General features: G+C 35.7%; 4 protein-coding genes across 6 annotated transcripts in view; all 4 read right to left on the bottom strand.

Annotated features, from left to right (window-relative positions):
* The window catches only part of grm8a (glutamate receptor, metabotropic 8a), a 317,146-nt gene extending 312,382 nt beyond the window's left edge, over positions 1 to 4,764 (bottom strand). For both annotated transcript variants that reach the window (XM_056456168.1, XM_056456169.1), the window contains exons 1-2: positions 4,686 to 4,764; positions 1,062 to 1,831 (exon numbers count right to left, since the gene is read on the bottom strand). In XM_056456168.1, coding sequence (XP_056312143.1) covers positions 1,062 to 1,568 — 507 coding nt within the window. In that variant the 5' untranslated portion in view covers positions 1,569 to 1,831; positions 4,686 to 4,764. The remainder of the gene's footprint in view (positions 1 to 1,061; positions 1,832 to 4,685) is intronic.
* Positions 4,765 to 8,012: 3,248 nt separating this feature from the next.
* On the bottom strand, positions 8,013 to 32,366 carry znf800b (zinc finger protein 800b). The gene is made up of 6 exons (XM_056455141.1): positions 32,257 to 32,366; positions 28,387 to 28,489; positions 19,809 to 19,904; positions 19,524 to 19,667; positions 17,920 to 19,114; positions 8,013 to 8,832 (listed from the first exon to the last, which is right to left on the bottom strand). Coding segments are annotated over exons 2-6 (1,515 nt in total). The 5' UTR covers positions 28,466 to 28,489; positions 32,257 to 32,366; the 3' UTR covers positions 8,013 to 8,831.
* An 8,953-nt stretch (positions 32,367 to 41,319) lies between these two features.
* On the bottom strand, positions 41,320 to 59,946 carry atxn7l1 (ataxin 7-like 1). Of its 2 annotated transcripts, XM_056456170.1 has the most exons (12): positions 59,867 to 59,946; positions 59,350 to 59,419; positions 57,655 to 57,747; positions 53,380 to 53,441; positions 51,666 to 51,849; positions 51,043 to 51,476; positions 48,779 to 48,861; positions 48,442 to 48,686; positions 45,985 to 46,177; positions 44,339 to 44,460; positions 42,541 to 43,033; positions 41,320 to 42,016 (listed from the first exon to the last, which is right to left on the bottom strand). In XM_056456170.1, the coding sequence occupies exons 4-12, from the start codon at positions 53,393 to 53,395 to the stop codon at positions 41,999 to 42,001; spliced, it is 1,788 nt and encodes a 595-aa protein (XP_056312145.1). In that variant the 5' UTR covers positions 53,396 to 53,441; positions 57,655 to 57,747; positions 59,350 to 59,419; positions 59,867 to 59,946; the 3' UTR covers positions 41,320 to 41,998. The 2 variants fall into 2 exon arrangements, with proteins under 2 accessions (XP_056312145.1, XP_056312146.1); XM_056456171.1 differs by lacking the exon at positions 59,350 to 59,419 and having other exon boundaries at positions 59,867 to 59,943.
* Positions 59,947 to 66,745: 6,799 nt separating this feature from the next.
* Positions 66,746 to 72,089, bottom strand: part of sypl1 (synaptophysin-like 1) — a 9,663-nt gene continuing 4,319 nt past the window's right edge. The window contains exons 2-5 of the mRNA XM_056455142.1: positions 71,813 to 71,928; positions 71,040 to 71,244; positions 69,695 to 69,886; positions 66,746 to 68,410 (exon numbers count right to left, since the gene is read on the bottom strand). Coding sequence (XP_056311117.1) covers positions 68,279 to 68,410; positions 69,695 to 69,886; positions 71,040 to 71,244; positions 71,813 to 71,928 — 645 coding nt within the window. The 3' untranslated portion in view covers positions 66,746 to 68,278. The remainder of the gene's footprint in view (positions 68,411 to 69,694; positions 69,887 to 71,039; positions 71,245 to 71,812; positions 71,929 to 72,089) is intronic.

The raw sequence follows: 72,089 nt of genomic DNA on the forward strand, positions 1-72,089 counted from the left end.
ACTTGACTCTGTCATTCTACAGACGCTCCCCCATTCCCAGGTTCCCAATGCAAGTTTAGACATTGTATGCGCTTAAACTGCATAATAAAATAAACCAACATGATGAAGTTGAATCAGCTATGATAACATCAGCAATTGTGTCAAACTTGGCAAACATGAGAAGGATTCTATTGCAGGAATTCAGTTCACAAAGTGCCCAGCGTAGATTGTCAACTACTACTCTGTGCTTTAACCATCATTAACAACAGGTACAGATGCAGCCTAGTTCCAGGTATCTGAAAATGCAAGGTTACACCTTTTATTTGACCTTTCTTACCTCAAAGAGCATCATTATCATTTTGGCCAACAGGATGTATAAATCTGCCGCGATGACTTGAAATTTTGTTCAGCTTGGCAAATTTAACATGGATTCAGCTGTAGATTTCTTTTCAGCTTGTATAATCTATACTCTAATCATTATTCACAACAGCTACCGATGCTGCCCCATTCCCAGGCCCCAGAAATGCAAGGTTAGACCTTTTATGTGAGATCCTCATAATGTTGACCGACATGACCCCAACAACTGTGTTGAACTTGATCAACATGACATGGATTGAATTCAGCTCACAACTTTTTAGTGCCCAGCCCAGATTGACTACTACATTAACTGTCATTTACAATAAGTAAAGCTGCTGTCCAATTTCCAGGTGATGTAAATGCAAGGCTTTTTACGTGGCCTTCATCAAAACGTTTTACAACTTTGATCAAAATGATGGAGATCTATTACTTGAAATATGAGCTGCACTCAGTTATAGGTTACAGCCCACACCCTGTTAACCTCAATATTGCACTATAACCATCATTCACAGCAGCTATAGGATTCCCTACACCTCCCACACCTTAGACAGTGAAAATTAGATCCCTGGCATGTTTGAGCCAATCTTGAAGTAGGGATTCAACCCACAACCTTCGATTCTCAACTGAGATTGTTATCCACAACACTACGTAACATCAATCACTGACAACAATTAGAAGATGCACTGCTCTACCAATTCCCAGAAGAATAAGTTGAGTCCGCCTACCTTAAAAAGCCTCAAGATGTTGGCGACCATGATGGAGACCGAGCTGGCAGCCGCGCCGATGACGCCAACAATTTTGTCAGGTTTGGCAAATATGGGCTGGTCTCCATTGGCACAGCGTACATCCGAACCGTCACGCTCAATGAGAGCTTGCACAAAGGTAAGAGACTGCTCCAGAGCGTAAGTGTCCCGCGAGCAGGTGTCCAGAATCCGGGCTCCCAATGTCACATTGGGCAACAGATCTGGGTCTTTATTGATGAGGTCAATGGCAAACAGCATTGCCTCTAATCGGTGTATGCCTTTCTCCTTCTTTAACTCTCCGCAGGGAACCCCACGCTCACCCCGAGCATGAACCGGAAACAGGCCACCCAGGATAATATCGCCATCCAGACGGATAGAGTGGGCATACTCAATTGGTGGTGTCTCCAGCTTCTGGAGGGAGACTGGGAACCAGTAGCAGAGAAAGACAAGCAACTGGTATTGAGTCCGGCTTAAGCGCACAAGATCCATATCCACAGAGATGTTGGGGAAAATCTGAAGAAGCAAAGGGATAAAGATTCCAATTGGTGGGACTAATGGTGAAGTAGGTGGACAGGAAAATCCATGCCCATTTCAAAGCTGAAGCCAAGCACCCTAGCCATTTAGGTTGCCACAGTTGTGCGTCATGTGCCTGGCAGCAGGTGATTTAAGGAGACTCTCAAAAGTGTTAGATAGGAAGTAAACAAGTCCCTTTTAACATCCGAGCTCCGACCGTCTCACATCTTCAAACGCATCTAGAGCAGAAGAAAACATTGTATGAGTGGCTGCACAAAGAGAAATCAAACATGAATCAGACACAATGTATGCAAGCAACAAAGCAAACTCATCAAACACATGGACATCTTGACAGGAAGGAAATTACATCACACAGTCATTTGGAGCTCTGTGTGGTCTTTCATTTCTGCCTCATTGAATGCAAAAAAAAAGAAAAGAAAAAAGGAAAAGATGCACCTCACATTTGCATAGCCAACCAAAGACATTTCACAGTGAGAGGAATCTGACTGTTTGCATATAATAGAGCAGTTGGGATGATGACTCTTACAGTTTGGCTTTGTGGACTGGAGTGGGACAGAGAGTAATCAAGGTGATTTTTACAACAGTTTTTTTTTTTTTTGGCCAAGATGCACAGAGATAGAAATTTAGGCAGATGCAGAAAGACAATAATTATTATACAGACAAGGATTAAGCCTAGTCTCAGACTAAAATATAAGTCTGAGCTGTTTCCACTGAAAGAAACTTACACTCGCTGATCTTAAAATATATCAGGGAATTTATTTTGTTTTAAGTACACCAGCAATGAAAACAAATGTACTAATTGAACTATGACCTAATCTTGTCTGTGAAACCAGTCCTTAAAAAGGATAGTTCACCCAAAATTGTAAATTCTGCAATCATTTACTTATTCCAAACCAGTTTGAGCTTTACATTTAGGGAAATCTTGGAAACTGATTACCATTGACTTCCATAGTACTAGTTTTTCCTACTATAGAAGTCAATGATTACGGATGATTTCAAATTATGTTCAATAGAACAAAACAATGGTATAGAACAAGTCAAGGGTGAGTAAATGATGACAGAATTGTCATTTTTGGGTAAACTATCCCTTTAAAGTTTATAGATATTATACATTAAACATAACCACAATATAAATAGTGCTCTTAAAGTTATATAGGATGACAATATGGGGGTGGGGAGGCTCATTAAAATGCTACATCATGCTATTCTAACATGTAAATACAGCTGTCTTTCCTTACTGATAAACTGTAATAAATACTATAGTATACTTTATATACATTTTACTACAGTAAACTGGGGTGTATTATTATAATTAGTTAGAATTATTAATTATTATAATTAACCCTCTAGTAGGGGTGTCCAAACTCGGTCCTGGAGGGCCGGAGGTTTAGCTCCAACTTGCTTCAACACACCTACCAGGAAGTGTCTAGTATACCTAGTAACAGCTTGATTAGCTGGTTCAGGTGTGTTTGATAAGGGTTGGAGCTAAACTCTCCAGGACACCGGCCCTCCAGGACTGAGTTGGACACCCCTGCCATATAGTATACTGTAAAACTACAGTATTGGTTAATACAGATTTGTTTATGTGACTATAGTTGTTACCATATCACTTGTACAATAACCACAACAGAATACTTCAAATACTTTACTATATGGTGGTTCAAAAAAAGGAAATAAAGATGGTAAGATCTCATCCACTGCACTTCATTGCTATCCACCAACTTCTTATACCAAACATCAAACCCGCTTTTCCTTCCTTTTAGCCAAAACATAGCAACCTTTTAAAAAAAGACAGCTCATTTTCAGTGCTGTTGGCACACACCAAGCACCTGAAACATGTCAGAAAGACGAGACAGAGAGCTCCTCTCGTGAAACACCTCCACATGTCCACTTTACAGTGGAGAGCCGTCGTTTCATTACGCGCAACGAGCGCATTTACGCACTGCTTTGCGCTTCCGAAAGACACATGCTGCGCAATCTGCCGCCTCCATGCGCCAAGAGCATCACTCCACAACATAAAGGAAGTCCAATGCACACTTGTGAATGTGTTTCTGCTCTCCTGGTGAGCCACAAATGCCACTGAAATTCCCACACAAACCCAGGCACTACAGATTACGCAGGACAGATCTCATCAGTATCCCTGGCTCCTACTGTGAGCTTTATATTACCATTAAGATAACATTCACCGCACTCTATTCTATTCCAATATCTCCATTCTGCTGTAATGACTCTGTATTGATTCCAAATGACGTCCTGCTCTGCCCTATACGGCTCCATTCATCTTTAAGTGCGCATATGTTTCTCGACTTTGAATTGAAATGCATGTACGTATATGATAGTGTATGTGAATACGCCTAATTAGATTTGCCCCTACTCGTTTGCACGAATTAATCTCTATATGAGAGCTCGGGTCTTCCCTCTCTTCTGTCGTTATTTCGGAGACAGATGGAGTTATTACCCTGGCAGACGCAGTGTGTCCCATTTCTCTTTTTAATTTACACGAATCAGTATGTGTCAAGCAGAACCTTCCTCTACTGGAGATCCCATTATATTTCCTCCAGGAGAACCGCTCTCGTAGGAATCCAGAGCTCTTTTTTATAACTATAGTTGAAAGAAACATCGGCAATTTAGAGTTTCTAATCTGGCAATGCAACTCGTTATTAAGGCATGGGAAATCACGCGTGGACGGCTCTCATTCATAATCTGAACTGTATAGAGCTAACAGACAATGTTGTATTAATCAGCATGCATGCAAGCGTGTGCTTTTACGCGCATTCCTTTGATGCAATGCACTGAGTCTAATCAACACAGCATCTGCATTCTCGTCCATTGCGTTACATGCATCGCCAACGCGTGGGAAAAAATGTTTAATTAAAAGCATAACTACTATATATTAAGTAATAAAGTGATGTTAAGTCACAAATAGACACTGCAAAATTCATTTAATTCAAATATGCATGACATATTTCGTGAGTAAACATAAAAATGGACACTAATATTGTGTACTGCATTATTAAATTGCTAAATTAAAGTAGCCTACGAGCAATGGGAGGGCAGAAGATGAGATCTTACCTTCTTTCTGCTCTCTGATGGTGGTTTGTGGTGCTGAAATGAACAGCGCATCACCAAAATCCTCCCTGTGAATGTGATTGCTCTCTCACTCACACGCTCTCTCTCTCTTTCCTCTTCCGTGCATCACATGCAGTCTGAAAAGAAACATGCTCTCGTTTCAGAAGGGAAATGCACAGGAACGTTTGCTCAAGATGATTAAGGGAACACCCACTTTTTGTGCGCAAAAAACGCACGCGGGAGTGCGGCAATATTTAACGTGAAGACATTTATTTTGGATTCTGCATTGCCTTTTTGGACAAATATAATAGAAATAGAATAACAAAAGCTAAATGAAAGCTCATTTCTGTTTTGAGGTTTCAACATTTCAATCTAGTATAATCGAACAGAATAAATAATGAAATAAATATTAAACACAATACAGTTCAATTTATTGATTCTGAATGCATCTAAATGCATGCAACTACATTTTACGCATGCAATTATACATATAATTTACTGATTGAATCCTTATTTAGGCCCTTTTCATTGGACGCAACAAACTAATGCCACTTCTGAATAATGAACTTGCATTTAGACACACTGAATGCTTGGGAATGTCACATTTTACTTTAAATGATGGTGTGTAAATAGTGCACTACTGCCCTCTTGTGTTAAACAACCGCTCACTGGGTTCCAAGCTACTGCGGGCCCTAAATTATTCACCACAGCACTCTTTATAACACGTCTTTATATATATATATGATTAATAATGCATTCAATGACTCGTTTTATGTATGGAATCAGAGTGTTGGGTTTCAATCGGAAAGATAAACAAACTTACCGTCATTTCGGAAAAAAGGAAACGACCACGACACACACATGAAATAAGATACTACAGGAATTCATCGTGACTACTGTAGTTGCTTCTCAAACTCGGTCCTGGATGTCTGGTGTCCTGCAGATTTTAGATCCAACTTGCGTCAACACACCTGTAGGGATGTTTCTAAAACGCCTAGTAAGAGCTTGATTAGCTAGCCCAGGTGTGTCTAATTGGAGTTGGAGCTAACATCTGCTGGACACCAGACCCCCAGGACGGAGATTGAGCAGCCCTGCGTGTTTTTGAACAGCAATGAAGTATTTGGTTTAATACTACACACATGTAATATGACACTACAGTAATTTACAGACCATTTCAATGTGTTGATGTCACTGGCCCATGAACATTCCCTGCTTGTTGTCAAACTAGTTCATATCTGTAACAAGAGGTGATTCAAGCATAACTCAATGTTATCTGTGGACATTTCTGGACTCTCAGAAGCTATGGAAAATGTCAGGACCACTGTTATTGTTTACATCTCTTAAAATGGTCTATAGTAAATACTGTGTTTTTTAACCATACTATAGTAAAGTACTTGAATTAATACTACAGTTCTCATCATAACAACTATAGTAATACAAACAAATTACGCAATAGTGTAGTTTTACTATACACACTGTAAAAAACGCAGGGTTTCACACAAGTCCTTCATGTTGTCACAACAAAAATCAATTAAGCTAACTTAATTTTTACAATTTCAAGTGGATTGAACTAAGTTGTCCCAAAAACGAGCAGCAAAAGTGATTTTTTGGAGTGTACTAGGGTATATAATAGGCTCAATTATACTGCAATACACAACAGTTTACTGTAGTAAAAACATGGAGAATAATATTGTATTCACCAGTATAAAAATCGCAATTTAAAGTAATATACGAGCAATAGAACTTACCTTCTTTTTAAGCCATACTATAGTAAAGCAAATCTACATAAGCCCAGTAATCTTACTATATACTATAAGGTAAATTACACTACAATATACTACAGTTTACTATAGTAAAAGTAATAACGGAGAGTAATATTGTATTCTCCAGTATAAAATACCCAAATTAAAGTAATATATGAGCAATGGAGATGCAGTAGATCAGAGCTTACCTTCTTTTTGAACAACACCATAGTAAAGCATTTGAATTATTCTGCTGTGGTAATTGTACATGTACTATGGTAACAAAAACAATTATAGTAACAAGTCTACATAAACCCAGTACTTTTACTATGTACTATCGGGTAAATTATACTACGATACACCACAGTTTACTATAGTAAAAAATAATGGAGAGTAATATTGTATTGTCCAGATAACAATACCCAAAATTAAAGTAATATACGAGCAATGGAAGTGCAGTAGATCAGATTTTACCTTCTTTTTGAACCACACTATAGTAAAGCATTTGAATTCATCTGCTGTGGTAATTGTATACGTACTATAGTAACAACAACTATAGAAATATAAGCAAGCCTTTATAAAATCAGTAGTTTTATTATATACTATAGGGTAACTTATACTACGATACAACACAGTTTACTATAGTAAAGAAATGGAGAGTAATATTGTTTTCTCCAGTATAAAAAAATCCCAATTTAAAGCCCTATACGAGCAATGGAGATGCAGTAGATCACCTTCTTTTTGAACCACACTAAAGTAAAGCATTTAAATTCATCTGTTGTGGTAATTGTACATGCACTACAGTAATATAAACAAATCTATACAAACCCAGTAGTTTTACTATTCACTATAGGGTAAATTAAGCTACAATACACCACAGTTTACTATAGTAAAGAAATGGAGAATAATATTGTATTCTCCAGTATAATATACCCAAAATTAAAGTAATATACAAGCAATGGAAGTGCAGTAGATCAGATCTTACCTTATTTTTGAACCATACTTTAGTAAAGCATTTGAGTTAATCTGGTGTGGTAATTGTACATGAACTATAGTAACAATAACATCTATAGTAATATAAGCAAATTTATATAAACCCAGTAGTTATACTATGTATTATAGGGTAAATTATACTACAATACACCACATTTTACTATAGCAAAAAATGAAGAAGAATATTGTAATTTACAAGCAATGGAAGTGCAGTAGATCAGATCCTACCTTCTTTTTTCGTTTTTGAACCATACTATAGTAAAGCATTTGAATTAATCTGCTGTGGTAATTTTTCATGTACTATGTTAACAACAACAGCTATAATACTACAAGCAAATCTATATAAACCCAGTAGTTGTACTATATACTATAGGGTCACGTATACTACAAGACACCATTAACTATAGTAAAAATGAATATAACTGCAGTATTTATTACAGTTTATCAGTTCACTGTAGTTAATTCTACAGTATGCACAGCATTCATTAACATGTTGTAAACAGTACTATAATATACACAGTATACTACACTTTACTATAGCATAGTTCAAAAACACAACAGTATTTACTATATACTACTAAATTACACAGTCCATTTTTCCTCTGTTTATTGTTAGTGAATACAACCAGATTACAATGAGAAATCATTTACTGAATCCTCCGAGTGAAAGCCTGTAAGGACCTGGATTTTGGGATGAAGAAATAATAAAACAACCGAGTCTCAAACTGAAAACAGGGTATTTAAAGCACTGCAGTTGATGCAACTAAAGAAGAACGATAATAAACCATCGGACAGAAAGTGTTTCACCTCCCGTTCAAACAAGGACAGTCTGTCTTCTTCCCCAGATCACGTTTTCTCCAAACATAAAAAATCCAGTTTTTTTTTGTATTATAACAGAAGTAGACTGTTCCAGTGGTCTTCAGTGTCCAGCACTTTCCCAGAAATGGACAGGAAAAGATTGTAGCCTATACAACTGCACTGAATGCCGATGTGTGCAATGGATGTCAATAGCCAGTCTTCAGCAGGAGTTTGTGGATCATTTGTGTCTTGAAGCTTCGCCTGAGGCCAAACTCACTGCGATGAAGTCCTGGAACAATCGTCTGGCCATTTTTGGACAGAAACGTCAAGTCTTATTGATGGCGGTGGAGGAAAAAATAAAGTAAATAATAGCTATTTCTCTTACTGCATATACCAGAGTGTCCCTTAATCATAGGATAATAGACAGAATATTCATAATATATTCTCTGATATGAGTGTTTAGGACAAAGGGAAAGCTCTCAGATACATTCCCAGGGTTTTTTACACTCTATTTGTGACCGAGAGCCTTTTTTGTGAATTGATTGTGAGTTAATTAATGGGTCTTGTCTTTCTTTTTTCCGCTGTTGCTGCGAGTCCAGTTTGTGGTCAGAAGACATCTAATAAATAAAGACAGGAAAAAGAGAATAAAAATGGTATTTTAGGGTTTTATAGACAGTCATCAAGTTGTTTGAAACATGCACAATGGTATCACAGTAATACCATTGTAAGTCCAGTGTATATGTATGTATATATACATTTGAAGTGGGTCAAAACCCAAAATTGTCAAGAATGGGTGTTGTTCAATAGTTTTAGCACAACTTTGGGTTCTGACCCAATTCAAATCTTGACTACTGTATATATATATATATATATATATATATATATATATATACACTACTACACTATTTATACTACAAAATGGCGTAGAATAGTGCATAAGTATGCGATTTGGGATGCAACTATTGTCATTCTCGCCATCATAAGGATTTATTTTAATTGACTAGACACCGGCCTCACAGCTCCGTGAGCCTGCAATCGGTAAATGTAGCTTGTGTGGACGCTACTGCGCTACTTGCTTCGCTACTGAAAAGCTATTTGATTTATAACGTAGCGACGCAACCGACACGCTACTGAGAAATGTAGTTAAGCTAGCAGCTACTGCCCAACACTGCAGAAATGCATGTTTTTTTTGCCCAAGAAGGTACAGTCAATGTCATAATTAATAATAATATTAATAATAATATATGACATATTAAAACTTCAACTTTACATCAGGAAATGTCACCAGTTTAAAAAAAGACATTTTCCTTGAATACATAATTATAAATCGTAATTTGAGAGATTTCAAGTGGTCTCTTAATATATAATCTATGCTGTGCACAGAAGCTGTATGTCTTGCACAGACTCCAGTGTTTACTCTTAAGCAACTCTGCCACACGTCGACAGAGAGCAGGCAGTAATCCAGCCTTCATGTGTTTTCGTGTAACTTACAGCAACCCAGGGATGAACACAAGGACTAAGGCCCAGAGGAACAAGTCAAATGCTAACTGTCAGCCTGACATATGGACTTCTACCGCAGGGACAATATGAGGTATTAATGTGAAGGAGAAAAAAGCAAGTCTAAAATGGACATGGAAACCCAAAGGCAACCTTATTTGAAGATCAGAGAGCTTGTCTTGTCTCTGCTGTCCTGTGACAGAGCGAAACCATTTTTAAATATATAATGGAAAGGTATGATGGTATAATTTAGCAGACTTTTCCAAACTGCAGTAAACCCTGAAATTGTCCCATGCGTAATCATTAGCTCAACTTTGCATCAAGAACGAGCCTTAGGGAAGGTAGTATTGTACTAGTAAAACTGAAAGCAGAATTGCATGCTTTTGTTAGCCATAGGATAAGTGCAGATCTACTCTATGAAGTATTGCATACATTTCCGCCAAACAGAGAATTGCATGACGAATTGTGATTGCATGATCTGCCTCCTGATGTTTTGGCAGTATTGCATGCAGTTTTGGTACAATATGATGCATTAACGTAAAGAAGAAAAAAGCAAGCCAAAAAGGGACAAGGAAACCCAAGGCAACCATATTTGAAGATCTTAGAGCTTGTCTTGTCTCCACTGTCCTGTGACGGAGCATTAAAAACACTTACATTCTGTATGAACAGTATTCAGAAAAGATTTGCGGTTTTAAAACCATGACTATTCTAAACTGCGGTAAACCTTGAAATCGCCCCATGCATAATCATTATCTCAACTTTGCATCAAGAACGAGCCTAAGGGAACGAGTATTGTACTAGTAAAACTGAAGGCAGAATTGCACGCTTTTTGGCCTTAAAGGTAAGTGCAGATCTGCTCTCTGAAGTATTGCATGCATTTCTGTCAAGTAGGGATTTGCAGAAAAAATTGTGATTGCATGATCTGCCTTCTGATGTCTTGGCGGTATTGCATGCATTTTTGGGACAATATGAGGCATTAATGTGAACGGGGAAAAAAGCAAGTCAAAAATGGCCATGGAAACCCAAGGCAACCTAAGATTAGAGATTTTGTCTGGTCTCCGTGGTCCTGTGACGGAGCATTGTGATTAATACCAAAAAAAATGTAAACGCATTAAATAAAAACTTACCTACTGTATGAACAGTATAACAGAAACGTTTAGCCTTGGATTTTCCAAACTGCAGTAAACCTTGAAATTGTCCCATGCATAATCATTAGCTCAACTTTGCATCAATAACAAGCCTTAGGGAACGTAGTATTGTAATAGTAAAACTGAAGGCAGAATTGCATGCTTTTTGGCCTTGAAGATAAGTGCTCACACTGAAATATTGCAAGCATTTCTGCCAAACAGGGAACTGCAGGAACAACTGTGATTGCATGATCTGCCTTCTGATGTTTTGGCAGCATTGCATGCATTTTTGACACAAGATTAATGTGAAGAAGAAGAAAAAGCAAGTGACACATGTCAATGGAAACCCAAGGCAACCTTATTTAAAGATCAGAGCGCTTGTCTGGTCTCTGCAGTTGTGTAAAGGAGCGGTGTGATTAATACCAAGAAAAACGTTTGAAACCCCTTAACATACTGTATAAACAGTATAGCAGAAAAGTTTAGCTTTTCTAAAACCTTTACTTTTCAAAACTGCGGTAAGCCTTGTAACCAGTTATTGTCCCATGCCTAATTCTTAGCTCAATTTTGCATCAAGAACGAGCTTTAGGGAAGGTAGTATTGCACTAATAAAACTGAAGGGAGAACTGCATGCCTTGAAGATAAGTGCTCTCTGAAGTATTGCATGCATATCTGCAGGAAGATTTGTGATTGCATGATCTGCCTTCTGATGTTTTGGCAGTATTGCATGCATTTTTGGGACAATATGAAGCATCAATGTCAATAAGAAAAAAAAGCAAGTGATAAATGGCCATGGAAACCCAAGGCAACCTTATTTGAAGATCAGAGCGCTTGTCTGGTCTCCGCGGTCCTGTGACGGAGCGGCATGATTAATACCAAACTGGCGCTGTTTCCAAGGCCACGGGTGACTTATCTTAATTGCTTCTTAAAGAAGTGCCCCTCTCGGCTCAACGGGGACCCCGAGGGCTCTTTAAACCTTGAGGTGAGACCTAATTTCCAGGGCCTTGCTGTGGCATCCATGCTTCATTCTTCCGTGCAGGAAGTCCACCCTGGGATTCCTCCTATTCATTAGCAGCAAGGCTGTGGTTGCAATCCGCCAATCAACCAACTCCCGCTTCAACACACACCGGCTGCTGTGCCAGCCAAATCCAGGAGGCAGAACGAACACAAGCACAAAAACTAGTGACTTGCCAACCTGCCTGGTCTTTTAAGTCATCATTAGCTCAATTTTGCATCAAAAACAAGCCTTAGGAAAGGTGGTATAGTACTAGCAAAATTGAAGGCAGAATTGCATGCTTTTTTTGCCCATGAAGATACAGTCATTATTAGCCATAATTATTAATTGCCCAACAGAAAGCATTGTGATTGCATGATCTGCCTACTGAAATGTTTTGGCAGTATTGCATGCATTTTTGCCAAACTGGCAAATGATACCAGATAAATGTGTGCAGTTAATGCCAAAAAGGCAATTGCACATTGAGGTAGCCTACTGTACCATTTAAAGTGGAGCTATTATGCACCTTTATACAAGATGTAAAATAAGTCTCTGAGTCCCTAGAGTGTGTAGTGGTTTCAGCGCAAAATACACCACAGATAATGTGTTATCCTAGGCTTTGATCCTAATTGTGCCATTTTAATAACTGTCGGTTTAAATTCAATTGAGGCTGCGCTCTTTTCAGAAGAGGGCGGAGCTACAAATGTCTGTGTGTCAGCATAGTGGCAGATTCAAAAACAAGACTGATGTTCTATGCTAATGAGGAAGAGAAGGTCACTAATGGGCGGGGCTTTCCTACTCTGATGACACGTACAAAGGAAGAATGTCAATCAAAGTGTTTCTACAGACTGTTTTCATCAAGTGCGATTATAAAAAATAAATTAATACTTTTTTCCTATTAGAAACGGGTTATATTCACACACCGCTGCCACACATCTGTGTTTAAACCCCTTACAAAAGTCATATTTTGTATAATAGGGATGTTTAAGTCCAACTTGAGGAGAATTTTAAGCATTTTCAACAAAAGCCAATTGTAGGATTCATAATGATGAAGTGCTCTGCCTTCTGACATGTTCTGAGTAAACTCACAAGCAGAACTACATCCAGCTTTCTGCCTAAAAAGCAACCGCAGGACACATTATGATGAAAGTGATATGCCTTTTGAGATGTTTTGGCCAAATTCAAAGCAGACTGCTGAATGCACTGCAGTGAAATGATCTGTCTTCTGAGATGCTCTGGCCAAATCAGGGCAGAATGGGATGCATTTTAGCAGAATGCATTACAATAAAATAATTTATACAGAGTTTTGAGATGTTTTGGACAAAATATGATGAGCAGATTCCACCCAAAATGTGTAAAGCACTTTGAGTACCCAAAAAAGCGCTATTTAAATGTAAAAAAAATATTATTAATTAAAATTTAAAGCAGAACTGTGTGCTTTTTTTGTCAAATTTTGCATAATGAAGGTGATCTGATCTGTGATTCTAAAATGTGCTGGTGAATCTGAAGTCAGGATTCGACGCATTTTTTTCCTAAGATGACAATATAAAATGCATTACATTGAGTAAGCAAATAAATATAAAGTTTGTGGATAATAATGCAAGATTTAATGTCTTGTCTTGCATGTCTTGTAAATACTTGTATTTAATTAAACACCCTGATGTAAAAAGAAAAATACTTGAATGTTTAAGCAATGTTCATGTGTGCAATGTATTGCTCCAAATTGTAGTATCGATGCATTAACTTTTGCACCATGCTCTTGTCTAACTCCACCTAATTCAACTGAATGTTGAATGAGTGTTACCAGTGTAGAGTTCTGGATATCAGTTCATTTCAGTTAGATTTCTGCCTTCTGGGAAACTCACTCACTGTAAAAAGCAATTAGTTGACTTTATTTTTTTAAAGTTAGTAAACCTGTGGCCTTAATGAAGTTTGGCTTTTAAGGCATCAGGTTTAGTCACTTTCTTTAAGTAAAACAACTTATTGCTTTATTTACAGTGTTTGTAGGCAGTAGACCAGAGATGAGCAAACTTGGCCCTAGAGGGCCGGTGTCCAGCTGAGTTTAGCTGCAATCCTAATCAAACACAACTGTTTGTAGCTTTTTAGTTATCTTGAAGACACTGATTAGCCCATTCATAATTAATAATAATAATTCCTTACATGTATATAGCACTTTTCTGGACACTCAAAGCACTTTACACATTTTTGGGGCGAATCTCCTCATCCACCACCAGTGTGCAGCATCCACCCGGATAATGCAACGGCAGCCATATTGCACCAGACTGCACACCACACACCAGCTGATTGGTGGAGAGGAGACAAAGTGATGAAGCCAATTATGATATGGGGATGGTTAGGAGGCCATGATGGACAGAGGCCAGAGGGCAAATTTGGCCAGGGGTTAAACCGCTACTCTTTTTCCAAGGGCATCCTGGGATTTTTAACGACCACAGAGAGTCAGGACCTCGGTTTAACATCTCATCCGAAAGACAGAGGTTCAGGTGTGTTTAATTAGTGTTTGAGCAAAACTCTGCAGGACCGAGTTTGGCCAGCACAATTAACTGAAATTAAATCAAGATCACAATTCAGCAAAACGTGGGACTCTCATGCACATCTTATCTGGTGCTGAAGATTTACTGCTGATTTCAGAGCTGGTTTTACTGTCAAAAGGCCCATAAGTAAATATATATATATATATATTAATAATTAATTAATTAATTAAAAAAAGAATTAAAGATTTGCATTTGTGCAGTCCTAGTAGACAGCTAGTCATCTCACTAGGGTTTGAAGGGCAGATTGTGTGATGTATTGACGGTGACCTAATGGTTGGTGAGTTGGACTTGTAACTTGAAGGTTACTTGTTCAATTGCCGGTCCCAGCAGGATTTGAAGGTTGCGCTCTCGCTCTTCAATAACCACTCGCTTTCTTTAAGTAAAATAACTAATTGTTTTACTGTTTATGCTGTTTTACTTTGATACCCATCAGCGAGGCACCTAAAACTGTTTCCCAGATGCTGAAAGCAATAGCAGCCCACTGCTCCATGTGTTTGCTCACTGTGTATACTTGTGTGCGTGCTCTCTTTCAAAATGTGTGTGCGCACTTGCATGGGTTAAAAGCAGAGGACTAATTTCATGTGTGGGTAAAACCATTCTTGACAAAGACTCACTTCTCTATGGACCCTTTTTACAAGACTGTTACGATTTATTGAATGCTCATCAGCATCTTAAATCCTTGTTTTTAATATTTAGATTTTTTAAACATGAACATTGATATGTATTTATGGATGTATTACATCATTATTGTATCACATTACCAAAACAAATTACAGCTTATGTGAGGTGTTTCTAATGCATCGTCTACAGGTGCAGGACAGTAAATATGACCTTATTCTCTCTTCTGGCTGCCGTTATCAGTCTCACACTATTGTCTTTTCTTTTCTGGAAGTCTTGATATTACCATTATCACTCTTTTCTTGTATCAGTTCAACAAATCGGACTGTTAAAACATTGTTTGTTGTACTCTCTCATTCACTGCACTCTAAGTTTACTAACTATCACGCAACTGAGAAACCTGGAAATGTGAAAAGGGACTCTTTTAGGACACGTGGCACCTGCAAGTTTGAACACATTACTCCGCTCCTGTGCTCCCCAAATTGGTTGCCGATATGTTTAAGAATTGAGTTTAAAATTTTAATGCATGTTTTAATGCACTCTTTTCAGTTTTCTGCTGCTGATGCTTGGAATCATCTGCAGCAGACCTTAAAGCTCAGCACTTTCATTTCAATACAAATTCAATACAGTCAATAGTACAAGATCACTGAGCTTGTTTTTAGTTTTTCCCTGGTTTTATATGTTATTATTTGCATTTGTGAAATTGTTATTGTATTTGTCCCTGCTGTTTTGTACTGTATCTGCCATTTATGTTGCCTCTTGGCCAGGTCGTCATTGTAAATGAGAACTGGTTCTCAATTGACTTACCTGTTTAAATAAAGGTTATAATTGTTATTGTTTTTAAGATATTAAATGGCCAGGCTCTGACTTATCTCTCTAATCTTATTACTGTTAAAATATCTGGCAGATGTTTAAGGTCAACAAACCAGAAAACGCTAGTTGTTCCCAGATCCAAATTGAAGAAAAAAGGAGATCAAGCTTTCTCTGTAGTAGCCCCTAAAACGTGGAACGGGCTACCTATGTCCATTAGTACAATTTCCAATGAATCTTTGTTCAGAGGGAAACTTAGGCTGCATATATACTGCACGGTTCAAGTGACTCAATTCAGACTTTTTTTCTTCCATGTGGCACAGATCGGATACGGCCCATGTACGTGTAAGCAGGAACAAATCACATGGATTCCGATTTACTCAAATCAGATTCAGGCATTGTTCATATGTGGAAATTTATCCGATATGAATCGGATCTGTGCCATCGTGTCTGCAGTGTAAACAGGTAGACCTACTTTTCACCTGTCAATGAGAGTCGCGCATCAATAAAAACAAATGACGTCAAGTCTGACGCTTTCGTTTCAGAGAAGACTTCAGCAGAGTCCCAAACCCTAAATCTCATACACGAGGACTAAAAAGGCTTTTATACTGTCATGTAGCTAGGCACGGGCCGGTATAAGTTTCTGACGGTATGAGAACCTTGTATAAAAATATCACCGCTTCACAGTATTACGGTATTGTGATTACTGCTATATAATATATTCTTTCTAAATGTCTGGGTAAAAAACAAACTTTTTTCCTTTTGAACGCAATATTTATTTTTATTTTGAGAAACATTTTAAATATTTTGGAGCAGTAAACATGTCATGCTAAATAATTCAAAATAATTGTTGATTTTTGCTGTCTTCATTTGTTACAAAAACACTGATTTCTTTACAATTTAAAACATCTTAAGAGATCTTTTCTGTTGGCGATACTGCTGTCCTAAAAACAAACAAAAAAGTGAATAAAAAAATACCTTAGGAATGGTATAACAGGGGCGACGCAGTGGCGCGGTAGGTAGTGCTGTCGCCTCACAGCAAGAAGGTTGCTGGTTCGAGCCTTAGCTAGGTCAGTTGGCGTTTCTGTGTGGAGTTTGCATGTTCTCCCTGCGTTCGCGTGGGTTTCCTCCGGGTGCTCCGGTTTCCCCCACAATCCAAAGACATGCGGTACAGGTGAATTGGGTAGGCTAAATTGTCTGTAGTGTATGAGTGTGAGTGAGTGTGTATGGATGTTTCCCAGAGATGGGTTGCAGCTGAAAGGGCATCCGCTGCGTAAAACATATGCTGGATAAGTTGGCGGTTAATTCCGCTGTGGCGACCCCAGATTAATAAAGGGACTAAGCCAAAAAGAAAATGAATGAATGAATGAATGGTATAACAGAAAATTATTACGGTTTAAAACCTTGACTTTTCCAAACCGTGGTATACCTTGAAAACGGTTATCGTCCCATGCCTACATGTAGCACAAGTATTTAGGCATTTTAATGAGAGAGAGAGAGAGAGAGAGAGAGAGAGAGACCAGTATAAACCACTAACCAGTATAAACTAATATAAAACTATTGTATACATCACGTGCATAAATCATGCCATGGACATTACATTAAGACGCCTACTGGTTTATTAAAAAGCCTAGATTAAAAGAAGATGGCCAAATGAGAACTTTTCTGTCATAAAAGATAGTAAAACAGCTTGTCAAAAAGAATTTTAAAAAAATGCAAACAGATTAAATACAGGAAAAGGCCGCTCTTTTAGCTGTCAGTCAGCGCCCGCTCTTTTTTTCCTGTTCATTGCGCCTTTTGCCATCTGCAGTGTAAATGCAGTCAATCGAATAGATACGAGTCACTTTTAAACGATGATGTAAGGAGGTCACCAAAAAAATCAGATAGAGTTACAAAATCGGAATTGACCATCAAGATCTGCAGTGTAAATGCAGCCTCAAACTAGACCTCCTAGAAAGACCTTTTAAATCGGGAGAAAATTGATCCTATTGTACCTATCTGGTGTCTTCTTGTTTATCATTGATGCTGTGGAGTATGTTGGATGTATTCTATGTTGTTTTATATATGTTTTTTATTGCGCTTTATAAATAATCTAACTAATGCACTCACCAAAGCATGGCCTTTGATCTTGTTCTGACTCCTGCGCTCCTGGATGCAGTTTTCAGATGCATTCTCTTGTGCAGCCCCAGATACCTTGTCTTCATGAAGCTCTCCCCACAGACGTCACACACATGCACTGATTTCTTAGTGACACTCCCTTTCGGGCTGTCAGGCTTCACTTTTTTCACCTCCTTTTTGTGGTGCACCTTATTACCAGTCTTTGAGGTCTTGTTGCGGAGTGCTGTTTTCGACAGATTCTTCCGTGTCACATATGGCGAAGCATGCTTGGAGTGGGCTTTTAACTCTTGTTGATCTCGATCTTTGGACAGATCCTTGCTCAACACAACATCCGCTGGCTTCTTGATTGAATAGTCCTCCAGCGACTGCGAGATCTTGCTCAAGTACGAGGATTTCTTCTTGTGGAAGTCTGAGAGATGCCGTAGCACGTCTCTTTTGCGGCGTGTTTTATAGTGGCAGAGCGGACAGCAGTAAAACTTCACGAAAAAGTCAGTACCGTTGTCTGTGTGCAGCTCAATGTGTTTCTCCAGGTTCTGCTCGGAGCTGAATGTCCGTCTGCAGAGCTTGCAGAAGCACGTCTTGTAGTCAAAACCTATAGTGAATTTTGGATCCTTGTTCTCCTTGGGATTCTTGGAGCTCTGTGAGTCAGATGAGGAGCTTGGGCTTGAATTGGGATTGTCTGTAAGTTTACCATTGGTCATCTTCTTAGAGTTGCTTGTCAAACTAGAGGACTTGACCTTGTGAACAACCTGCATGTGTCTTTTAAGGTGGCCTCGAACTCTGTAAGTTCTGTTGCAGAGGATGCATTTGTATGCGAGATCACCTGCTTCTTCTGTTGTCTCCTCAGGTTCTTCACTATCCTGATGCACCTTGCTTTCTTCTGCATCTACCATGTCCAAGTTCTCCCTTTCATCATGTATATAACCGTTTTCTTCTTCTCCCAATGGGATCTCCACTGTATACAGTTCTTGGTTATCAGAGCTGTTGTGTCTCCAGCTGTTAGTGCTGCTATGATTAGGGCTTGAAAATGAAGATGCCAGGCTGTGGTCTTTGGACAGGTATTGATACACAGCATTCTGGTTGCCTGCAATGGGCTCCAATGTTAATATACATTCCTCTTTATTGGAGTAAGGGTAGATGGCTTCAAGAAGTTCTTTCACGCTTTTCTTGCCATCTCCAGAAAGGACTAGAAGCAGAAGTGGATCTTAGTTAACAGGGCTCAAATTACAGTTGCTTTAAATGTTATATTAAAGGGACAGTTAACTAAAACAATGGAAATTCTGTCATCATTTACACACATTTTGGCCATTGCCAAATGGTTAACATTGACAGTCTGGCTTTATTCTGTGAGAACATCCGGCTGGATGTACATTATCCCTTATAATTTTCTTTGAGGTAAATGAAACGCTATAAAAGTGCAAGCGTATGAGTATTAAGTTGGTTTTAAAAGTTTGTACATGCCAAAGATGAAATAAACAAATCCTACAAAACATAATTACAATTTACAGCCATATGGCACTGAAAAATACATCAGGGTACATTCAACAGTGGTCTGTGAAACAGGATAAAAAGCAGAAAAGTGATATTATACTAACCATCATGTTCAGGCATTTGAGTGAAACAAAACATTTCTCTGTGTTTGATCAGATTAGGAAGGCCACGGAAGAGACTGCGGCAGAGTTTACATTCAAAGATGGTGTCCACCTCTTTCAGGAGAATGTGTTTCAGCTGCGCAGTACCTGCAAATGAGCACAAGAGGGCGATCAGTGATGAGACTCGAGGAGATTATGTACTGGTGGCTTGAATTTCGACATACTTTACATATTATTTAAATGTTTGGGGAAAAATGTAAAGGAACACATCATGAAGGGACAGTGTACCTGTGCGGAAACACTCAATGATCTGCTGGATGCCAGATTTGGAGGTGAGCATCGGGGTTTGGAGCAAGGGAGGATCTCCTGGTTCTGTTGAGTAAACTGCAAGAGAAATAAAGCTTTTCTCAGTTACATCAATGCATTATTTACAATATGCAATATATGCACACTACATAAGATGCATAGCTGTGTTTACATTAATATTGTGACAAAAGCCACACTCTTTCTTGTGAGCATTTGAGTGTACTGTTAAAACGAGCATAAAGTACAGTCATCTGCTGTGAAAATCTAGCCTGGAGCACCACCTGCTGTTACAAATTAGCCTAGATCGACACCCGCTGTTAAAAACTAGCAAAGCACCACCTAGAGTGCCATCTACTGATAAAACAAGCGTAGAGCGTCGTCTGCTGTTAAAAACTAGCCTAGAGCACCACCTGCTGTTAAAAACTAGCATAGAGTCACATCCACTGTTTAAAAACTAGACTAGAGCGCCATCTGCTGTTAAAAACTTGCATAAAACACCGCCTAGAGCGCCGTCTGCTGTTAAAAACTACCCTAGAGCGCCATCTACAGTTAAAAACTAGTCTAGAGCGCCATATGCATTTAAAAAGTAGCCTAGAGCACCATCTCTTGTTAAAAACTAGCCTAGAGCGCCGTCTGCTGTTAAAAACTTGCATAGAGCACCGTCTAGAGCGCTGTCTGCTGTTAAAAACTAGCCTAGAGTGCAGTCTACTGTTTAAAACTAGCCTAGAGCGCCGTCTGCTGTTAAAAACTAGCCTAGAGCACCATCTCTTGTTAAAAACTAGCCTAGAGCGCCGTCTGCTGTTAAAAACTTGCATAAAACACCGCCTAGAGCGCCGTCTGCTGTTAAAAATGTGCATAGAGCACCGTCTAGAGCGCTGTCTGCTGTTAAAAACTAGCCTAGAGTGCAGTCTACTGTTTAAAACTAGCCTAGAGTGCCGTCTGCTGTTAAAAACTAGCCTAGAGCTCCATCCACTGTTATAAAATAGCCTAGAGTTCCATCTGCTGTTAAAAACTTGCATAGAACACCACCTAGAGCGCAGTCTGGAGTTAAAAACTAACCTAGAGCGCCGACGGCTGATAAAAACTAGCTAAGAGCACCATCTGCTATTAAAAACTAGCCTAGAGCACCATCTGCAGGTTAAAAACTAGCCTAGAGCACCGTCCGCGGTGAAAAACTAGTCTAGAGCACCATCTCTTGTTAAAAAATAGCCTAGAGCACCATCTCTTGCAAAAAACTAGCCTAGAGCGCCATCTGCTGTTAAAAACTAGCCTAGAGCACAATCTCTTGTTAAAAACTAGCCTAGAGTGCAGTCTGCTGTTAAAAACTAGCCTAGAGCGCCGTCTGCAGTTAAAAACTAGTCTAGAGCACCGTCTGCAGTTAAAAACTAGCCTAGAGCACCGTCTCTTGTTAAAACTAGCCTAGAGCGCCGTCTGCTGTTAAACACAAGCCTTGAGCGCCGTCTGCAGTTTAAAAACTAGTCTAGAGTGCCGTCTGCGTTTAAAAACTAGCCTAGAGCACCATCTCTTGTTAAAAACTAGCCTAGAGCGCTGTCTGCGGTTAAAAACTAGTCTAGAGCGCCGTCTGCGGTTAAAAACTAGCCTAGAGCACAATCTCTTGTTAAAGACTAGCCTAGAGTGCCGTCTGCTGTTAAAAACTAGCCTAGAGCCCCGTCTGCTGTTAAAAACTAGCCTAGAGCACCATCTGCTGTTAAAAACTACCCTAGAGCGCCGTCTGCTGTTAAAAACTAGCCTAGTGTGCCATCGGCTGTTAAAATCTAGCCTAGACCAACACCCGCTGTTAAAAACTACTCTAGAGCGCCGTCTCCAGTTAAAAACTTGCATAGAGCACCACCTAGAGCGCAGCCTGGTGTTAAAAACTAACCTAGAGCGCCGTCTGGTGTTAAAAACTAACCTAGAGGGGCATCTGCTATTAAAAACTAGCCAAGAGCGCCATCTGCTATTAAAAATTCATATTTCTCCTACCTAAAATTACAGATTTAAGTTTGTTTTAATGTTTTATGACATTCTACATACATCTGAAGCTTTTAAATGCAGTTTTATAAATAATGTATAACTTATCTATAACAGCATATGTCTATATAAATTTAATATGCCATTACCATAAAATTATGATGCATTAAATAACATGCAAATTAAATTAAAATGCATTAAATAACATGCAAAATGTTGCAGTCCTACATTTTTTATAACATATTATGATGCAATATATAGTCACAACAGCTTATTTAATCCTCCAGTATATTACCACCACAGAAAACAATCACATTTGTAAACGTTCACTCTAAAGCTCTTTCCATTGCATCCCCGAAAGCACACGCAGTTAATAATATTCAGTTATAACGCTGCTTATCTGTGTTATTAACACTTATGTCAGCGTGTCAGGCTGAATAATCCAGCGCAGACAAACTCATTATGCAGAAATGATGATCTGAAGTCTCGTTGGCTGAGTTCATGCCAGCGTGTTTTGGATGGCAGATCTGGCTGATATGACTCATATGCATTCAGAGCTTCAGCTCGTGCTTTTGTAAATGAGACTTTATTAAAGTTTGCATTATTGATGGCCGCCGCCTGACACTGTCTCGATGAGTATTTGCGAAAACGTCTGGCTCTGAAACAAAAGCGTTGATTTAATACACGTCTCCATTTTTCCACTGGATAAATTGGATGATATCTCTTCTGTTTGGGTTACGGATGCCAATATTTCACAGCTGTGATTAATGGAGCTCTGCATCGCGGGGACTATTAGAGAAAAAGGGTTTATTAGTGGAGTTGGAAATACAGCTAGTGTTAATATTGTTTATATGCTTAAGGCAAGATATTACAGGCAAAAACCCAGCTTTTTCATGCACCTGTGACGATACTATTTTTGGCTAATTCCTAAAGTGTTTGATTTTTCAGTCTAATGTAAAGAAAACTTCTAAAATAAATATTTTAAATGTTTTTTTCCTACACTTTAGCAATGTTGTATCATCAAACTGTATGCTTTTTTACTTTTCTTTTTAGTAAAGGGTTTAATTCTTCATTTAATTACTGTCCGTTTATTATTCAGTCATTCCTTCATTCATTTTCTTTTCAGTTTGTTCCCTTTATTAATCAGAAGTCGCCACAGCGGAATGAACCGCCAACTTATCCAGCATATGTTTTATGCAATGGATGCCCTTCCAGCAGCAACCCAGCACTGGGAAACACCCACACACTCTTGCGTTCACACACATACACTACCTGTGCCGCATGTGTTTAGACTGTGGGGGAAACCGGAGGAAACCCACGCCAAGAAGGGGAGAACATGCAAACTCCACACAGAAATGACAACTGACCCAGCCGGGCGAGCCAGTGACCTCCTTGCTGTGAGGCGACCATGCTAACCACAGCACCATTGCAGAAAGTGATACTATGGCAAGTTATGTAAATAACTCTGGCTTTGGTTGATATTTTATTTTGTATATTGTAGCACTTTGAGTTTAAGAAAAGTGCATCCATCATAAATAAATGCAAATATTGTTGTTGTTGTACATTTTTATTCATTATATTTATCTATTTATATTATATAACAATTATTTGTAATTAATTGATTATTATTAATTACAAGGCAGCATGGTGGCTCAGTGGTTAGCACTGTCGCTTCACAGCATTAAGGTCGCTGGTTCAAGCCCCGGCTGGGTCAGTTGGCATTTCTGTGTGGAGTTTGCATTTTCTCCCCGTGTTGGAATGTGTTTCCTGTGGGTGCTCTGGTTTCCCCCACAGTACAAACATATGTGCTACAGATGAATTGAATAAACGAAATTAGCTGTAGTGTATGAGTGTGAATGTGAGAGTGTATGGGTGTTTCCCAGTACTGGGTTGCAGCTGGAAGGGCATCAGAGCGACCTCTTATGAATAAAGGGACTAAGCAGATGGAAAATGAATTAATTAATGAACGAATGAATGAATAAAGGAATGATTACAACACATTTTACTCATTTCAAAAGTTATTGATAAATTCATATGTTGTCAATATTCTGAAGGATTTTACCTGATTACTTTTAATATAATCATATTTTATGGTCACTATTATTAGCCCCCTTGAGATTTTTTTTTCAATTATCTAAGCTGAATATTAGTTTCTTGAAAAATAACTAGTAATATATTAAAATATTAGGCATCATCATGGTAAAGACAAAAGAAATTACAATGTTATTAAATGTGTTTTAAATAAATCTCTCCATTAAACAGCACTTTAAAAGTAGTTTAGCAGTAGTTTAGTACTTTATTAAGTAGTTTAACAATGGTGAGTTTAAACAAAACCAAAAACTACATTTACTTTAAAGTCTATACTAATGTTACTGTTACAAGCACCAGCGATCCAGTGACTGCGGATCGCCAAAGAACTAATTTAAAGAACTACCATTCCCAGCATGCACCTCGCACACACCAGCTTTCCTGTTTCATTTTGATTGCACTCACACAGCCGGATGATCATTATGCACTGATTGCATGGACTTTAAATCCACCCAACACACACACATCTTGGCTGAGTCTTGTTAGCTGTCAAGTGAACTTTACGATGCGTTCTGCCTAGCCCTGTCTTATCGTTGTCGACTTTTGCATTGTTTGTTTTGTTTATGTTGTTAGCCACTCGAATTGACCACTCGCCTGTTTATTTACCATTCTTTGGTTTTGTCTATATGCACATATTTTGTGCCTGTGTCGACTTCTGCCTACATGATGATTCTTGTTAATAAAGCCTGCATTTGGATTCGCAACTCTGTTGTCAGCATCCCCTTCCATGACAAAAAATAAGCTTAAAAAATGTAAGTACTTATTTATAAAAAGTGCTGAAAAAAAAAAAATCACAAATCTTGCAATGTTTTTAGGAGGACAGCTTAATTGCTTCATGTTCAATCCACTTTAATTTGTAAAAACGATCAAGTTAACTTAATCTATTTGTGTTTGGACTACATGAATAAATTGTGTGGAACCCTGCATTACTTTTACAGTGCATAAGCAATTATCTAAATAAATCTCTGATGTTCCTAGAGTGTGTGTGTGTGTGTGAAGTTTCACCTCAAACTACCACATAAATAATGTTTTATAACTCTCTGAAACTGCCCCTTTTAGGTTTTGATCCTAATTGTGGCATTATGGTGACTGTCGCTTTAAATGCAAATGAGATTGTGCTCTTTTCAGAAGAGGGCGGAGCTACAATGCCTGTGTGTCAGCATAGTGGCAGATTCAAATACAATACTAACGTCATATGCTAATGAGGGAGAGATGGTCACTAGTGGGTGGGGCTTTCCCCCTCTGATGACAAGTACAAAGAGAGAATGTCAATCAAAGTGTTTCTGCAGACTGTTTTTATCAAGTGTGATTATAAAAAAAATGAATTAACACATATTTACCATTAGAAGCTGCTCATATTCTCACACTGTTGCCTCACAACTGTATTTAAACCCCTTATAAAAGTGATTTTTTCATAACAGGTCCCCTTTAAACCAGCATTTTCATCACTAGAGCTGATGTATACGCAGCAAGACAATAACTCTTCACTACGTGAGGAGGTGAAAAATCAATGGAGTGTGAAGCTACGGAGCAGGAACACAGCTGAGGATAAAGCGACCAAATCAGCTGGAGATTGATGATGGAGATGCTGGAGAATTTATGACCGGACCAGCAGTGTGTTTAAAGCAAGACTCGCTGTATATTGAAGGTGTTTTATGACTGTGTGAGGGAATTTCCTCCAGAAACAGCCTGAAGTTTGGCAGCGAGGTAAGGAGGTGGACGTTTATACACACACAGACTCTCACACACACTCACAATCAATCCCGTGCTGTGAAGTTGAACGCAGATGATGGATGTTTCTGTGGGAGTGAAGGATTGGTGTGTTTCTGCTAGAGCGGGTCTCATCTGTACATTAGAGACCAGGGTTTGAATATTTAAGTAAAGGTTTTGGGTTTTAAATATAACAGGAGAATTTGCTGGAGAATTTATGACTGTGTCTGGATAATGGTATATGCACATGATGGTGTTGTTATTGCTGTAACTAAAATAGATATTTTTATTATTTTTAGTAAGCAAAAGTATGTATGTATGCATTAAATAAATAAACTAATAAATAAAGCTTTTAAATAATACTTAAAACTTAATGATAATAATAATAAATATATTTATAGTTAGCAAATATAGTTATAGTTAGATTATCATCATTATTATTATTATTTTCAATATTACTTTTATTGTTTTAAAATGTATTGGAATGGCTACCTTAAACTAATAAATAATAATAATAATAATAATAATAATAATAATAATAATAAATACATTTAAATTAAGCACAATATTATTACTATTATTATTATTATTATTATCATCATTATTATTACTATTATTATTATATTAAAATGTATTGGAATTGCTAGCTTAAAGTAATAAATAATAATAATAATGACATTTATATTAAACAAAAAAATATTATTATCATTATTATTATTATTATTATTACTTTTATTATTTTACAATGTATTGCAATGGCTACCTTAAACTAATAAATAATAATAATAATAATAATAATAATAATAATAATAATAATAATAAATACATTTATATTAAGCAAAAAATATGGTTATTATTATTATTATTAGTATTATTATTAGTATTATTATTGTTATTATTATTATTTTATTATATATATTCTATTATATTACAATATTTGTATTATTATTATATTATTATCATCATCATTACTTTTATTATTTTAAAATTTATTGGATTGGCTACCTTAAACTAATAAATAATAATAATAAAATAATAATAATAATAATAATAATAATACTAATTTAAAAAATAAATATATTTAGATTAAGCATAATATTATTATTTTCATTATTATTATTATTTGATGTTATGTATTCTATTCTATTATATTATTATTAGTATTAGTAATATTATTATCATCATTATTATTACTATTATTATTATATTAAAATGTATTGGAATGGCTAGCTTAAAATAATAAATAATAATAATAATAATAATAATAATAATAATTACATTTATATTAAACAAAAAACATTATTATTATTATTATTATTATTACAATTATTATTATTATTACTTTTATTATTTTACAATGTATTGGAATGGCTACCTTAAACTAATAAATAATAATAATAATAATAATAATAATAATAATAATAATAATAATAATAATAATAATAAATACATTTAGATTAAGCACAATATTATTAGTATCATTATTTGATGTTATGTATTCTATTCTATAATATTATAATATTACTGTTATCATCATCATGTATTAGAATGGCTACCTTAAAGCAATAATAATAATAATAATAATAATAATAATAATAATAATAATAATAAATACATTTAGATTAAGCACAATATTATTAGTATCATTATTTGATGTTATGTATTCTATTCTATAAAATTATAATATTACTGTTATCATCATCATGTATTGGAATGGCTAGCTTAAAGTAATAATAATAATAATAATAATAATAATAATAATAATAATAATAATAATAATTACATTTATATTAAACAAAAAACATTATTGTTATTATTATTATTATTATTATTATTACTTTTATTATTTTACAATGTATTGGAATGGCTACCTTAAACTAATAAATAATAATAATAATAATAATAATAATAATAATAATAAATACATCTAGATTAAGCCCCAAAATGACATATTATTACTAAATATTACGGAAACTGGAATAAAAACAAATAAAAAAACTACAGATTACAAAAAATAAACCAATTATTTAATAAAGCAAAACAAAAATATAGGAAAAATCCTATTCAAATGATCAAAAAGTGCAATACAATGACCTGTGCTGTTTGCTTGAGGTCATTTTTTTATTATTATTATTATTTTAAAAAGTGAAAAATACACAACTGAGATTGAAACTTTTTTTAATTTTTTAAAAGGAAATACAAGTTTAATTTCCTTCAGGTCAAATAAAGAACAACATTAATTTATCCATAATACATTCTTACATCCAAAAACCTTTAAGAAATAAACTCTTTATAACGTCTACAGGAGAATATTATAGTATTTTATAACGAATAAATAAGTCATGTAAATTCAAGCCCCTCCCCAATTCATGAGTCATCATCATGGTGGGCGTGGCCTATTTACATGGTAATATATAAGGGATAAAGATTACCACAATCCATGCTCCGAAACACTGAAGTGCATTATGCTACATTAATAAACCTCACAGATTCACTGTTAGTTTCCATTTTACACTCAGTTATGCATGCATTTGTCTTCCATTATAGCCACAGGCTGAGGGGGAGGAGTGTGATCTTTCCTCTGTAAGGGTCACAGACTTCAGTGACCCCTACTGAGTGCACGACAATAGCAAGCCATGAGGAATTTGCACTAATCCTCTAACAGTGGAAGGATCAGAGCGAATGGGTGGCTATTGAAATGCATTTACTTTTGTTCAGTCCAAACTAGTCCAGGTGAAATGAGCATCATGCATTATTCATATAACATTTAATAAACAGTCAGAAAGTTCACCTGGTGTCTTGATGGGATGATCAGATCCAGGAGAGACATCCGTCTGGCAAGATTTTTCATTTGACGGAGCTCCCTCCATGCTAAAAGCACATTAAGTGAGTCTCTGCAGAGATGGGGAGAAAAGTAGATCAATAAATGGCTCCAAACGTTTAACTGTACAGCAGAAATGTGCTGGCACACACCTTTAAAGTACACATGAAATCAAAACTAACCATTTTGATTTGGTTAGCTCAAATTGCTAGTTTTGTGGTGAACAATTCATCTGTGCATGTCATTTAGAAAAATAAAAACACTTGAGCTTTTAATCTTTAATTGAAATCTGAAAATGCACATCCTCTTTGCATTCAGTTTAATTCTGAGGTTAGGTATTCACAGTCTAAGGTATTGGGTGGGGCTAACATTCTTAACCACGCCCCCTCCTGCTGTCAGTTTTGACAACAAACAGAAATGATGAGCAGGAGGAGTCTGTTAGGTTGTAATAACTCTCCCCAAACGCTTTACGCCAATCTTTCTGAATGAAATGCCTACTTTACTACAGCCAATCAGATCACAGATGAAAAACAAGCCACGTGACAAGCTAAATAGCAAAACGGGGCCCTCACTCAATACTTAGTAAAACCTGCATGTAAAGAGAGCCGTCAAACACCACTCACAGAGACAATTTGTGTTAAATGAAGCAGCAATTGACACTTTATTGAAAAAAAAGATGAGTGCTTTTTCATGGCTCAAGGCTTTTCAAAGGGCTTGGCTAAATTGACCTAATTAAAAGCAACAAATAATAATAAAAATAATGTATAAACATATATTAGATATAAATAATAAATATATTAAATATAAAATAATAAACAAAAATAATACAAAATTATATAATAATAAATAAAAATTGAAATAATTTAGAAATAAAATAGAAATAATGTTAAATATTTTTATATTCTTTTTTCTTTACAATATAAACAAAAAATAAAAAAAATAAATAAATAAATACAAAAAACATGAATAATGTGCTTCCTTATAAATGTGAAAAAAGTAAATAAGGACCAAACAATATCATGATTATCTTCAATAAAATTACTTCATTTCTGATCTGTTCTTCATACAAAGCTGTCATGCACATATATATATATATATATATATATATATATATATATATATATATATATATATATATATATATATATATATATATATATATATATATATATATATATATATATATTAATATAAAATGATATGGAAAAGTGATATAAAAAAGTCATGGACTACATTTAAGATGTTCATTGTGTTTTTGGAAAGCAAATCATTCACTTTTACCTACTCAAAATGAACAGCATAGACATTGTACTAAATATCTTCTTTTGTGATCCACACTCATGTGGGTTTGTGCTGATGAGAGGGTGAGAAAATGATGACAGATTATAGATTTTTGTTTTATTAATCTAGTGCTCTCTGCTGACATCTGTTGGAAGTTTGATAAAAATACAATATTTACTTTTCAGATTAAAAACGTAAAGGGATAGCTCATCCAAAATAAATGTACTCTCCCTAAAGTGGTTAAAAAACGTTTCTTTAATTCTGTCGAAAACAAAAGAAGATTTTTTGAAAAATGTTCCATGGTTCCTGTGGAAGTTAATGGTAACCGTTTTCTAACATTCTTCAAAATATCTTCTTTTATGTTCAACAGAAGACAGAAACTTGAGGCAAGTGAAGGGAGGGTAAATGATGGCATAATTTTCAGTTTTGGGTGAACTGTCCATTAAGGAATTCAACATGACAAGTGCACTGAGAAGTAAACAAAAGCCAATTTTACACATCAATTTAAACCCACACTTATTATCTTCCAAAATATTCTAATATATAGTTATTAATCTTAATAGTGCTGCTTGTTTTATTTATATATATTTATATATATATATATATATATATATATATATATATATATATATATATATATATATATATATATATATATATATATATATATATATATATTGCTGTTTTGACATAATTGTGGATAACAAACATATTGTCATTTCAACATATCAAATTGATTACTTTAAGAGTTTTGACATGTGAAAATGTGACATACAGCATTAACTATGCATCTATAACAGATTTACAAAGCTGTATTTCACACTTTTTCTTAGTTACAAAAATGAAAAACTATGTTAATTAAATTGTTTAAAAATGTAATGTATACAGTTGTGTATACAATCAAAAATTGGCCAAAATTATTTATTTTACATGAATTCACAAAGAAATTGCTAAAAATGCTATATTAGTCATGCCAGGCCAGTAGGTGGCAGTGTTACTCAAATACAAAAATGCTATACACCTGTGCAAATACAGTCCTGTAGGTTATCAATATCGTTTTCGGATGTGTGTGTAAGACTACAAACCTTTAATACACAATTTAATTCACAAAAATAAATCTGAATTTTGATGCACTAAAGCACTTTGAATCCTGTTTTCAGCACTTTGTGTATTTAAGCCTCTCAAAATTTATTGTCATTTATATTAAGTTACTTATAACATCTAAAATCATTGGCAGCTATCTTATCAACAAAGCTTAATACCTGCAAAAGTTAATTTACGTAGAAACATTCAGATAATTATTACAATCACATTATGTCTGCATATTCAATTACTCAATTAATATTACTCAATTCAATTAAGCCAATTTTTTCCCAAAAATCTTCTGATTTTACTTTCAGCACACTGTAAAACGCATGCTGGGTTCCACACAATCGATTTGTGTTGGGGCAACATGAAGGAATTAAGTTAGCATATTTATTTTTTACAAATTTAAGTGAATTAAACATAAAACAATTAGGTTGATCTCCCAAAAATATCAAAAATTGTGTTTGTTCAGCTCATTTTAAATAAGTAATTTGAATAATTTTAACAAAGTGTACATACAGTCTGATTTAGCCTAAAAAAATTAATTAATTTCTTCATTTCTGTACTGAAGAACTACTTCTGCATGACATGTACTATTTAAAAAGCATTGTTGAAGAAAATAGTTATATAGTTAAAAAAACAGCTAAGTTTTAAACAACTATATTAGCATTAAAAACAACTGCTGATGAGTTTAATGCTGGTTTCATTTACAATAGTCAGCCTAACGTTTGGATTTATTTAACACTAGCAACAACATCGGCAAACTGGCTCAAACATGCTAGTTTCCCCTTAAACATGCATCTAAAACTTTTTAAACTTCCCTTTAAGTGTGTTTTTCAACTTCACACATTGATCTTTGGTTGAATAACACGTTGTCACACAACACAAACTTCCACTTTGGCATAAATATTGTTTTGTATTGCCTCTTCAAAGAAACGTGTTTGAAAGCAACACAGTTTACGCTAACAAACGACACTCGGGGAGGAAGAACCACTTACGGCGCGCTTTAAAGCAATAAATATCACCTGACGCGTATAAATAATAATAAAACACCTTGGTAAACACCAAAAGATGAACTTTAAAACCTATAAACATCGCGTATTTGAATTTTGAAACCAAAAATCCCCTCGCTTGCAGCTGCGTGCGTCATTGCGCGTAACCGCTGGAGAGCCTCGCACCATTGCGCGCGCTCTCCTCACTCACACGCGATCAAAACGAGCACAAAACACAAATAATATAGTTAACAACAATCTTCTACATCCGAAAACTATGAAAACATTCAATAAAGATGAACGGAATCGAAACCGAGACGCGTCCTCGCAATCCCCAGCCCGAACAACAAAACCATGACGCCATTTTCTGCAAAACAACCGCGTTCGGAGAGGAAACGCGACGCATTTACGCGTCTAAAACACACGCAAGTCGCTTCATCTTATGTTTGAGGGCCTAAAAGAAGCTTGTTGATGTTCTCACCGATAAATTCCCGGAAGATCTTCGACTTTGGCTCTCTTGATGTGCTGCTGGATGTTGCGTGACGCGTCCACGCGCATGAATGTGACTCTTTCCAGCACACGTGCACTATTGAGCAAACACTTGAAATCCATCAGGGTGCCGTGACCTAGTGCGCATACTTAACTTACTTAACTTATACACAAGCAGTTTGGTTTTATATTCGCGCATTAAGACTTTCTCCTTGATAATATAATTTCAGAAAAGTATTATTTGCTAAGAGGGAAATCATATTAGCAGCCAATGACTATCAAAGTACATTGTTCACAGGCAATTAAATAGTCCTAATGTTATTTTGAAGTCTTATACATGTAATTTCAGACAGAATATTAAAAGTAACATGGTAAACAAACAATATAGACAGCATGACTGAATAAATGTGCGAATATAAAACCAACTTTACTTTAATCACAAGAAGGCTTACCTAAAATATCCAGTGTTCGAGTTTCCTGAAGCGTAGATTGATAAATGATCGCCAAACATGACATTTCGACTGAAGTTGATCCAGACGGCTAATATTATTACAGTAAATCACTTTAACTATCATGCAAATGCAAGTAAAGTCGCTTTAAACATTTTAAAAGTTTACAACTAGCTTTAAAATAAAATTCTGACGATGATTAAACTAAAAAAGTGGCATAACAAGTTAAGGTTCAGCTCAATAATTTCTTTAAAATAAACTTTATGTAGCCTATTCAATATTTATTTATTTTTTTAATTGATCACATTTGAACTTCTTTAATAATTATTGTAATTTAATGTGTAGTATATTATCAATAAAGAAAGTCTAATAAAGTGAATTAAAATGCTTTCTACACTAGCTGTTTACATTTACCACTAACAAAATGAGATTGTATAACCAACGTTAATCATAGGCTACCCATAGTCTTAATATTATAAAATATCATTAATACAGTTTTAATCGGATATCTTACCCATAAAACTGATTTATATTTACAGTATATGAAGAATAATAATGTAAAATGTGTGATGCAAAATAAGTGGTCAATGCAAAGTAAACTCCTGACCCGGGTAGAGGCGTTGCTGGGAAACCGCCGAGAGCGCGGGAAAAAAAATCATTTTATTTAGCACGCAAGTATCTGTTGCTTATAAGGTTGTAATTGAGATAGATAGATAGATAGATAGATAGATAGATAGATAGATAGATAGATAGATAGATAGACAGATAGATAGATAGATAGATAGATAGATAGATAGATAGATAGATAGATAGATAGATAGATAGATAGATAGATAGATAGATAGATAGATAGATAGATAGATAGATAGATAGATAGATAGATAGATAGATAGATAGATAGATAGATAGATAGATAGATAGATAGATAGCATTACAGATGGACGGTCAGATAGCGAGATAGATAGATAGGATGGTCAAAACGATGTATGGATGGATGGATGGATAGAACATTATAGATAGAACATTACAGATGGACGGTCATATAGCGAGATCGATAGATAGGATGGTCAAAACAATAGATGGATGGATGGATGGATGGATAGATAGACAGAACATTACAGACGGATGGTCAGAGAGCGAGATAGATAGGACGGTCAAAACGATGGTTGGATGGATGGATGGATAGAATATTATAGATAGAACATTACAGATGGAAGGTCATATAGCGAGATAGATAGATAGGATGGTCAAATTAATGGATAGATAGATAGATAGATAGATAGATAGATAGATAGATAGATAGATAGATAGATAGATAGATAGATAGATAGATAGATAGATAGATAGATAGATAGATAGATAGATAGATAGATAGATAGATAGATAGGATGGTCAAAACGATAGATAGATAGATAGATAGATAGATAGATAGATAGATAGATAGATAGATAGATAGATAGATAGATAGATAGATAGATAGATAGATAGATAGATAGATAGATAGATAGATAGATAGATAGATAGATAGATAGATAGATAGATAGATAGATAGATAGATAGGATGGTCAAAACGATAGATAGATAGATAGATAGATAGATAGATAGATAGATAGATAGATAGATAGATAGATAGATAGATAGATAGATAGATAGATAGATAGATAGAATGGTCAAAACGATAGATAGATAGATAGATAGATAGATAGATAGATAGATAGATAGATAGATAGATAGATAGATAGATAGATAGATAGATAGATAGATAGATAGATAGATAGATAGATAGATAGATAGATAGATAGGATGGTCAAAACGATAGATAGATAGATAGATAGATAGATAGATAGATAGATAGATAGATAGATAGATAGATAGATAGATAGATAGATAGATAGATAGATAGATAGATAGATAGGATGGTCAAAACGATAGATAGATAGATAGATAGATAGATAGATAGATAGATAGATAGATAGATAGATAGATAGATAGATAGATAGATAGGATGGTCAAAACGATAGATAGATAGATAGATAGATAGATAGATAGATAGATAGATAGATAGATAGATAGATAGATAGATAGATAGATAGATAGATAGATAGATAGATAGATAGATAGATAGATAGATAGATAGATAGGATGGTCAAAACGATAGATAGATAGATAGATAGATAGATAGATAGATAGATAGATAGATAGATAGATAGATAGATAGATAGATAGATAGATAGATAGATAGATAGATAGATAGATAGATAGATAGATAGATAGATAGATAGATAGATAGATAGATAGATAGATAGATAGAAAGAACATTACAGGTGGACGGTCTGATAGCGAGATAGATAGATAGGATGGTCAAAACAATGGATGGATGGATCCTCTGCAGGAATAAACACTAATAATACATTCTCAACAGACACTTGAATGTAAATCAAGAACACAAGCAGAGCACGTAAGAAAAAAATGTATTTCTGTAACAGCCGAAATGCAAAATATCATCAAACCTGAAAATACACATCTATATCATTGAGAACACATGGGCCAACAGGACACAAACTGTATAAAGGACACGAGAGAATGAGATAAATGCCTATTAACACCTCCAATGCGACATCTGGAGAGTCAGAATAGTCCAGCAGGTATAAAAATAAGGCCTTCAAAATCTTTACAATTGTTATGGCTGGGTCACACTGAAGCACTGCAGGTATATATATATAATACACATCGATATTTCATATAATCGATCTATGGACTTTTGTGTTTGAGGAGAGGAAGGACACACTGTATGAAGCCGCTTGTGCAGTGTCATGACAAAACCATCTATTTCGCAAATGACATTCAGTAATAATGGCAAAGTAGTAGTAATACGCACACATGCAACAATACATTTATCAGTAGACGGACTGAACAGAAAGAAGAACATTAGAGAACTAATTCATATTGCTTCGGGCAGTTTCCTTTACATGGAAGCAAGCGGTGAGTCTTTCACAGGGATTTTAAGCTTGTAATGATACAATTATTCCATTAAAACCAATGACAGTTTAAACCTTACACAGTTCCTAGAAGGGAAAAAAGATAAGATGACTGAAAACAAAAATCAAACAGCCAAAAAAAGCAAGATTACGTTTATAAATAAAGCCATATTTGCATATGACTAGTATTGGAATGATTTACAAATTACAATTAACCCCCCACCCACCCCTGGACATACAGCTGTGGCGAAAAACCGTTCAAGAAAAATAGATCCTGCATTGATTTTTAATCAATTTTTTCAATCAACTCTTTTGAATCAATTCTGATCTAGTTTTTAACCACATGTGGTAATCTAGGCTAGGTTTTAACAGCGGGTGTTGCTCTAGGCTAGTTTTTCACAGCAGATGGCGCTCTAGGCTGGTTTTTAACAGCAGACGTTGCTTTTGGCTAGTTTTTAACAGATGATGGCGCTCAGAGGCTAGCTTTTAACAGCCGACGTCACTCTAGGCTAGTTTTTAACAGCAGATGGCGCTCGAAGACTAGCTTTTAACAGGGTACGGCGCTCTAGGCTAGTTTTTAACAACAGATGGCGCTCTAAGGCTAGCTTTTAACAGCAGACGGCGCTCAAAGGCTAGCTTTTAACAGCAGACGGCGCTCAAAGGCTAGCTTTTAACAGCAGACGTCGCTCTAGGCTAGTTTTTAACAGCAGATGGCGCTCAAAGGCTATTTTTTTTACCACACGTGGCGCTCTAGGCTAGTTTTCAACAGCAGATGGCGCTTGAAGGGTAGTTTTTAACAGCGGACATCCCTCTAGGCTAGTTTTTAACAGCAGATGGCGCTTAAAGGGTAGTTTTTTACCACACGTAGCACTCTAGGCTAGTTTTCAACAGCAGATGGGGCTCGAAGGCTAGTTTTTAACAGCGGACATCCCTCTAGGCTAGATTTTAACAGCAGATGGAGCTCAAAGGCTAGCTTTTAACAGCGCACGATGCTCTAGGCTAGTTTTTCTCAGCAGATGGCGCTCTAGGCTGTTTTTTAACAGCAGTTGGCGCTCTAGGCTCTAGATGCTCAAAAGCTAGCTTTTAACAGCGGACGTCACTCTAGGCTAGTTTTTAACTGCAGATTGCTCTCAAAGGTTAGCTTTAAACAGCAGACTTGGCTCTAGGCTAGTTTTTAACAGCAGATGGTGCTCTAGGCTAGTTTTTAACAGCAGATGGCACTCAAAGGCTAGCTTTTAACAGCAGACATCGCTCTAGGCTAGTTTTTAACAGATAATAGGGTTCTAGGCTAGGTTTTAACAACTGACGTTGCTCTAGGCTAGTTTTTAACAGCAGGTGGCGCTCAAAGACTAGCTTTAAACAGCGCTTTAAATGCTCTAGGCTAGCTTTTAACAGCAGACGGCGCTCTAGGCTAGCTTTTAACAGCAAAACTAGCCTCTAGGCTAAGCTAGTTTTTAAACAGCAGACGCACTCAAGGCTAATTTTTAACAGTAGACGGCGCTCTAGGCAAGCTTTTAACAAAAGATGACGCTCTAGGCTAGTTTTTAACAGCAGACGGCGCTCTTGGCTAGTTTTTAACCACCCACAAGGTAGAGCACTTGTGCATTAATGTAAATTGTCTTTTATGTTATGAGATTAATGTAAACACAGCTCGCTATGAACACTTTGCTTAAATCTTTCCTAACTTTTAATGGTTATTTTAGTTTCAAGTGTATTTTAAAGAATTCAATTCAATTCAAGTTTATTTGTATAGTGCTTTTCTTAATATATGCAAGCAGAGTATGGCGGTTTGTAAAGCATACAGCACCGTTTGCTGTCAAAACTACTATAAATGCTGGTATTCTCCATGCCATGCCAGTAGGTGGCGTGGCACCTGTAAAGAAACACTCGGCGCCTCTGCACACACAGTCCTGTAGTCCACTATATTGCTGTTTTGGTTGTTTTTTCCATTTTTAGGCCCCCAAAATGCTGTTGTCGTGTAAATTAATGATGATGATGATGATGATGATTATTATTATTATTATTATTTCGTTAAATGCTCAAATCTGTTTTGTGGAAATGCCCCCTTATAGAAGAAACAAAACAAAGTAAATACACAAAAATAAATTAATTAAAAAAACATGAAAAAAAATGTAATAAAATAATAAAAAATAATAAAAAAAAATAATAAAATAATTTAAAGTCAGAATAGATTCGATTGGCTGAATAAAAAAAGAATTAGTACATATTTGCTTTAGAAAGTTTCCTTTACATGGAAGCAAATGGTTTTGCTCAGTGTTTTCTGCTTAAAGCACAACTGAACATGTAGATTAAAATATTATTATTTAAACCAAATGCAATTTGAATCTCAGTGAATTCCTGGTGAAATCGGCAACTTGATCAGTTTGGAAACCTGTTTGGAAATAAACATTATTAAGAAAATGACTAAATGAACTTAAACTAATCCAATCAAGGTGCGTGTTTTGTGTTTTTTTTTATAATAATGATAACTTCCAAACAGGTTTACAAACAAAGTACACAAAAGCAAAAATAAAAAAAATTGCACTGCTATGCCATGGTAACATTCATTCATTTCTAAAAGAGGGACATTAGAGTAATACTTCATAGCTTTGTTACAGTTCATAAAGTGACGCCGGAGCACAAATCCAGTCTTATGTTGCACGGGTATATTTTTGGCAAAATCCAAAAGTTTTTAGTTGTATTCCTGCAAAATATAGTGCTATCCCAACAAACCATACATCCATGAAAGCATATTTATTCAGCTTTAAAAAAAATTCAAAATAATTTACACTTATGACAGGATTTGTGGTCTAACGTCAAATTTACGAACTGCAGTACAGAGTTTTGTTGCACTAAAACAAGGTCAATAAGAGCTTTCATAATCAGATCAGTGTACAGTTCTGTTTACTTACGCGGTCCTTCACTCTTTTCTGGACAAAAATATATATTATTATGTCAATAATCGTATAGAATAATCTCCAATGATTAACGTGCAATGGGAAAAGGCAAAACATTGTAACTGATCGTCCTCGTCTGGGCAGTTTTCACAACCTCAAAAATATTACAGCGCCAAATCCACATGGAAGCACTTCACCCATAATAGATGGCGTGGAAGGGATCCGGGGTTGGTTTTTTAGCTCTGACAGTTTCGCATTGGCAGCAAGGCAACACGGTTATAATCGTACATCATGTTTGCGAGGGGGGTAAAGGAGAGGCGTCACAGCAAACACAAGCCGGGTTTCACAGAGTGTATATTGTCTCAACTATACATGATTATTCCTACTCCTCAATTCATATAGCAACATTTTTATAAATAATAGAGTATCTCCAATAGATGAAAGTGCAAAAATTGGATCTTTAGAGGAGTTCTGCCTCTGTAAGAAATATTACGCAAAAGACGAAGACCTTCTCAGAGATTAAACAAGAGGAAATTGAGTTTGTTGTGTAAGATTAAGGGAATAGTGAAGATTAGAATTAAGGGAAGATTAAGGTTTAAACCCAAATTATACATTGGTTTTAATATGTATGAATGGAGCGTGCATGATATGAATTTCATTATCGTACAGTATAATTTTTGCTTCCAGTTTTCTGGTTTAGCGTTGACACTGTGTGGATAAAATGCCCAAAAAACACAAAAATAACTCAAAGTTTATCTGCAAACTGTGCATTGCAGGCATGCTTAGAAAAATCAGACATGCACATAAACTTGTAACCATTTTTGCACTACTTATTTTGTCCACAAGGTGTCAACAATGGAAAAAAAAAAAAAAAACGAACTACTGAAGACAGCAAAAACAGCACATTATCAAATGGATTATACTTTGAAAGGATGTTCACTTGACTTTGTGTGTTTGCTAATGTACACATACAAAGTGTATATTCTTTGGGCTTTATTGACCTCATTCTGCGATGCGGAAGCATGCTCGTTTTTGCGATTGTTTTGGAACATCCATTTCAGCCGCCTATGGGAGAAATTACTAAAAATAATAAATGGCTTAAAACGATCAAACTACTTGCTCTACAAACAAGCGTGTTCATGATTATACATAACAATATGTAGAATATAATAAGAAAATGTCAGTTTGCAACGTCAAGCAGCATAACAAGCTGTCTAAAAATGAATGGAAGTGAGTGAGACCGGAAGTCTTGAGCCATATAGATTCCAATGGCTGCGCCTGTTCGTACGTGAAGAATAAAGTCAATAGTCACACATGAATTTGAAGATATTAAGCAATTTCTGAAAAGTCTAACTTTTCGCTCAACCAATAACGTGGGTTTACCATTGTCAAAGAATGGTAGACGATTTCCTGTTTGGAAATAATCATTATGGTGATGTAATGGAGCAAAAATAAAACACTTTACTTGTGACATCAACATAAAATGGCAATTATAATACATATTACAATTGTAGATTCTATGCAAAGCTAGATTTTCTGTCAAATCGAATGGGAGTTTGTACTTTTTTAGGATTTTTTTTTGGAAATGTTTTCTATTGTGACGTGCTATTATTGCATTAGAATGTATTTTAATGCAAAATAGGCATTAAAATCGTACACAATGAGACCAGGAATGTGTACACTACTGTTCAAAATACAAGTTTTAATGATACTAATAAATTAAATATTAAAATATATTAATATAAAAAAAGAGGTATTTTAAGTAATAATGTTATTTAACAATTTGACAGTTTATTGCTGCAGGTTTAATCAAAAAGCTAGAGCATTTGAGAGCATAATATGCTAAGATTGTTGCTTTTTTATGTTTATAGTAGCATATTATGCTCCTAAATTTTGTATTTATTTGATTGGACATGCAGTAACAAACTGTAAAATTGTTAAATAATAATATAACTTAAAATACATTTTTTATATTAATATATTTTAATATTTAAATTATTATTATGAAAACTTGAATCTTCCAGTCTTCAGTGTCACACGATCCTTCAGAAATGATTGTGATTTGCTTTAAAAACAGCAATTATTTAAAATAAAAACCATTTGTAACATTATAAACGCCACTTTTGGCAAATTTAATGCATGCTTACTAAATATAATCAAACATTTTTCTGCTAACTCTTTGAGAAGGTCTTCATTTTTGATGGTTGAACACTTAAAGGTGCACAAATGACCTAAGGACATCTATAAGACATCTTCAAATGCAAATGAGCTGTTGCCTCCACCCCCTTTCCAGAAGAGGGCGGAGGCAACTGCTCATTTGCATTTAAAGTGACACAAAAAAAAATCACTGTTTTATTTTGTTTGCTTTGAGAAGGTCTTCATTTTTGATGGTTGAGCACTTAAAGGTGCACAAATGACCAAAAGACATCTTTAAAAACAAACTAAATTGGCAACAGACTCGACTGACTGCCAATACTGGCTCACAGCAATGTACCTTTCCTCTAGAAGAGGCTGAAATCCTCTGGGTACATCCAAATTTCAGTTACTGTTCCTTTAAAAAAATTAAATAATAATTATAATAATCTGAGAGTATAAATGGACCAAGCGAAAGACGCTCTATAAAGATACACACATGTATGACTACGGAAGATAGAAATCACTAAATCCTTTAACCTCTGAGAGATACTAACAATAAATACAAAATAAAATAAAACAATTATAATAAAAGATATGTACACACATTTCCAACAATAATACTTTTTTTTTAAATGGCATACAAATATACTTCTGCTCAACGTGTGAAGCACTAATCGGGTCTGTTAGAAAAATTAATAAAGAACGATAAATTATTATACAAAATTCATCAGTCGCTTTACAACAGGCGTGCGAGTCCTGACGTCTGAATCCACGCAAGAAATACTCAAAAACCTGAATTCATCCCATTTAGAAAAATACGACTTGCCAAAAAAAAAAGCGTCTGTAAAATATTCCCTTAATTGAAACGTTTAAATTCCCCTCCTATTGTCTAGGCATGAATTTAAGTGCACTTCAGATCGACACGGCTGAGTCTGAAGAAGGGTTTCCCTCCGTATTTACAAAATAAAACTTAATATGTGCATCGCTGAATGTCTGAAACAGGTCGTGTGCTGGTTAAAAATCGGAAACTGAAGGTCTTGAAACATCGTCATTTCAAAGCAACTCTCAGATGAAGCTTTTTTTTGTGTTTTTATTTTCCTAACAGGAAGGGATAGGAAGAAGCCCTGTAGGGAAAGTGAACGAATATGCGGAGACTCAACCGTAGCGGGACAGAGGCAGCGGTGGATAAAGGCAGGACAGACACAGTGCTGGAGTCCCATCAGGAACCACTGGACATCCAGGAGCTTCCAGCGTCACCACAGATTTGCACTGCATCAGTGAGGGACCCTAGCCTGCAAAAGAGATGTTTAGAGCACTTGCATGAATTTGTCTTAAATGCATTTCATTTTCATACCGTATAAGTTTTGCTTACGGTTTCCTGGTTTAGTGTTGACACTATGTGAATAAAATGACAAAAAAAGTGAATAAACAATTCCAAGTTGACCTGCAAACTGTGCATTGCAGGCATGCTTAGAAATTGCAGGCATGCGCAGTAACTTGTGATTGTTTTTGCACTACTTATTTTGTCCACAAGGTGTCAACACTAAAGGAGAAGGAAGAAACGAACTACTGAAGACAGCAAAAACAGCCCGTTATCAAATAGATTATACTTCGAAAGGATGTTCCCTAGACTTTAATAACTATTATTGGTTAATTAACTAATCTGTGGTCACGTAAAGTAAAATAATTCACAACAAAAAAAATAAATAACTTTTTAAAAATATGATTATATTGATCAGTAGAGTGTTTTCAGTGGATAAAACACAATAATATTTCAAACATGCATGCATTTGTTAATATAAACTCCCATCTGTACCTGTCTGCTCAGGGTGTTTTGTGGCGTTTCTGCGACCGCAGCTAGTAAAACGCTGCTGCTCTTCCTGAATATCCCATCCAGTGCAGATTTGGTGGTTTTGCTGGGTTTGTCGCTGCCGGTGCTCGACCCCGAACTCTTCCTCTTCCTCCCATCAGAGCCTCCAGATGGCATAACACTGAGAGACGGGATGCCTGCGGGATCCTGCACTCGTTTGGCCCTCGAACTCAGAGCTGCCGTCCCGTTACTGATGTGCGCTGGAAAATCATAGCTGTTCCCGTTCTTCCGCTTTTTGGGTGTTTCCGCTGAGGCTTTCTGGTTTTTGGCCGGTTTTTTCCTCTGCTGTCGGGGTCCCGGTTCGGGGTCCCGAATACAGAAAACGCCAGCGCCGTTGTGAGAAAAAGAAAGCATGGAGACGCCGTCCAGAGGAGCTGAGAGAAACGCTGAGCTCAGAGGAGAGACTTCAGACGCACTTTCCACCGCTAGAGGGACTTTCCTGAAACAAAACAGGATTTGACATTATTTCCTAGATTATTTTTTCTTCTGGAGAAAGTCTTTTTTGTTTTATTTTGACTAGAATAAAAGCGGTTTTTATTTTATTTTTATTTTAAGGTCAATATTATTAGCCCCTTTAAGCAATATTTATTTTGGTTTGTCTACAGAACAAACCACTGTTATACAATGACTTGCCTAATTTCACATCAAATTTTTTTGTTGACTCAAATTAAGTTTTCTAGTCATTTCAACTTACATCAATCAAACTGACTGAAGATGTTAAGTATATATGTTTTTTATAATTATAATTTATTTTTTATATTATTTTGAATATTATTGTATTTTTTATATATAATTTTATTTATGTCTTTTATGGCAAATTACAGTAAAAAAGATTTAGATTTAGTATAGATAGTGTCAACTTAAGCACATACAATGTGGGGAAAAAATGTGGAAAAAAAAATACCAACAAATAAAAAGGTAAAATGCGTTGCTTTGGAGAGGTTGAGATATATCAATAATGACAAATTGGAGATATCTGATAAAACATGCGGACAGTCATTAGAACACCTTAATGCGTTGGAACAAATGCAAGCGTAACCAATGACCCGTCAATAACATAGTAATTAAAGATTGAGTGTAATTGATATTCACTATTCATAATCTATAATGTTTTTTATGATATGCCCAAACTATTATTTGACAATAAAACTACAGTCAGGATAAGGTATTTTTCTGGTAATAGAAGAACAGTGTTACTTTATACTTGCTTTTATTTCTGCATTACCTGACCAGCTAAATGATATTTTGCTTTCATGTGCATTTGTCCCTCTGTGTTCTGTTGTTGGGTTGTTCTGTCATAGGTTAGGGTTTTCATGTATTGTATTGTATATGTATTATTACTGTTTTGGATTGTATCTTTTTTCTTTTCTTCTAGATTTTGTTGTAGTTTAATAAAATGCAAAAAGCACACAAATAAACGTTAAGAAATAAAAAGGTAAATAATAATGTGGCTTAACAAAAACTCTACAATACACTCTACTTTGCACTTAGGACAGAAAAAAAAATCAATTTGCTGGAACAAGGACTTGGTATATATTTGACAATAAAACAAGTGGGTCCCAAATTTTCTTAAACTGGTTAGATGAACCTCTAGACAACAGAACACCACCCTTAATTAACCTGGTTAAGCCTTTAAATGTCACTTTAAGCTGAATACTAGTATCTTGAAAAATATCTAGTCAAATATTATGTGCTGTCATCATGGCTAAGCTAAAAGAAATCAGTGTGTGTGTGTGTTCTGCACCTCCACATCAGAGAGTTGACGTGTTTCTCCACCATGCAGTGAAGAGCCAGCCTCACCCGATCCCACCGTCTGTCAAACACGTAATGACCCCGTCCCATCAGCCGACTGCTGAACGCACAGCACTAGAGCAACACAGGACATTAATCAGGACACACTTCATACTCTTCAATGGACTCTTTATCCTAGACTCTTCTTGGTGTTGCCATTAATCATTTGTTCATGCGATACTTCATATTGTACATTAAAAATAGGAGGATGGAAACACAGCTAATGGATTTATTAAGGCATTTTTACAAACACTGTAAGTCAGAGCAGTCTGAAGGGAAATTTCACTTAACCCAAACCATAAGCAACCAACACAAACCATTTTGACTCAGTATATAACGATATACAGGAGCAGTATCACACGAGTAGCAGTGCGATAAGGCTGTATATCGGCTCTGGTGGGAGGTGTGCGTTGCCTTAGTGTCCCACCAGTGCTGATTTACAGCCATATCGCACTGCTAGAAGTGTGATTTTGCATTCATACAACAGTTCGACGGCACAATCGTGTATATAAAAAAGAAAATCAAACACGGAGAGTCTCGAAAACCCTTTTGTATAAGGAACTACTTTCTTCCGCCATTCATTCACATCTGCAGCTGACGTCAGAACAGCAGAAACTATTGCTCATTTACCAACGTCACTTTAGAGCTAGTGTTTGAATGATTCTCTAGCGTAATGTCTAAAGTGATGACAAAACAGGTGATCGTGCTCACATTTTAAGATTATAAGGCTGAACAGCATGAAATGCCATCAGTCTACAGAGATTTCCCAGTATTTCTCTGTAGCAAACGGGAGATCTCAATAATTAACCCTGAAAAAGCCAAGCAAAGCAAACACTAACAGATTACTATGGTATAAATACAGCACTACAAAATACAAAAGACAGAGATCAACTTATGTCATTTACCTGTTCTGAAATGAGTTGTTCAGCTGGAGTTTGAAATGTACGCTAAAAAAATGCTGTTTTCCTCCCCTAAGGGATTATTATGCAGCCTCTGTCGCCATCTTGTGGCAGAACATCAACCGTCTTTGCTCTGCTCAGTATGATAGGCTGACGGCCACCAATGTGGTCAATCTCCGAAATAATAAATATTTAAAATAGGCACTGTGCTTATAAATAAACTGCATTGTTGCAATCTAAACAACTACATTCTCGTCTAATAAGCCTCAAGAGTACACCATGTTGTCCAACAGCTGCAATATTTGTCAAACTGTAGTGAGCTTATTGATCTGCTGTCACTCTATGAGGGCGGAGTAATACACAAGGGTGAAGAGGCTGTAAGAGTGCTGATATTACCTTAATATCTCACGACTATCAGCCAATCAGATTCGAGAAACACACAGAACTGTTGTATAAATACATATATTACATCCTATTTCAATATAAAATAGTCAAAAGCGCTTAAAGTTTAAAAAGCAAACGAATTCTCTTGGCTTATGGTGCATGTTGAAAGCGAGGGTGTGAATATACATGTTGGTAAATAAATACACAAATGCAGAGTCTATTTCTGACTATGACTAGTAGTTTTGAACTCCAGGAGGAGTTGAAGTCAGAAATATTAATGTAGTACAGGGGTGAATAGTGTTTTAGCTTAGCTCACGCTCATAGCTCGAGGGTGGTGTGGTGAATAATGGCACAGCAGCTTCTCAGACTCCTCAAATGGCTCGATTTCTCCTTCATCACTGGACAGACGTGTGTCGACGCTGGGTTTCTGCCAGCTGGGCACTGGTTCTGGAGGAGGAGGAGCAGGTGCTGAGCTCAAAACCATTGCACCGGCACCACCACCACACACTCTGAGGAACAAAACAAAGCATGCAACATTTATTTATTTATGCGCAATCTTACTTTATTTGAAATCTATTCGATATTTAGGCAGAAAAACAGCACTATGGGGCCGATCACACCGAACACGCTTTTCTGCGTGACTCGCATTGTAACCATTGCTGCGCCTCGTATTTTTGCCATTGATAACAAGTCAACTCTGAATGGAAAAGCGTGTTAATTTACTCGCATCAGTTTCATTCTCCAATCAAATGAAAGCAGAGGCGGGGTTTCCGTTGAGGTGACAGCAGTGTTTGTGAGACAACTACGAAGACTTGTGAAGTCAGTGGAGAGACTTGTGGTTGATGTTTTGAGTTATCCAGAGCTGTATGACTCCCGAATCGTGAATATCACAATATTATTAAATATTAAAATTATACCAATGTCAAAAGCAACACTCGCGCACAATACACAGCTGATTCAGTCATTGCTTAGCGACATAAAAAGCACACCGTGCTTCTTTGTGTGGTGCGCCTTGCATTTTTGGAACGGAAAGGCGCGTTCGGTGTGATCATCCCCTAAGTGAAATGAATCCTACGACCCTTTCATAAAACATCTAGGCTTTTCTACTTGTGTTATTTACAGTATAACATCTTAAATCCAGTGTTTAAAACATGCAACATCTCTTTCTTCATTTGCAATCTTTCATTTAGTTTTTTAGGCAGGCTAAGAGAAAACAGGCAATCAAACAAACTACCCACAACCGTCAGACTTGCAAAAGAAAAACCAAAAAACAATGCATATTCAGCACAATTCTTCTGCAAAAGGCTGCCAAGTAATAAAGAATCACTTACACGACCCTTTCATAAAACATCTAGGTTTTTCTAATTGTATGTTATATAGAACATTTTTAATCCAGTGATTAAAACATGAAACATTTCTTTCTTAATTTGCAATATTTCGTTTAGATTTTTTAGGCAGAAAAACAAAACTAAAAGAAAACAGACAATCAAACAAACCCCCATAACATGATAGACTTACTAAAAAAGCAAAGAACAACTGTATGTATTGACCTTATTCTTCGATGCGGAAGTGCGCTCGTTTTTGCGATTGTTTTAGAACTTCCGACTCAGCTGCCAATGGGAGAAATGACTAGGAATAATAAACGGCAGAAAACGGTAGAACTACTGGCTCCACACGCAAGAGTTTTCATGACAATACAGACAAAGTAGAATAATATAATAAGAAAAGATCAGTTTGCAACATCAAGCAGCAAACCGAGCTGTTTTTAACGTCTAAAAATGAATGGACGTGAATGAGAGCGGAAGTCTCGAGCCAAAAAGATTCCAATGGCTGCCCCCGCTCGTACGTGAAGAATAAGGTGAATATTCAAGCACAATTCTTCTGCTAAAGTTGGAAAAGGTTGCCAAGTAGTAAAGAATTAAAGTCTCATATGTACCTTTCATAAAATATCCAAGTTTTTCTAATTGTATGCGTTATACATAACATCTTTAATCAAGTTTAAAACATGCAACATTTGTCTTTTTTATTTTCCATTTAATATTATCATTTCAGTTCAGTTTTAAATTCAGTTATAAAATAAAAATGTTTTAGGCCTTTTCATTCAAATGTTTTCTGATTTTTGTTGTTATAATTATTGATTTTACCATTTATTACACAGCCAATAATATTTATTCATATTTTAAACTAGCTTTTGGCTTACAATTTTCAAAAATGTTTTTTTTTTTTATGTATTTTGTTATTTTATTTATTTTATCTTCCATTTAGCTTTAATTTATTTTTATTTAAGTATTTATATTTACTAACAGGAGTTTACAGTAGTTTTTTGTCAAATTTTTCATTTTTACCATATAGTTTTATTTAAATTGCAAATTTGTATTGTTTGCTAATACTGTATAAACTAATATAGCTAATTTCAGTTTAATTGAAATATTAGCACTTAGTTCTACCAAATTCAACCAAACAATACAAATTTATTATATATATATATATATATATATATATATATATATATATATATATATATATATATATATATATATATATATATATATATAAATAATGGACAAAAATGAACTACAAAATGACTAAAACTTCACTATTAAAATGAAAACATAAAATAGAAAACTATTCCTATTATTTATAAACTTTTTTTACAAAAGTTACACAAAATTTCTCTGATTTTAATGACCATTCATTTGTTCTTCCAATTTAAAAATAAAACTGAATATATTTAAAAATGCACATACTTCTCTTTACAAGTCTCAGTACGTACTTGTGCAAGTGTGAATTGGCCATCCGCAGTTTGAGGGTGGGCGTAGTCTTGCCATTGGTGCAGCTTGCTGATAGGCTGGCTGCTTCGTCATGTGACGGTGTGACCTGCACTGATTGGCTGCCTGCTTGAACATCTTTTTTCGGCCCCGTCTCCTTCTCTTTCGCCCGTCCTTTATGCTCCGCCAAGAGTATGTCGAAATCTTTCCTTCGCCCCAGGACCGCTCTCCGGTGGGTCAGAGAGTGAGTCTGTAACACAATCCATCGAACACATTGTATAATTGCATGTAAAAGTCAATGTATGATGATTAAATGATGCATTAATGAGGGACGATACCAACCTTACAGGTTAAAGATCGAGTGCAAGGCCGCTTTGTCTCTGGGTCCAAAACCCCACAGTGTTTATTAGGATCAAACACTCGCCCTGGGTGACAAAATAAAAAAAATCATACTTCATATTTGGCTGAAAATAAGACATGTATAAAGTAAATACCTCATCAATAAGCTACTCATATATGATAAATAATAAAGGTTGTTATGAATATTTTTTATTATAATTCATATACAACATTGTGAACATGCATCTAATAAAATTCTATAGGTATAAATTAATGAAATTATTCATTCATTTTTCTTCGGCTTCCAATTCATCTTTATTTCTGTAGCGCTTTTACAATGTAGATTGTGTCAAAGCAGCTTAACATAGAAGTTCTAGTAAACTGAAACTGTGTCAGTCCAGTATTCAGAGTTGAAGTTCAGTTCAGTTCAGTTCAGTTCAGTTCAGTTTAGTTTAGTTTAGTTTAGTTTAGTTTAGTTCAGTTCAGTGTGGTTTGATTTTCACTGCTGAAAGTCCAAACACTGAAGAGCAAATCCATCGATGCGCAGCTCCACGAGTCCCAAACCAAGCAAGCCAGTGGTGAGGAACAAACTTCACCAATTGACGAAAGTGAAAGAAAAAAAACCTTGAAAGAAACCAGGCTCAATTGAACACGACCATTTCTCCTCGGGTCAAACTTCTTGTGCAGAGCTGCAGTCTAGGCTAACCACTGAGCCACCATGTCACCCCTAATTTACTATTAATTTAATTATTTATTCTTTTCAATAATAAAAATTTTTATTTATATATCCTTAAACACACATACACACACACACACACACGCATGTATCTATTAATATATAGTTTTAAATATATTATACACACATGAAGTACATGTATATACAATAAAATTTAATACAAAATCATTCGTTCATTCATTTTCCTTTGGCTTAGTCTCTATTTCAGAGGTCGCCACAGAGGAATGGAACACCAACTATTCTAGCATATGCAGCATATATTTTACATAGCGGTTGCCCTTCCAGCCGTAACAGAGCACTGGGAAACACCCATACACACTCATTTACACACACTAAATGCAAAATTAATAAAAATAATAATTTACAGTCTTTTTTAAATTTACTTATTCAATTATTAAATATAAATTAAATTATTAAATGAAGTTTAACAATAATTCTATTAATATTTAAAGTTAAAATTACCCAAAACATATTTCTCATTAACATATTTTTCATTTCCATTTAGTTTACCCTGATGAGCTAAAACTAAATAAATAATAGAAATATTGAAATATTTATTTTCTTCCTATTTTTGTCTTTTTGCTCTATTGCTACTGACTGTACTTCATGCATTTGCTAATCTGTCCTTTTAGTTTTCCTCAATAAAAAGAAAAATAAATAAATATTTATACAACAAAATGACCTAAACATGCACTAAATCAGAAAATATACAAATAAATTTAAAATATGAATATAATTACAATAGTATCTCATGCATCATACAATAACACCAAATGTCAGATGAACCTGTTATTATTATTCGCTGAATATCCCCTAACTGGGTGCTCCGGTTTCCCCCACAGTCCAATCACATGCGCTATAGGGGAACTGAATAAACTAAATTGGCTGTAGTGTATGTGTGTGAATGTGAGAGTGTATGGGAGTTTCCCAGCACTGGGTTGCAGTTGGAAGGGCATCCACTGCGTAAAACATATGCTGGAATAGTTGGCGGTTCATTCCGCTGTGGTGACCCCAGATGAATAAAGGGACTACGCCGAAGGAAGATGAATAAATGAATATCCCCAAGTCATTATTTCTTAAGTTTTTCTTGTCATTTCGTATGCGCCCTATCTAGACAGCAAGGCTAGAAGCAGATTTCAGAGCCGAGCTTTTATCTTTGTGGCATTTTAAACACAATGGCGTCCAGCTCAAAGAAACACTCTGAGTGTCTGTGGTGCTGCTGGACGCAGAGCTGAGGATCTGGCAACCCAAAGCAGCCAATTACACAGCATAAATCAAAGCTCCAGTGGGGGCAAAAACTGAGTAAACAACATACGGAGAGAGACGAGTGACCATCCGCTCAAAACCAGTCCATACTGAACACAAACACCAGCTACAAATGAACATGAACATGTACTGTCATCATGCCAAAGACAAAAGGTTATTATTATTATATAGTTATTATTATTAATTATTATTACTATATATTATTATATAGCATTTATTATTATTAACTTACACCAAGACATAAAACAAAACAATTCCCACTCACCTGACAACCTCCGATGTTTCCCACCTTTGGCTCCATTCTGCTGCTTCTTGTCTGGAGAAGAAGGCGGGACTATTGTTCTGCGGTCCAATAGGGAAGGAGATGTAGAACTCGCAGGTCTTTTATCCAGTGGGGAGGTGGAGGGGGCGGGCCTTTTCTCCAGAGGCGACCGTGATGGGCTGGGCCGCCTATCAATCATGGATGGGGGCGTGACCGAGCGAGGCATCACAGGACCGCGGCCGTTCAGCAGTTTCTCCTGACTTTTCTGAGATGCTGGAGACGTCAAGGAGGATTTAAGAGGAGCGGAAGATGGAGAGGAAGACGTGGAGGAAAGAGAAGAAGCTGGAGACGCAGATGTGGAGTTCACTTTAATATTAGAGCCCTCCGATCTGCTGAAACACGGCATCTTCTCCAGACTCACCACCGGCAAAGACACGCTGGAGAAAAAACAGTCAACAGTAAACATGACAAGTTGTAGCTCTTCCCAACAGGGAAAACCAGCAACAATCAAGAACGCATGATTATATGCTGAAGTTATAATGGAAGTCATTTGGGCAAAAACAGCCCCCAACATAACGAAAGGGTGGTCAATTTTCCCCAAAATCCTGTAGGAGTGTTTCACGCACCAGGCTTTGGCTCGGGCTCCTTTGGGCGGGTAGACGGCCAGCGGGGCCCTGCTAAAGCGAGAGTGAGGGTAATCTCGAGGGACCCTGAAGGCCAGCGGCTCCCCGTCGCTCTGACCCACAGACAGCTTGGCCTTTACAGGAACCAGAGGCGTCCTGGAGCTGCTGGGCGAGCAGTGCCTCCGCTCTGTACATACACAGCAAAACACAATACTCACATGAGAAACATGCAGGACGATGCACTTTAAAACTGTCTGATCTATCATAATATGAAAGATCTGCTGGGGGAAAAAAATTGGATGGTGCAGCATTTATGAATTATTTTAAAATGTACAAAATCATATTATGAATGATTATGAATAAAACTAAAAATAAATTAATATATTATACACAAAAAATATGCAATATTATTTAATATATTTTAAATATTTATTCAAATATAATGATTTATAGATACAGTACGATAAAATAATAAAATATTTTAATATAAAATAATATATTATATAACAAATTATTTAAAAATTTAATTCAAATAAATTAAATAATTAAAATATATTAAATAAAATAATTTATTATATAATAAATTACTTTATTAATTCAATTAAAATGTTAATTCAAATATATTTAATTTATAGATACAGTATAATAAAATTACTTATAGACAGACAGACGGACAGACAGACGGATGGACGGACGGACGGACAGACAGACAGCAAAAAAATATAAAGAGGAGCATTTCAATTTATAGTAAACTGAAATAGCTGTACAGATAGATAGATAGATAGATAGATAGATAGATAGATAGATAGATAGATAGATAGATAGATAGATAGATAGATAGATAGATAGATAGATAGATAGATAGATATAATAAAAATAATAAAAAATAATAATAATTAATAAAACAATAATAAAAAAAATCAGTAGGACATTTTTGCCCTCTAATTCAAATCAGTTCCTGATTCAGTTCACTTAAACTGCAGTGGATTCATAGAAATGCATTAAATCTGCATTCAAAATAAGCATACCATTTTTTGCATTCAGAAAAAAAATCACTTCATAACACACCCATACTGGTTACACCTGGTTAGATCCTAGTTTACTATTTTACTATTTAAATACAGCACTAGTTACCGTGCTTTTACTGTGCTTTTACTGCATTTGCCTGCTTTTTAAACTTCAAAAAAAGGAGAAATTCTCACAAGTATTAAATTACAGAATCACACAAAAACATATGTAAATAAAACAAACTTTGCAGCATTAATGGCCTTCCGTCATTTTCATTCGTTCATTCATTTTCCTCTGGCTCAGTCCCTTTATTAATCAGGGGTCGCCACAGTGGAATGAACCGCCAACTATTCCAGCATATGTTTTACACAGCCGCAACCCAGTACTGTTTTAAAACTAAATCTACAGGGAGAACTTAAAAAAAAAAAATTATTTTAAGGAATTAATTAAACCTTTTAAATTAAAGTTTAAAGTTTTATTGAGATGGATTGTTGATGACTGTATGAGTTTTGGCCAGATTGGGTAGCAATTTATGAACAAAGGAAAATTAAGACCTGTTTAAAAAAAGACTTAAGACCTACAACACAATATTTCAGTAAATTTAAGACTTTTTAAGGCCTAAAATGAGAAGTTTTGAGATTTAAGAGATTTTAGGACTTTTTAAGACCCTGCAGAAACCCTGAATACATATTAATATATTAATTCTTACGATTCTTGCTGTGCATGGCTCTGGATGACTGGAGACGCTCCCGTCTACTCACTGTGAACAACCTGCAAACACACACACACACAAATCAGTGGCCTACAACATGTAATTGATGTGTCAAAACATGACACCAAGCCAGAATACCATACAGAAAAACACAGAAAAACTCCTTGTTTACCTTCAAAGTGAGTAATAATGATAATAAAAATAATAATAATGCAGGATCTGGCAGCTCATGAACCAGTCTTTGGCCTTCACACAGCATCACATCTGCCAAGAGCCACAAAAGCGCTCGCAGACTCCCAAAACAAAGCTGATTTCACTGAGGAGAAACCCCTCACTCGTAGCCGGATTTGACCACCGACCAAAAGACAGAAATAAATGACCCTTAACGCAAACATTCAGCATCAGCCACACGCTCTCCTATAACGTTGTGCATTCCCCCTGGGAAACAGAGAATAATTTCTGGCCATAGACACATAGTATAGCAATAGCCGTCATTTTTCTGGTCACCATGAGGAAAATGGCTCATATACCACACAGGATGAAGTATTTTGACAATGTGAAAATGCAGATTGCTTCCTGTGGGGGTTGGTTTAGGGGTAAGATTGGGGAATATGGAGAGAATATACAGCCTTTAAAGCAGAAACATCATTACTTCTAAGGGAAGTCCTCAAAAAGATAGGTATACAAGTGTGTTTGTGTAAGAGAGTGAGTGCGTGTCTCTCTTTCTCGCTCTTTGTGCGTGTGTGCATGTGTGTGTGGTCTGTCTGACAGGCTGCAGGAAGCTACAAGCAGCAGCTGATCTGCATTTGTTTACATCCGGACTGCGAGTGCAGAAAATGACCACTAGCTGTAGTGCTCACGACACACACACGCACACACACACACACACACATGCAAAACTGAAAACTAAGCAAACACGTGAGGCGTGATCAAAAGAAGCACTTACCCAGCCTGTCTGCTGGAGGGGATGAAAGAGAGAGAAAAAACAGAAAGCGAAAGAGTTTCTGTGCTGCGGCGCTTGAGTTGAATAGCTGCGAGTCTTTGACCCCTGTGCTGAACCTCGCAGCTGCCTGAAGGGAGACCAAAGAGAAAAACGCAGCTCTGGATGTTTTTTTTTTTTTTGGAGAAAACGCCGCCAGCAGGGGGCGAGAGTGAGGGTGATCTGCCAACAGGCCTACCATTAGCATTGCCTACCATTAGCCTTGCCTCCTGCCGCGCGAACACCTCTCCGTTCGTGAACACACATGGTCTGGGCACAAGACCAAAGGCAGATGTGTGCTGCTGAGCTCCAGCAAACTCAGGATAAAACCAAAGCAAACACGGTGAGCTGGAAAACCTCTGATGGAGGAGGACTCTGCCCTGGGGTGTGATGAATATGGTGTTGTTGTTGTTTTAAAGGAAAGCACATTTGTTTTTGTCTTGTTTGCATTTTAAATGCATTTACTTCAGAAGCAAAAGGAAAAAACTGGAAAATCTTGTTGTATTAAAAAAAAAGTATTTAATTCTTTTAAATTAAGCAAAATCTGATTTAATTTTGATGCTTTTTTAAAGAAAAAAACACTTATTTTGCTTAAAAAATATATTTGTACTGGAAAACAAGACAACTGTATGTATGAAAGAAAGGTTATGACTAGGACTTAACATTAACACACACCAACCCGCCAAATGCAGACAGATTTCAGCTGTGGTGGGTTAGACAGACACTCTCACTAGCCACTTTGGCTGGTTGAAAATTATATGTATATTATAGTTTTATTAAAAGCAAGGTTCGATAATAATCATGGCCTAATATTCGTACACATGTGATCTTAGAATCGAGAAGCAGCGCGACTGACAAAAATAATAGTGTTCGCGCCAGCAAAAGAAAGCAGGTGAATCCCGAATGAGAGGATAATCACTCCCGCTAACAGCTGGTGTGATGCGCGTGACTGTCTGAAATGTGCGCGCGCTCCCGTTTCCTTGCGTGAAGCAACCGTGCCTGGAAATGCAACCGATGTGATCGGTTCTCTTTCAAACAGACTAGACAAAAAGTGATGCTCATGCACCCACAGTCTTGCTGCTTTCAAATGCTCCAGTTTTGTCCTTTTAAGCAGCACCAGTTGCTTTTGCATTAACTATTCTTTGAGCAGATTATTCACTGGCCTAACGTTAACATGTGCGTGTGATCATCCTTTCATTATCACACACAGTATGTTTTCTCACTTGCTTTCTTTTGCTTACAGTTATTTTTGTTAATATGGTTTAATTATCATTTTTTTACACTAACATTGCTATAATGAGATTAATTCCCCATTTATGTGTTGTTAACTGGTGGTCTGGGACCTTAAGGCCGGACGGATTACTGTGCATATTTTAGATGCATGACAATAGTTATTTTTTTAAAGTCAATAGTTTTTTAAAGAAATGTTTTGTTAAATAAAAAGTGTAGTATACAGCTATATTTTGCTTGTTTTGACACATTATTTATAATTTGTGGCTAATAAATAATTATTTATTTATGTTGTGGTTACTTATGGTGTGGTTAGAGATAAATTTGGTAAATCCTTAATTTGAGTCATGAAAAGTCATGTGAAATAACCTGCGCTTGATTATTGATGTGCTTTTGAAACCCGATCCTGTCAGACACTGACAAACACAAGAGTGAAGTGCGAAAAAGCAAAGGAGAAGCCGGAAAAAAAGAGCACATTATTTTTCAGCAAACGTGAACAAACTGCCATGTTTTAATTTTTATCCTCACCTTTTGGACTAATATGAACTCTTATGAATATGAAGATTACAGACACAGATAAGAGGTTTTCACTGACCGTAGGCTATATTTTGTGTTGTTTGGAACATAATTAAGGACAAAATGTCTGCTGTGTGTAGTTTTTCAGGATGTAAGGGACTGTATGTGTTTATATATGTTCATTTATTTATTTAATATAATTACAGACGTTACAGTAGGCTGTCATTGATCTGCAGTTATAATCAACTCATGTTCATAGAAAAGTTAGTAATAAACATTTCTACACAAGTATTTATGTGTGTAAAGCATCTGTTTTGTAAGAAGTGCTTCTCATATGATATATGAGCGACCCGTACAGCTTTATTGTAGACATTTCCTCGAGCGAGAATGACGTAGACTGAAACTTTGTCATACACCACGCCCACCAAAAGAGTACCCTTGGTAGTGAAAACGCAAGCCTGATAAAGGTGACCCGTACCGACCCAAACAGTACCGTACTGTACCAGTCAGTGGAAACGAGCCACAAAAGATCCTCAAAAAATTAGACATCATGCAGAGATCCAAAGAAATGTAAAAATAAATGAGATTGCAACATAGCAGTTTGCCAAAGATTATAGAGTATTTCAATGTGGCCCATGAACATTTCCTGCTTGTTATCAAACTATTTCATAACTGTAGCAATTCAATCATAAGTTAATGTTAAAACAGCTATCACAACATTATTTATCAATATGTGGCTCTTTTTGGACTCTTGGAAGCTATAGAAATTAAAAAATGTACAACAGGACATACGTTGGGACCATTGTTTTTGTTTACATCCCTCAAAACGGTCTATAAAGCCTTTTCTAAAGCTTTGGAACTGCAAACCACAACGAAAGCCCTCAGTTACAAATAGTAAAATCATGGAAAAGTGGAGACCCTTCCCATTAGTGGCTGGCCAAACAAAATCACCCCAAATGAGCAGCGACAACTCATACAAGAGGTCACAAAAGACCCCACAACAACATCCAAAGAGTGTTCATGACTCCACCATAGGAAAGAGACTGGGTAATACAGCTACAATAACAAGCTAAACAATCTGGATACTGTTACTTGGATCCAGTCTGTTACTCTCACACACAATTCTGTAATTCTGATGACGTTCCCTACATTAAAACTGCATCTTAACACACTTTAGGTGTGAAACTGAGGTTTAAACGACTGTTCTGTGGGACGCAACACGTAAATAATGACGTAAACAGCAAATGACTGCATGATTTCTTCCTTACAGCAGTGATAACTTCTATTATATCCTCACAGCAGGTTATTTTCGCATATCAGCTGTGTATTTACATGCTTTAGGCATAGAATTAAGGGTTTTATTTAATTAGGAGTCCACTGAGACAAGCATAACTATTATTATTGAAGCTGATACTGTTTGCTTTTATTCGTTTTCATTATTTAATGAGATAAACAATTATGAAGGCAGACTGTACCTTGATGAAATTGTATATAATTGACGGATAACACACACACACACACACACACACATACATACACACACTTACCGTAATGAGTCAGGATGTCCTGAGGCTTATAGACTCTTTCGCAGACATGGCAGAAATCCTCATGGGCTGAGACGTGACCATACATGAGCATTTCTACAAGCCAAAAACCAAGCATTAATATTAGGGCTCCATGATATTGGAAAAATCAGACATTGCAATATTTGTTTAGCTGCAATATGAGTATAATTTCACTCAATTTTTACAGCAGAATCAACTCTTTTATTGATCAGTGTCTAAAACAACTTAACCCCTCCCATTTCACAGTCTACTCTGCTTTGATTGGTTAAATGGCTGTTCTCTGTTCTGCTCTGATTGGTCGGAAGGCTCTACTCTGATTGGTTAGATGGATCTACTCTGCTCTGGTTAGATGGCTCTACTCTGTTTTTCTCTGATTGGTCAGATGGCTCTACTCTGATTAGTTAGATGGATCTACTCTGCTCTGATTGGTTAAATGGCTCTGTTCTGCTCTGATTGGTCAAAAGGCTCTACTCTGATTGGTCAGATGGATCTACTCTACTCTGATTAGTTAGATGACTCTGTTCTGCTCTGATTGGTCATAAGGCTCTACTCTGCTCTGATTGGTTAGATGTCTCTACTCTGTTCTGCTCTGATTGGTTAGATGGCTCTACTTTGTTCTGCTCTGATTGGTTACAAGCCTCAACTTTACTCCACTCTGATAGATCAGAAGGCTCTACTTTACTCTGATTGGTCAGATGGCTCTTCTCTGTTCTGCTCTGATTGGTCAGAAGGCTCTACTCTGGTTGGTCAGAAGGCTCTACTTTACTCTGATTGGTCAGATGGCTCTTTGTTCTGCTCTGATTGGTCAGAAGGCTATACTCTACTCCGCTGTGATTGGTCAGAAGGCTCTATTCTGGTTGGTCAGAAGGGCCTACTTTACTCTGATTGGTCAGATGGCTCTTCTATGTTCTGCTCTGATTGGTCAGAAGGCCCTACTTTACTCTGCTTGGTCAGATGTCTCTTCTAAATTCTGCTCTGATTGGTCAGAAGGCCCTACTTTACTCTGCTTGGTCAGATGTCTCTTCTAAATTCTGCTCTGATTGGCTCAGAAGGCTCTACTATGCTCTAATTGGTTATATGGCTATACTCTGCTCTGATTAGTTAGAAACCTCAATTCTTGATTGATTATTTTTATTATTATTAATAAATAAACATAATTTATGTAAAAAAAAATCCAATTATACAAATATAAAAAATAAAGATTAATAAAGTCTTAAGGTAAATAAAATATTCACAATACTTTGTAATATTATGGAATAAAATAGTAACAATATTATAAATATTTATATTATAAATAAAATGTGATTTTATATATGTAATATAAAATATATACAATTAAATTAAGTACTTGTTTTATAGCTGTAATAGTTTTATTTTACTAAAATAAATAATACAATCTTTAAATGACACCTGACAATATTTCTATTCATCAAACAACATTTATCTGGCTGCATAAAAACAACAACAATAATAATAATAATAATAATAACAACATCTAGCAAATGATCAAGCATGTTAAATCAGCTGCTAAAATGTTGGTATCCTGACATTACCACAAAAAAAACTAGTGTAGGTGTAAACAGTGATTAATCCAGTATGAACACTGACAACAATAATAACATGATGACAGAGAAGAAACGCCCACACACACACACACACACACACACACACACACACCTGCAGGACTGAGTTTGACCACCTCTGTATCACTTCAAGAGCTTCTTCTCACCAGTTTCACAGCAAAAATCTGAAAACATCACACACACACACACACACACACACACACACACACACACACACAACAAAATCAACATTAAAACACACTGTAACCAAACAGTTAACTAGCACTCACAGTTACAGAGACTGGTAGCTAGATGGCTGTCTAGATCCAGCAATGCAACACACACGCACACACTAACACACAAACATACACAAATACACACACACACACGCGCGCACACACAATATGTAAACTTATACACACTCGTCTCCTGGCGCACTAACATTCGCGCGTTCTCGTGTAAACTAGAGAAGTGCATGACAGCTGTCAATCATTCGTGACGTGCGCTGATATGAATGCATGCGTGTTTACGGCGCGTTGTTTATGCAGATGCACGGAGGCACGGATGCGTCTGAAAGCCTGGCGTTTTGGAGTGTCGTACCGGAGCGGAACCGAGTGCTGAACGGGACTTACGGTGTGTGTTTTGGCTCCCGTGTTTTGCTCCGGTGTGAGCGCACGGCGGTACTGCGTCGCCATTGCTCTTCCTTCTTCCTTCACAGACAGCGAGACGAGCGAGCGAGAGAAACATATGACGACATCTTCGGCGGAGCTCGGCTGCGTTCGGCTGCAGGCGACGGAAAGGCGAAAGGTTGAACGTGCACGACGTGTAATATTTATAATTTTTAAATAGCGAACACGTCATGACTATTATTCATTCATTCATTTTCCTTCGGCTTATTCCCCTTATTTATCAGGGGTCGCCACAACGGAATGAACTGCCAACTACACTATGCGTATGTTTTTCGCACCAGATGCCCTTGGGAAATTATTATTTTTATTATTAGTAGTTGTATTATTGTTGTAATAATAATAATAATAATAATAATAATAATAATAATAATTAGTAGTAGTAGTAGTAGCATAATTCTGATTAAATAGTTAATATGTTAATAATAATTGCATATTATGATCATAATTATTATAGGGATAGTTCGCCTACAAATAAAAAAACATTATTGAGTTTTTTTCCAGTTGTAAACAAAAGAAGATATTTTGAAAAATGCTAAAAACCAGTACCTTCCATTGTAGAAAAAAAACAAATACTATCGAAGTCAATGGACACAGGTTTTCAGCATTTTTCAAAGTATCTTCTTTTTGTTTTCAACAGAAGGTAGAAACTCAACCCTCAACTCAATGCATTGTCAATAGAAGAGGTGATGGTAATGTTAATTGCGTGTTATTGTGTCAATACTTACACTATTAAAAACCTTATCATAGATATTAACTTTGACATGGTTATAGGTTAAGTTTCCTTATAATTCAGCCGTAAAATTGTATTATTGTGTGTATATAAATATATATGATTTATGACAGATAATTCTGGTTTCGTTTCTCAAGCAGCCCGTAATACGAAAGTAAAAATTTCATTGTTACCAACAGGTGGCGCTGTAGTGCAATAAATACATTACCGGCGCGGTCAGAATCATGTCAGGAAAAAGGACAGTCTGATTGATAGATCGATAGATAAATAAATAGATCATTTATATATTAATATGTATAATAATAATATTTTACTTCTATAAAGTTATTTTTTTACATTAATTATTCAAAACGTTGGCTATCAAAACAGTTTCTTAGGGCAAAATGAATAAAAAAAACGTCTGAAACAAACATGTGAGATTAAAAGAGTCTAGACTTGATTATTCAGGAGTCAAAACAGCTGTCAGACATTAAACTGTAGCAAAATTCATTTTGAAAACGATACGGAAGTGTGTTAAATGACAATGTACAGTAGCCTGTGTCTGCGTTTCAGTTGTCATTTTTCAAGACGTGTGCAATATTTGATGCATTTTGATATTTTAATCCTTTCTATGTTGCAAAAGTGAAATATATATATATATATATATATATATATATATATATATATATATATATATATATATATATATATATATATATATATATATATATATATACAGTTGAAGTCAGAATTATTAGCCCCCCTTTTTATTTTTTCCCCAATTTCTGTTTAACTTAGATTTTTTCAACACATTTCTAATCATAATAGTTTAAATAACTCATTTCTAATAACTGATTTATTAAATAATATTTGACTAGATATTTTTCAAGACACTTCTATACAGCTTAAAGTGACATTTAAAGGCTTAAGGCTAGGTTGATTAGGTTAACTAGGCAGGTTAGGGTAATTAGGCAAGGTATTGTATACTGATGGTTTGTTCTGTAGACTATCGAAAATAAATATAGCTTAAAGGGGCTAATAATTTTTACCTTAAAATGGTGTTTATAAAATTAAAAACTGCTTTTATTTTAGCCAAAATAAAACAAATAAGACTCTCCAGAAGAAAAAATATTATCAGACATACTGTGAAAATTTCTTTGCTTTGTTAAACATAATTTGGGAAATATTTAAAAAAGAAAAAACAATTCAAAGAGGGGCTAATAATTCTGACTATATATATATATATATAATAACTAATTAAAAATAAACTAATACGCAAACAATTAGACGTGTGTACTGTGCAAGCAGATTTTTTTTTTTTATTTAATTGTAAATTGCACTAAATGCATTTAGACTTACATTTAGACTTTTCCTCATAACACTGTGAGATGTTTGTAGCAACATTTGGAGTGCATTTATAAATGCATTCCAAGCCAATGATACAGCTGTAAAGATGAGAAGGCGAGTTAAATGTCTATTAATTTTTGCATATAAATAAGAATTTTGCTACCATTTCTTCTTGTACGGAATACACACATCAAATTCAGCGTGTGTATTACATTTTCAATTTAATTTTGCAACTTATAAAGCATTAAAACTAGTGTTCGATTTACATATTGAAACTATGGTCGGGGAAAAATGCAAATAATTTCATTTAAATTTTCCACCAAAACTTTGCATGTCTTGGAAAATGCTAATTGAATTACATTATTAATAATTTTCACTAATTCACATTAATTTTTCATCAACTTTCATTTTCATATGCACCAAACTTTGCATTATATTTCCAATTATATTTTGCAAGTCATGACTTTGGCCAGACAGAATCTACGGACATTTTCTGCGGAAAATCTTGTCAAAAATCTGCAGATTTATGCGGAATGATTTTGGGAATATTGTAACTAAAAACTTAATATATGAAATTAAAAAAAATAAGACCTTTTTTAACTTTTATTCAATGTTTACAATGCAAATCCAATTAGATCCAATTATTCGGTAAATAAAACAAGTCATATAATAAATCTACTTAAAGAAATGTACACACATTTACACAAGTAAATAAACAGACTTAATGATGGGCTAAAAATCTGCGGATTTCTGCACGTACAGATTCCTAGTCATGAGGCATTACAATATGAATGCAATTTACATGTTCAAACTGTGTGTGGAAATGGCAAACGTAGTATATATAATTAAACTTTATTTTTGCACTAAACATTGCACATACTACCGAAAGTTTGAGGTTGTTTTATTTATTTATTTTTAATCAGGGCAGCGTTTATTAAATGTAAAAAAAAAGTCAAATATTTATTAAAATGTTAAATAACTGCTTTCTTATTGTATGTAGTTTTAAATGAAATTACTACTCCAGTTATTATTGCTTTTATTACTATTACCAAAAATAATAATCATATTAATAATAACAATAATAAGTAACATTAGAGTGATTTCTGAAGGATCATGTGACTCTGAAGACTGGAGTAATGAAGCTGAAAATGCCTCTTTAAAATCACTGGAATAACTTATGAAATTAAATGATGAACTTCTTTTGAACAGTTATTTTATACTGCAATAACATTTCACAATGTTATAATCTGTACTGTATTTGTGATGGAATAAATGCAGCCTCGGTGAGCAGGAGAAGCTTATTTTAACACCTTAAAATCCCTACCGAGCCCAAATGTTTGACCAGTAGTGAATGTCTTGGAAAATGCTGATTAAAATACAGAAATGCGTTGCTATTTTACATCATCATGTTGCGTGTTACATCTCAAAATGATTTTCTCTACTCATTTGCTTGCATGCAGATAATGTTCTGTTTGTTCTTCTGACAACCGCGGAGTCACAGGATGAGCGAGCAAAACAAAAGCACTATTATAACCGAAGGACACCCAGATTTATTTGAGCGAGAAATCAAGCCCAGAAGCACAAACCAAGACATGCCATGCTTAGATTGCTATTCAAACACAACCGAGTGCGCTTCACAGTCATTTTTATTCATCTAAACATGACATTTTAGAGGCAGCAGAACAAGAGCGGGAAATAAAACACAACAAAAAATGACCAAATCAAAACTCCAGCACCACCACAAACCTGTAGGATGCTTAATACTGCATATAAAAGACAAGATGACAATATAAACGCAAAACAAACGTGAAGACGATATCATTTTCAATGCAATACACATGAAAAAATACTTTATAGTGTAAACAATTCTATTAGGGATTCTCCGATCGATCCGCCGGAGATCGGTATCGGCCGATAATCACATTTTCTGACTCGATCGGTACTCACTTATCCGACCGATCACATGAAATGATCCTAAGTGTTATTTACGGGTTTACAAGCAGAGGAAGATGCATTTTAACTTCTTATGCATCAAAAAATGCACTCCAATTTTTTTCTTCATTGAGGCATGTTGAACTATTCTTCCATCATTTGCAAAGCTTCCACATTGCATTCTCTATGGCAGTGTTTCCCAACCCTGTTCCTGGAGGCACACCAACAGTACATATTTTGGATGTCTCCATTATCTGACACATTCATTTCAGGTTTTGGAGTCTCTTCTGATGTTATGATAAGATGATTCAGGTGTGTTTGATTAGGGAGAGCTTGAAAATGTGGACTGTTGGTGTGCCTTCAGGAACAGGGTTGGAAAACACTGCTCTATGGAGCTAAAAATATGCCAAAACAATCTGAATTTGAATTGTGTTAATTATTTGAATTATTGACAACTGTAATTTAATAAATCAGAATTTTTATATGCTATTACATTTTTTTTTAATTTGAATTTCTTAATTTGAATTTGAATTTCTTAATTTGATGATCGTCTTCTCTTCCCTGTTGATGACCCCTGACCTACTTTTTTTTTTTTTTTTTTGAGTTTCACGATCTGAATTTCTGGTTTTAAATTTTACAATATTGAATTTGATGTTCTGAATTTCTTCATCTTGAAAACTTGAAACATTTTTTACAAGCTGGATATCTGCAGTCTATGAATTCAGAACACAAAAAATCTGAAGTTTGAAAATACGTCTATAAAAAAATCAGCCTTGAAAAATTCAGTTGTCTTAAATTTCAGATGTTCAATATTCAAGTTATGAAATTCAAATTCAAATTAAGAAATTCAAATAAAAAATCTTTTTAACGGCATATAAAAATTCTGATTTATTAAATTACAATTGTCAGTAGTTTAAATTAGCAAAATTCAGATTGTTTTGGCATATTTTTAGCTCCATACTTCAGTCATTTTTCTTACCAAATTTTTTCTTATTTTCTGTAAAGCTGTTTCTGAACATGACATGTCCACACTAAATGGTTATAAGAGACAGGTTTAAGGGATTATATGCAACATCCTTCATTTATTCTTTTAGGAAAGGAGAAAGCTCCACTTAAGTATCGTACTTTGAGGGAAAATGTGCTTTATGCAATGTTAAATTTATATAAACCTTGAAGCATCAGAATTGGTACTCGGTATCAGTTCCAAAAATCCTGATTGGAGCATCCCTACATTATATAGTAAATTGTATTATATTGTATATATTACAGCATTCCCAGCTCTTTGTTAATGAATGCTCCAGTATAATGTATTATTAACTATAGTGAACTGATAAACTGTAATAAATACTGTAGTTTACTTTAGTTTTTGCTATAGTAAACTATGGTGTATTGTAGTATAATATGCTCTATAGTTGAAGGAAACTACAGTATTGGATTGCTTGTTTATATTACTATAGTTGTCATGTTACAATAACAACTAAAAATCATATTAATTCAAGTTCTTTACTATAGAGCATTTCAATGTGGTCATGTCATTGACCCATGAACATTTCCTGCTTGTTATCATACTATATAATAACTGTAGAAAGGCAATTCAATCATACCTTCATGCTAAAACAGCTATCATAACATCATTTATCAATATATGGCTCTTTTTGGATTCTCAGAAGCTATGGAAATTAAAAATGCACAACAGGAAATACATTAGGACCAGTGTTGTTTGCATTCCTCAAAATGGGATGGCTAAAAAACACTATAGTATTTGTTAATGTGTGCACTGATGCTATGAAACATGAATGTTTTACGCCTGACAAAGCAACAACTGATTTAACAAAGATTTATAAAATAAAACTAGTAAAATTATCAAAACATATTGCATTTTCATTAAATGTATAGTAAAGGAGACCTATTATGCCCATTTTTACAAGATGTAAAATAAGTCTCTGATGTCCCTAGTGTGTGTAGTGAAGTTTCAGCTCAAAATACCACACAAATAATGAATTATAACTTTCTGAAACTGACGCTTTTAGGCTTTGATCTTAATTGTGGTGTTTTAGTGACCGTCGCTTTAAATGCTAATGAGATTGTGCTCTTTTTAAAAGGGGGTGGAGCTATGAATGTCTGTGTGTCAGCAAAGTGGCAGCTTCAAAACAAGACTAACATCCTATGCTAATAAAGGAGAGATCATCACTATAGTGGGCGGGGCTTTCCCCCTCTGATGACACGTGCAAAGGGAGAATGTCAATCAAAGTGCTAAAGTTTTTATCAAGTGCGATTATAAAAATAATAATAATACATTTTTACCATTCAAACCTGGTTATATTCGCACACTTTGTGTGTAAATGCCTTATAAACATGTGTTTTTATTTTGCATAATAGGTCCCCTTTAAGCCAAGTTTGCCACACAATGTTGATCCAAACAAAACCCCGCCCACTTTTTGTAACTCCACTGATGTTACAAGACACGCTTTACTGCTGATTGGCTGCAAAAATGTTTTTTTAAATATTGCGTAGTGTACCATTAAAAGCTGACCAAAGTAAAACATTGTCAAATACATTTAAAAAAAGATAAAAGATGTTCTTCAAGTACACATAATAAATGAACAGCTGAAAGATAAAAAGCAAAACAAGAGAAAAATCATCATATAAAAACCAGAACCAGCTGCCCTGAAAAAATACTATAGTAACTTATACTAAATACTACAATGTTTTTGTACCATACTATAGTGCATTATATGTGTATTATGTGTATTGTATATATATATATATATATATATATATATATATATATATATATATATATATATATATATATATATATATACACATACGTATACATACACTCACCAGTCACTTTATATATTTTTAGATACACCTGTCCAACTGCTCATTAACACAAATTTTTAATCCGCCAATCACATGGCAGCAACTCAATGCATTTAGGCATGTAGACATGGTCAAGACGATCAGCTGCAGTACAAACCGAGCATCAGAATAGAGAAGAAAGGTGATTTAAGTGACTTTGAGCTTGGCATGGTTGTTGCTGCCAGACGGGCTGGTCTGAGTATTTCAGAAACTGCTGATCTACTGGGATTTTCATGCACAACCATCTCTATGGTTAACAAAGAATGGTCTGAAAAAGAGAAAATATTCAGTGAGCGGCAGTTCTGTGGGAGCAAATGCCTTGTTGATCCCAGAGGAGTTGTTCCAGCTGATAGAAAGGCAACAGTAACTCAAATATCCACTCGTTACAACCAAGGTCTGGAGAAGAGCATCTCTAAATGCACAACACAACCAACCTTGAGGCAGATGGGCTACAGCAGCAGAAGACTACACCGGGTGCCACTCCTATCAGCTAAGAACAGGAAACTGAGGCTACAATTCACACAGGCTCACCAAAACTGGATAATAGAAGATTGGAGAAACGTTGCCTGGTCTGATGAGTCTCGATTTCTGCAGCATCATTCGGATGGTCGGGTCAGAATTTGGCATCAACAACATGAAAGCATGGATCCATCCTGTCTTGTATCAATAGTTTAGGCTGGTGGTGGTGTAATGGTGTGGGGGATATTTTCTTAGCACACTTTGGGCTCATTAGTACCAATTGAGCATCGTGTCAACGCCACAGCCTACTTGAGTATTGTTGCTGACCATGTCCATCCCTTTATGACCACAGCGTACCCATCTTCTGATGGCTACATCCAGCAGGATAACACGCCATAAAGCTCGAATCTCAGACTGGTTTCTCGAACATGACAATGAGTTCAGTGTACTCAAATGGCCTCCACAGTCACCAGAGGTAGCCTGCAGCAACTGTATGATGCTGTCATGCCAATATGGGCCAAAATCTCTGAGGAATATTTCCAGAACCTTGTTGAATCTCTGACATGAAGGATTAAGGCAGTTCTAAAGAAAAAAGGAAGGGTCCAACCCGGTACTAGTAAGATGTACCTAATAAAGTGGCCGGTGAGTGTATATAATATATAATAACGTGAGCTAATAAACTAATAAATGATTTCGTTTAGGCTACTTTAGTTTTTACTCCAGTAATCTGTGGTGTATTGTACTATAATATACCCTATAGCTGAAGGAAACAACAGTATTGGATCATTTGTTTATATTACTGCAGTTTTCGTGTTACCATAGCAACTATATAATCACCACAACAGATCAGATCGTTACTACAGTATGGCTACAACAGCCAAACCTGATTGGTTTATATTAAGTCGTTGTATCACCATGGAATTTTTAAGAATTAGCACAACGGATTCATTCAAGTATGTTACTGTAGCATGGTTCAAAAACACTCTAGTATTGACAATAAATGACTGTATTGTTCATTAGGCTGAAGCGGGTGATGTTTGTGTTTAGATGGGTGCTGGAGCTGGAGCTCGTCCTGGCGTTTGCTGAGCGTTGACCTTCTGAGAGTGCCAGCGCGTCTCTTTATACACAAACCAGGCATTCCCGGCCCATATGATCAGATTCAAGAATCCAAACACCTGCAAGTCAAGTGCGCAGGTGGTTATCTATGATGTGCAGACTTTAGCTAATGCATATGGAGCACAACGTTAACTAGATCGTGACGACAATCTTGTGAATTGGCTCGAGGAATCGTTACTAATGTGTGAAATAGTAATATAACATAGGATTTAGGGTTCAAATACAAGAGTAAAGAAAGTAGGAAATAAACTAGCATGTTTTAATATTATGCTAGCAAGATTAGCATGCAGGAATGTTGTTAACATGTTTTACATCGCTAAAAAGATTTCACAGCACAAATGAACATGTAGTATGCATGTTTTAGTACATGGCTAACATGTTTTAAGAGCTTGTTAGTATGACTGTAGGTAGCATATTGTAGCACATGGCTAATTTATACAGGTATAACTAGCATGTTTTCTAAAGTGGTTAAATATTAGCTTTACAGTAGTTTGTTGCTAGCATGCTTAATATGTTGCTGTAATGTTTCAAGCATAGCTAGCATATTGGTAGCAATTCTAAAATTGTTAGCATGTTTTAGCATTTGTTAACATGTTGCTAGCATGTTTTAATATTATGGTAGCATAAGCTAGCTTGTCATTGTATTATTGCTAATGTTGTAAGTTTCTAACATGTTTTAACATGGAAAAATTGGTTTAACATCATAAATTAACACATAATGTGTTTTAGCATGTTGTTAGTTTGCTTAGAATGTAGCATGTTATAGCACATGGCTAATTTTGACATGGTTAAAATTAGAGTTTTTTTTGTTTGTTTTTAGCATGCTAAATATTTTGCTATAACGTTTCTAGCATAGCTATCACATTGCTGGCATTATTGAACATGTAGCGCAGATGTTTTAGCACATGTCTAGCATGATTTAACATGTTGTTAATATGATTAGAATGTAGCATATTGTAGCACATGGCTCATTTTAATAAGTTGTTATAATGTTTATAGCATATTGCTACCAATAATTAACCTGTTAGCTTGTTTTAGCATGAATGAACCTTTTTCTAACATGCTTCTAACAAGTTTAGGCCCACAGCTAACACATTTTAATGAATTAGCTGCTAGTATGTTCCAAACATGTTTGGCAAGCTGCTAGATTTTTCAAACATGTTTCTAGCACTGTTACCACATTGCTTGCAATTGCATAAATTAGCAGGTTGCTAACACACTGCTAACATTATCATAACAATAACATGCTACTCTGTTTAACACTGTGTTTTTGGTGGTGGTAATCAACATGCATATAATAAACAGTGAAAGAAAAGTAGTGATTGGACAGTGTTCTCTCTTACCACAGATATATTGAGTGAGCGCATGCTGGCAAACTCTGTGACTTCACATCTCACACCTCTGTCCTTGCAGACCGCCAGAGTGGATTCAATGCCAGTCGTACTGGTGGCGTCCTTCACCGTCTGCAGTCCTCTGGCCCATGCAGACGAACACACCAACCACAGGAACGCAAACACCGCTGTCAGCACAAAATCCTAGCACACAGAGGCATTACTCTAGAGTTAAAGCGCTAGTTCACTTCCAGAATGAACATTTCCTGATCCTTTAGTCATCCTTTGCAATCTTCAGTCAGAAAGAAATTAATATTTTTGAGGAAAACATGCAGGATTTGTCTCGATATGGTGGACTTCGGTGGTGCTCAGCCGTTTGAACTAAAATGACAGTTTCAGTGCAGCTTAAATGGCTCTAAATGATCCCAGCTGAGGAATAAGAGTTATGCCTAGTGAACCAATCGGTCCAACCAATTAAAAATACATCAACTTAAAATGTATATACTTTAATGTTTTCCACTATAAAGTATGTGGCTGCATTTCCCCTGTCAGACATATATACAGGTATTTATAAACATGTACATAGATAGAACGATGGACGGATGGATGGATGAACAGACAGAAAGACAGACAGACAGACAGAAATATAGATATACAGATTAAACGACGGATGGACGGACGGACGAACAGACAGACAGACAGACGGAGAGACAGACAGAACGACAGACGGACGGACGGATAGATAGAACGGATAGATAGAACGACAGACAGACAGATAGATAGATAGATAGATAGATAGATAGATAGATAGATAGATAGATAGATAGATAGATAGATAGATAGATAGATAGATAGATAGATAGATAGATAGATAGATAGAACGACAGGCAGACAGACAGACAGACAGACAGACAGATAGATGGATAGATAGATAGATGGATAGATAGATAGAACGACAGGCAGACAGACAGACATACAGACAGACAGACAGATAGATGGATAGATAGATAGATGGATAGATGGATAGATGGATAGATAGATAGATAGATAGATAGATAGATAGATAGATAGATAGATAGATAGATAGATAGATAGATAGATAGATAGATAGATAGATAGATAGATAGAATGACAGACATACAGACAGACAGGCAGGCAGGCAGGCAGGCAGACAGGCAGGCAGGCAGGCAGGCAGGCAGGCAGGCAGACAGACAGACAGACAGACAGACAGACAGACAGACAGACAGACAGACAGACAGACAGACAGACAGATAGATAGATAGATAGATAGATAGATAGATAGATAGATAGATAGATAGATAGACAGACAGACGACAGACAGACAGATTATACTGACAAACATCGGGCCGAAGTCTGAGTCTCTGTAGACGTGCATGTAGCCCAGATAGATGATGAGCGCCAGCATGGAGTAGAGGAAGGCCAGGACGGCGACGGCCACGAAAAACTCCACCGAGGACGAGGAGTCGCCCACCAGATGAGTGGCAGACACCGAGTGGTTGCAGAGGGTCCTGTTCTGCTCCACCAACAGCTCATGGTTTAACCTGAAAATCAACACACTTCACCTGATGTGGACTAAGTTGAGGATTATTTCTAACATTCATACGTTTTTCAAATAATCTATTATTTCTTTAATCTATATCGATTATAATCTATTATTTTCTCTCTATTTTGACTAACAAACATGTTTTGAATATTTTTAGTTAATATAAAGCTGATATATAATAATTTTGAGCTATCAAAATTCATGGTTAGGATAAAGTGTTCAATTAGTTTTTTTTTTTAATTTAATATAATTTTTTACAATGAAGTAATTAATGTTTTTATCACTTTTATCAGATTATTTAATATGCTCATACATATTTGATTATTCATATATTTATTTTGGTTTATATACATCAGTTGCCAAAATACAATTTGTAATGTCTTTCCATCCAGTAATCTAACTGTATTTTATTTTTATTTATTTTTTTATTTATTTTAATTTATTTTTTATTTTTTAATTATCTTTTCTCTTAATTAAAAATATGCATTTTGTAATGGGTTTCTGTGTTATATATATATGTATATATATATATATTCATCTTTATTTTATTTTTAGTAGCCCCACACCTGAATGGGTATGTGAAAGTGGCACTGAGTGTTTCATTGCTGCCATTGCAGAAGATGGAGAGCACATTTCTGCCGGAAAATCCTCCACAGGTCCCGAATGCAAGTACAGCAGTGATCTGGAAACATGTAAACACAGATTTATGAAAAAATAAAAACTTCATGCAAGCAGTCTAATTAAAATAAAATAAATATTTATCATTGCACTACCTGCTTTTTAACCTTAAATACTTCTTTTGGACAATATTATGTAGTGCTTGTATAGTCTTAGTTAGATTAT

The sequence above is a fragment of the Danio aesculapii genome, chromosome 4 (genome assembly GCF_903798145.1).
Source record: "Danio aesculapii chromosome 4, fDanAes4.1, whole genome shotgun sequence".
Lineage (NCBI taxonomy): Eukaryota > Metazoa > Chordata > Actinopteri > Cypriniformes > Danionidae > Danio > Danio aesculapii.

Bases quoted from the DNA above. Each gene is read 5' to 3' on its own strand.
- znf800b (XM_056455141.1), bottom strand. From the start codon at position 28,465: ATGGAGGGAGCTCCGTCAAATGAAAAATCTTGCCAGACGGATGTCTCT. The intron at 19,668-19,808 runs GTACACTGTCCC...GCTCATTTGCAG, and splicing joins CATTGAGTGTTTCCGCACAG to GTACTGCGCAGCTGAAACAC. The intron at 19,115-19,523 runs GTTAGTATAATA...TTCTGCTTCTAG, and splicing joins TCAAATGCCTGAACATGATG to TCCTTTCTGGAGATGGCAAG.
- atxn7l1 (XM_056456170.1), bottom strand. The intron at 51,477-51,665 runs GTGCGTGAAACA...TTTTTTCTCCAG, and splicing joins GGAGCCCGAGCCAAAGCCTG to CGTGTCTTTGCCGGTGGTGA. The intron at 43,034-44,338 runs GTGCAGAACACA...GTTTTGTTTCAG, and splicing joins GTCAACTCTCTGATGTGGAG to GAAAGTCCCTCTAGCGGTGG.